At 32.7% G+C, this 51,498-nt stretch overlaps 5 protein-coding genes across 8 annotated transcripts; 2 read left to right on the forward strand and 3 right to left on the reverse strand.

Annotated features, from left to right (window-relative positions):
* The first annotated feature begins 367 nt into the window (after positions 1–367).
* Positions 368–6,440, forward strand: LOC118029174 (uncharacterized). Its single transcript, XM_035032998.2, has 11 exons — positions 368–554; positions 631–838; positions 959–1,084; positions 1,175–1,339; positions 2,568–2,697; positions 2,861–2,902; positions 3,257–3,547; positions 3,680–3,722; positions 4,795–4,872; positions 5,958–6,063; positions 6,164–6,440. Exons 1-10 carry the CDS (start codon positions 493–495, stop codon positions 6,022–6,024), a joined length of 1,212 nt encoding a protein of 403 aa, XP_034888889.1. The 5' UTR covers positions 368–492; the 3' UTR covers positions 6,025–6,063; positions 6,164–6,440.
* A 1,383-nt stretch (positions 6,441–7,823) lies between these two features.
* LOC118029307 (uncharacterized) lies at positions 7,824–11,297 on the reverse strand. Its single transcript, XM_073408292.1, has 8 exons — positions 11,165–11,297; positions 9,835–10,108; positions 9,634–9,733; positions 9,429–9,553; positions 9,228–9,309; positions 8,991–9,123; positions 8,712–8,869; positions 7,824–8,591 (listed from the first exon to the last, which is right to left on the reverse strand). Exons 3-8 carry the CDS (start codon positions 9,648–9,650, stop codon positions 8,003–8,005), a joined length of 1,104 nt encoding a protein of 367 aa, XP_073264393.1. The 5' UTR covers positions 9,651–9,733; positions 9,835–10,108; positions 11,165–11,297; the 3' UTR covers positions 7,824–8,002.
* Positions 11,298–11,551: 254 nt separating this feature from the next.
* On the reverse strand, positions 11,552–15,751 carry LOC118029316 (uncharacterized). The gene is made up of 4 exons (XM_035033182.1): positions 14,689–15,751; positions 14,227–14,325; positions 13,409–14,136; positions 11,552–13,312 (listed from the first exon to the last, which is right to left on the reverse strand). Exons 1-4 carry the CDS (start codon positions 15,749–15,751, stop codon positions 11,552–11,554), a joined length of 3,651 nt encoding a protein of 1,216 aa, XP_034889073.1.
* A 13,709-nt stretch (positions 15,752–29,460) lies between these two features.
* LOC118029068 (uncharacterized) lies at positions 29,461–32,730 on the reverse strand. 4 transcript variants are annotated; one of them, XR_012169433.1, is made up of 10 exons: positions 32,571–32,730; positions 32,402–32,480; positions 32,239–32,318; positions 32,086–32,152; positions 31,895–31,970; positions 31,196–31,404; positions 30,910–31,093; positions 30,767–30,826; positions 30,037–30,456; positions 29,461–29,940 (listed from the first exon to the last, which is right to left on the reverse strand). XR_012169433.1 is itself a non-coding variant. In XM_035032886.2 (8 exons), the coding sequence occupies exons 1-8, from the start codon at positions 32,644–32,646 to the stop codon at positions 30,821–30,823; spliced, it is 759 nt and encodes a 252-aa protein (XP_034888777.1). In that variant the 5' UTR covers positions 32,647–32,730; the 3' UTR covers positions 30,536–30,820. The 4 variants fall into 4 exon arrangements, 2 of the variants coding, with proteins under 2 accessions (XP_034888777.1, XP_073264349.1); XR_012169432.1 differs by having other exon boundaries at positions 30,579–30,826; XM_035032886.2 differs by lacking the exons at positions 29,461–29,940; positions 30,037–30,456 and having other exon boundaries at positions 30,536–30,826; positions 31,196–31,390; positions 31,899–31,970.
* Positions 32,731–40,991: 8,261 nt separating this feature from the next.
* On the forward strand, positions 40,992–50,053 carry LOC118029054 (potassium transporter 7). The gene is made up of 10 exons (XM_035032857.2): positions 40,992–41,423; positions 41,521–41,749; positions 41,845–42,093; positions 42,269–42,319; positions 43,335–43,595; positions 45,830–45,882; positions 46,028–46,148; positions 46,373–46,627; positions 48,423–48,945; positions 49,170–50,053. The coding sequence occupies exons 1-10, from the start codon at positions 41,133–41,135 to the stop codon at positions 49,702–49,704; spliced, it is 2,568 nt and encodes an 855-aa protein (XP_034888748.1). The 5' UTR covers positions 40,992–41,132; the 3' UTR covers positions 49,705–50,053.
* The last annotated feature ends 1,445 nt before the right edge of the window (positions 50,054–51,498 follow it).

A 51,498-nucleotide genomic window follows, 5' to 3' on the forward strand; every position in this document is an offset into this window, starting at 1 on the left:
TATAAGGTTTTTTAATTTGATTGGTTGGATTTCTGTTTTAAAACAAAAGGGAGTATATTTTTTTTTTATCAATTTCTATTTAAAATTATAACTTTTTTAATAAAAAAATTAATCTTATTAATTTTAAATTGGTTTTTATCCCAGTAATTTAATTAAATGGGGAAATTTTATATTACTTTTAGTGAAATTTCATTAACATACCAGTTCATTTGTTTTTGTATTAAAAAAAATTATTATTTTTTTTAATTTTTTTGTGTTTTTAGATAATATCAAAAATAAAATTTAAAAAATAAAAATATTATTTTAATATATTTTTAAATAAAAAATATTTAAAAAAATAATCGTACTACGTAACCACAGGTTTGCCCCCACCCAAATATTAGTGCGACGACACTGCTCCAGCCTTGGCCCGATCGATAGGCGGCAAGCGAAGTCCATTATCCTTCATAAACCTGTTTCTCTCACAGAGCAACTCGTAAAATTTTGCGAAGAATGGAGGGCAAGCGAAAGCGCCCGTTCCTTGAAGACATTGAAGACGATGACAAATCCAACAAGTAATTCCACTATTTTTCTTTTATTTCCTTATTCAAATTTTCAGCTAATGATTTTTTTTTTTTTTTTAATTTGTAGGCAGAAGAAGGTTAGATTTCCTAAAGGGAAGAAGGTGAAGAGTGTGGATGAAAGAGTTGACAGGGGCAAAGCTGAAGAAGAAGGTCCAAGTGACTTGAAGGATCCTCGTCTCGCAGCCAAGGAGCGTGCGATGCTTCGCAATCTGATCACCGATGAAGGTTTTAGTGGACATATTAATGATGCCTCTGCTGCTGAAGTCGCTTATGAGGTAGCGTTAGGGTTAGGGTTGGGGGTTGGGGTTACGACTTGTTTCGTTTTCAATTTTTTGGTTAAATTTTCGGGGGGGGAGGGGATGTATAGCTGATGATGAGGGGTTTTGTTTCTGCAGGAAAATGAGAATTTCGTGGAAGATGGGATTCAGATAGAACCGTTTAATCTCGAGAGAGAGAGAGAAGAAGGTTATTTTGATGCTGAGGGAAATTTCGTGGAATATATAAATGAAAATGAAATCAAGGTTAAGCAACTTTGTCTTACTGGCTGACTGCATTCTTGCTTAAGATTAAAAAAGCGGTGTTTATAATCCTTGTGCGTGGGTTCATTGCAGGATGCGTGGCTGGATAGTGTTCAAGTTCATGAAAGATATGTTGGAAAAACCTCTGTGGCAAGTATTAATGAAGATGATGAGAAAGATGATGGCCGTGACCTATCTTCTGAAGAAATTGGAATGATGAAGAGCCGGATTGCCAACTTGCTTGAGCCGGGAGAAACGGTAAACTTGACTGAAGCTTAATTCATGGATTGTCTTAGCTTTTTTAAGTAGTTTGTTGTTTTATTTGTTGGACTTTAGCTGATGAAGTGCCTGTCTTGTTAAGTCTCTTTCTGTCTTGTTGTATTTTTGGACCTTTTTCCAACTAAGAAGCAACTCGAATAAGGAAGTTTTTATAGTGCTTACAGCAATTGTTCTTGAATTAAGAGTAGAACATGCATTTTTAAGTTGCTATGCTGGCTAACTTAGCATTTCTTAGTACTGTGCTTTTATGTTCTATAGTGTAGTTTAATCACATTCAACATAATGCACTGAGGAAGATACTGTATTAGAATTGTTCGACTTGATTTGCAATATGCCATGGATAAGTGTTATACTGTAACTGCTGTGCAAGGACATGGTATTATCAAAAGCTTAGATATATTGAACCTGAAGTCCATGCTTAGAGTTGCATATGGTTAATTGTTTATTTGAGAGTAATGCAAGATGGTTATCTAGGTTTCAATAAGAAATTCATGCAGGCTAACTATGAATTTGTACCATTAAGGTTTTTTGCTTGTGCTGAGGCAGAGGTTTGTAGAATTAGGGATTTTTTTATGGGTTTGAGTTTAGAGAAGTAGAGTTGATAAAGGTCTTGTTTTAGAAGAAATTGGAGTTGATATCTGTGAGTAGTAACCCAAGATGACTGTAGCAAGAAGATTTTGGAAGAAGAAAGGAATATAATAATATCTAGAGAAAAGAGAGGGATGCTCTCTTTGCAGGAATCAACCTAAACCATAGTTACTCAATTTCTCTTATTAAAGCCAGAATTATTACATAGAATAGGTTTTGTTTTATACCATTATCAAATCCAGAATTACTACATAAAATAGGTTTTGTTTTATATAGACACCAAAATCCTAACGAATCCAAGAAAAATAAGAAATAGGTATCCAAATAGATATAGAATCATATGTGATTAGAATTACTAGATAAACTGGTATATCACAAATTTATAGTTGAATTAAATTAAAATAATCTATAAATTTCTTAGTGCTACTGGATTTTTGAATGATGCTGTCAAGGAGAGAGAAATTTATAATTGACTCGCTGTTTGTTTCATGCAAAATAAATTTTCTTTGGAAATATTGTAGATGAAAAATAAGTACTTTGTGTTTGGTGTGTATGGAGAACTGAGTGTTAAGGAAGAAAAGATGAGAATTAATTAGCGTAGGGGTCCTTTTGTTGACAGGTTTTGCAAGCTTTGAGAAGGTTGAAAGGAAGATCAAATAAGAGCAAGGAGAAGATGTCCACTGAGACACAACTTCTGTTTGACCAGCTAACTGAAGATGCCAACAAGCTGTTGGATCATGGCGAGTACAGTTAAGTGTTTCTTTTTATTTTAGCTCTTTCTTAAGATTTCATTGAAGGTAAAAGTATGCCTGAGTATTTATGATGTCCATTTGGTCATCGTTTTTGTTCGTTGAGCCCCCCTGCTCTCCATAGTTTTGGCCACACACACTGATTTAATCATCCACCATGCAGATGTATATCACGACAAGCAAGAGGTTTTCAAGCGTGAGGCAGGTTGGGACATTATATGATAGTTTTCCTTGTCCTTATTTATGTTACCAGTGATACTCCATTCCAGTTCTACTTTTGAATAGAAGAATCAGGATATTGTTATGTGGTGTGTCATATAATATGCAACTATTTGTGTTGTCTTAGTTGGATTGTCATTGGATATTTTTCAGATGGTCAACTAATTAATATACCACAACAATGTGTTGTCTATACATGTTATGAGTTGTGATTTCAGGATGAAGAGTTTTAGAAAAGCTTCTATCTGCAAAAAGTTTCATCACCTCTTCATGCACTTTTGCTAAACTGTGGAAATTCCTTCTCAGTATTTATTGAATGATTTTTTGCAATGTTCTTTAGAAGGATATGAAAGATTAGCTTTAGCTAGGGGGAAGGTGGCAGCCATCAGTGAAGGCCTGGAGAATTCTGGTAATGGCATGGAGAAGGGCTTGTCCTCTGGTGTGACTGGTCTTGGCACGGCCTCGTCAGCTCCCTCTGATGTGGACGTGGGTCCTTCAATCCCAAGTGTATCTACTGCAGAGATCTCAGGCTGTGATGGTGATGCATTTGACATGTTTGGGGATGATGAGGATAATGCCACTGCTATTGCAAGTCAGCAATCATCAGATGGTCTTAATGCCATTTCTGGAGGTAAGCTTTTATGATTAGCTACGAGGATTGTAGAAATTTTGGGATGAAATAGTAATAGCATAGTCAGTTGTGCGGATGAAGTAGTTATGCATCCCGTGCTTGGTCTTATGTTTCTTATTGCTTGTTATGCAGCTGGATCTTTGCAAAATGATTATGTCTATGACGAGACTTCTGGGTACTCTCTCCCTCTCTTTCCAGGCTTTTAAGTAAATTGCAATAGAATTTCTTATAGTTATAGTATTTTATGTATTGTTGATCTGTTTGCAACGAGTTTTCTTGTTCTACCTTGATAATCTTCCATAGTTTTGGTAGTATTTAGGATGTGGTATTGGTGCAAAATTTATTCCCCAGCTTTTGAAGCTGTAATGTTTTTATATGTTCCAACTATTGAAGTTGAAGAAAAGAATTTTTGCAATCTACATCATTAATTTTCCCCCCATAATTATCATGGTTAGAGACAATCCAAAATGGTGTGGTGTTAGTTCAAAATTCACAACCCAACTTTCTAAGCGATGCTGTTGTTTCTGTTCCAAATATTCGAGTGAGAAGTTTTACAAGAAGGTTGTTAATTTTTTTTAAGCTTTATAAAACAGGGTCTTATCTGAGTTTGATTCATTTCAGAATAACAGAAACCAGTTTTTTTTTTTTAATGGATGTTTCTATGCAATGAGAACACTCTAATATTAATTTGTAGAACTGTCAAAATAACTCCTAATTCGATAGACTAGGTATAGTTGTGGCCAATTACTTCGAACAACTGTTTCCTTTATGATTTTATTCTTTGTCCATTTTTAAAGATGATCACCATTAGGCCTTTTTCTCTTTGATGATATTCCCATACATGTTTTAATTTGTCTTTTGATATAATTTAGAGCATTGTGGGTAAACATTTTGATTGTTTTTTCATAGACTTTTTTTAACTTGTAAAGAACATCTTCAATAATCCATATTTTAATTGACTTGTCATTTTCTTAAATTTTTATGTCTTCTTGTTGCTTTTGACTTGTGATTTATTCAAGTTAATCATGTTACAGATTTGTTATTCGGGCTAACAATGTTTTTGCTCCAATCTTACAATTGAGTTTAATTTGCGATAATTATCCAGTCATTAATTCTGTAAACACTTTGTATCTTTCACTTTTTGATTTTTCCAGGGACATGGCGTAGCAGAAAATATGACCACAATATTGTTATATACACTTAGGGTTTGCATAGAAGTTAAACTAACATTGAATTTCCTTTGCCAGTTACTACTACAGCAGCAGTTTGGGATATTATTATGACCCATCTACAGGACTGTACTGCCAGGCAACATCAGGGCAATGGTAATTAACTCGCAATTTCTTTCAATTATATTATTAATTTCACTTGACTCTGGTTTCCTTTGTGGATTAGCTTTTAAAGTAACTCGCTTGTGTTAGAAGAAACTTCTGACTTTATGATTTAGGTGTTGCTCTTTGCTTGCCTTGTATTGATATCCACACATGGGAAAGGTGAGAGTATTGTGGAGGGACATCAGATGGGTCCAACTCACACTTGATATGTGCTTAGAAAATCAGATCATGTACCAGGTGTTAGTATGTACTAGCACATGAGATACGAAATTCAGGCTGGATTGGTTCAACTTCTTGCCATCACTTCCCGCACTTCCATTTATGGAGCAACTTAGATCATTGCCTCTCTTCCTGATCAGAGCCATATTTAATTAAGGCTTTAGATGTGTTGAGCTCATTAATTTTGTCAATCTGGGGAGTTTTAAAGCTGTGTGCAGTTTAAAAGTCTTTTATGCTACGGAAATGATGGGCAGGAGATTTATACCAGGATTGTCTTAGAGATTTATACAAATGATTTGCTATATAGCTAGGCAGACTTTTCACCATTGCTATTTATGTTTATCTTATCTTATTACTGCGTAGCATCTACAGATCCCCGGTGAATGATAATGTCCATTGGGAATATGGGGAATAAAGAATCCAATGGATCTCCTCTTCTCTGCTAAGCATGGTAGAGGAGAATGCATTTTGACTTGTCTCCTACTTTTGAACCAAAAGAAAAGGAAAGATGAAAACTGACTCCCCTCTGGAGTGTCGGGAGAAAACAATTCTTAATTGTTGGTTAAAAAAAAAAAAGCTGCTCAAAAAGACTAGCCATGGTAAGGAAGAAGGGGGGAACGATCACACATGGAGAGCGCTCCACGCTTTCTTTCCTTTGGATCATAAATTAAGTAGAACCTTGCTTTCTTTCCTCTGGATCATAAATTAAGTAGAACCTTAAGTTAATAGTTAATTAAATTCGAATGAATGGAATCTATTTTAGTTGGTAGCAGTCATTGAATGAGATATCTACAGCATGTATTTGCAATAGTACATGGCCCTTAGATTAATTGTTTTTCCTTTGTTTCTTGTGTTAGGTACTCCTTCAATGAGGAAACTGGCACGTACAACGAAATTCAGGAGGTTGCATCCAATGCAAACTAAAGCAACTGATTTTGTTACTTGTTTGAGGAATCTGTACAGGTTTAAAGTGACTCTGAAATCAGATATCTGATAGATCTGACACGACCTCTGTTCTTAATGCTAGTGATCTGACCCATGGACTGATCTTTCATTTTGATAGATGAGCTGAAATTTCTTCGTTGTGAATGCCGATGCCGATGCCGATGCCGATGCTAAGATATGTTGTGTTTTATGATGTTGTTTTTAGAAGCCTAATGTTCAGTTGCAGCAGCAAGGATAGGATGTAGCAAATTTATGCAAGCATCTCTTAACTTAATACAAATTTCTGGAGATTTGCATCCCATCAATTGGATGGCTTCCCTTTGGGTTTGATATCCATTATTGGGGAATCCTCTCTCTTGTTTGGAAGCTGCTTTTTCTGGTGCCTTGTTTATTCATTCATGCTGGTTGATTCTTCTGGAAATGCAAATAATAGGTACTGCTGCCTGTCGTGAACTCTTTGTATTAAAATAGAAACTACTAGCTTGACTGCCCGCGCTTTGCTGCAGGCGCTTTTAGGTTATGAATGAAAATATAGTTTTTTACCGAATAAACATAACATGCATGAAAAATAATAATTGCTAAGCAATGATAAAAAGAACTGCAGCTAGGTATAGTATCAAATGTTTGATAATATAGATAAAGTTATAAACAACAACAAAATGCAAATAAACTGTCAGATTGTTGAGCACTTAAAGGACATTGTTGTTTCCAAACTATATCAAAATTACAGAGGCAGTAGTCATGATAATATAAATTAAGTTATAAACAACATAAAAAGTGAAAATAAGTTGTCAGACTCCTCTCCATGTTCTTGCTACAGGAATCTAAATCCAAGTCATTTGTAGAGGAATTGCTAGTTTTTCTGCAATGTAAAGACAATAAAATAAATTATGTAAAGACAACAAATCCAAGTCATTGTTGTTTGTATTTTTTGGACATGTTAAATAGCCTTCACAAAAATGTTTTTTGTTTTTTTTTTTGTTTTGTGTTATAGATGCAATTGAAGGTTGAAAATTTTGTGAACATTTGTGTAGTAGATGAAGTTAAATGTGTGGATGAAGCAAGATATAAAAATTGACCATGCTTTTTTTTTTTTTAGATTATTGTATATACAGTTTATGTAGTCATTATAAAACCTTTTTCAAAGCAATAAAAATCCTAAACTGAAAAAAAAAAAAGGAAAAACCTTTTTTCTCAAAAAACTCTAGCATCACATTGCTGTGATTATTCCTTCAGGGAAGATGAAAGAGGGGAGCATTTGAAATCATGTGAGAAGTAACGAAACAAAAGTTTCTTGTGGCATTAAATCATAGTGATGAAATTGAATGCAGTGTATGCATGGATGGTGTGCTTTCAAAGCCTATAACACCTAAAAGAAGGATTGCAGTCCTGCCTGAATGTGGATCATTCATTTTGCATATCATGTATCAGGAATTGGTGTCATGGTTCCCCAACCTCTGGGATGACTATAATTTACAGCATTCACCAAGAAAGTAACCATATTTATTGCAATTGTTTAAGTAACATATGCACATATATAATTGTAATGATTTCTTCTTTATCTAAGTATTTATTGTGTGCACATAATAATTATGTTTTCTTCTCATTGTTGCATGTAAAGAAGAGAAGAACTCATGAATTATAGGCTGTGAAGTGAAGAGAAATAGGTAAACGTAAAATAATAAAAAACAAATAGAATTAGAAAATAAATAACAAATAAAAGGCATGTTGGACAAATTGTAAATTGATTTATAAGAATGTGAGGTTAAAAATCAAACCTTCGAGGATGATAAGGATGTTGCCCGTTGTTTTTTCAAAGGTGGAAGTGAGTGATCAAATGTCTCAGATGTAGCTATGTTTCCCAGGTTTCCTTGGACTTCAATTGCTTTGTTATGCTCATCTTCATGATTATTGTAACCTAAGGAGTTAAAGAGATGCAAGGCAGAACCATCACAGGTTAAGAACCATTAAATTTAGCACGTGTTAAGGAAAAAAAAATGTAAAGAAAGTGTGGGGAAATGTAAACTTGCCTGACCTGCTGTGTTGCATCTTCAAAATCAAGTGCACGTCGTGCTTCACTGTTTATGCTTGTTTCCTTGTTTGGTGATATGTTCCAAGGTGGTGTCTCCAAGGAATCAGGAGCAATCCTGAGTTGTGTGACAGTATTCTGTGGAGTTGATGGAGCTTTAAGAACCTGTTTCATATAGCTTAATGGAGTAGATGTCTTGGATGTAGGAGATGATTTAGCTTCTGGAGTTGCTGTTTCTAGAGGATGGATGCTCTTATTTATGCTGTCGTCAAAGATATTAGTAATGATAACCTCACATCTGTTGGTGATGGATCTGAAAGTACCAAATCGAAGCTGAAAAATCATGCTTTTGTTCAACTTTGCTGCCATGGCAGGAGGAAGAACTGAGGGATCAATAATTTTTTTATCATAGACATAATGGTGGGCCGATGATCTAAAAAAGTTCTCAGCAGTTTTCCCAAATAGAAGAAAATTAGTGACATCTTCTCCATCGGTAACAATGCATTCTAAGCGAAACCTATAATATAAAATTGATTACATGTTCATTAATAAGAAGTGCATGATAATGTATCAAAGGAATATGATTTTTTTATTTAACAACTTAATATTGCTTTAGTTGTGAAATTAGATGACTTACCATGGAACTGGAAGAGAGGTGATAGCATCATGATCCATGCATGTGTAATTGTTTTCGCCCCCACTAAGTTTTTTGTTGCATTTTGGACAGCTTGGATACCACCAGCTATTGGGAAAATCAAAGTCAACAATCGAAGCTTGACAGGTGAATCTTAGATGCTGGTAATGGAAAGGAAATATATGTTTCAAGAGTGTGGTTAAATGAAATTTTTAAAACTAATTATATGAAAAAGGTAAAGTACGTTATCAAAGCTAATAATAAAAGGGTTTAAAAAATAACCTTGTGCTCATAAGGATTCATGCAAAGAATCTCATGTATTGTTCTCCTATTTTCTTTGATTTGTTCCTCTATCGATAAAACAACATTTGATGATGAAGGGAGTTGTTGTATTTCAACAGGTAGCTGTGCAAAGCTGCGTGTACCATCGATTAAAAAAGATGGTGAAAAAATAATTAGTTAGAAAAAAATTGATAATGGTAAAGCATAAGAGAGATGGTTGATGTTGGAATAACTTACAAATGTTTATATGCCAAGCATTCTGGTATGTCTGGATTGAAGTACCAAAGAGAGGCGGCTGTACTGTTAAGATTTGGTTTTCCTTGTGAACAAAAGAGTTTTTTGTAATAAAATAAAAGGAGAATTAGTTGGATCAGAATGATAATAAAAATGTTTAAAAGAAATTTTTTAGGAAAAAAAAGAAATAAAAGTTAAAATTACCCTTAAATTTCGTGACACGAAATCCAGCAAACGCAATGATAACAGGAGATGGCAGGTTATGAAGAGCGAGTCCATCAAAATCTCTAGCACTATCACCCCAAAGAGTTATGCGAAGCTCCTCACCACTTTGAAAGAAAATACAAAACAAATTTGATCAATAAGCTTGATAAAAGTAAGGTAATTTGCATTTAATTTTTCAACTCACCGAATGTTCTCAAGCATGAATTCTCTCTTATTTTCGAGTGTCTATCCACGAACCATAACTTGTTCAAGTGGCTGCAATGCTTTAAGTCTTCCAAGGACATCTTAAAAAATATGAATGAATGCTTTTAAATGATGTTATCAAGCTGAGTTCAATAATAGAAATGTTTATTAATAGTCTAAATGAATGAAGTAAATGGTAAACCTGTAAGAATTCTGGAGCTTTTTGACTTGGTCATAATATGTGCATGGTCAATAAAATTAAAGTAGTATCCAGGAACAGAAGGTGTAATAGCTTCAATGCCTGTAATCTTTGTGTTAGATTTGAGATCAATCACAGCATCATGGGCAGCAACTGTGTTTACTGCTCTGTTTTCATAAGTATAGAATCCTTTGATTTCATAGTGATTTCCTTCAATAACTGTTGCTGCAAATGTTGGGAGATCTCTTGTTTTAGCTACAACTTGAATAGCTCCACCCTATATAAAAAAAAAAATTAACGTTGGAATGAAAAAAATAATTGTTCACCATGCCAACAACCAAATGGAATAGAGTTTTTAATGCAATATGTAATAAGGTTTAGAATTTTAAATGCAATATGTAATAAGGTTTTGTAAATTATTTCAAGAAGATTTTTGATGACATTGGAAGTGAGGTATTGGTACTACTGGAACATTAAGTTGAAAGACTGGTTTTAATAATGAATTTAAGAGATTTTATGTCTTAATATTTCTTAAAATGTTTAAATTGGTTGTTACGTATAAAGTCTATGAATTTGAAGCAAGATTTTCTAAGTCATCAAACATGTCTTGAGGTGAAGACGAAACATTATTTCTAGCAGGATGCACATATATAATAATTAATTGTTGTAGACCATTGTATAAATGAAAGCTGCATATAAAAGATGTATAGAATAAAAGATAAATATACTTGTTGGTTGCTTCTCAATGCTTGTTTATAATTGGATAATATACCTGGTAAACCGTGGCTCTAGTATGGAATTGTAACTGAGATTTTCATGGTGAATTGGTGTAGTTAGCAGTGAATGCATCGTAAAATTTCTCAAACTCTTATATTAAATTATGTCAAGTAATAGAATAAATGAAATTTGCTTGAGCTGTATGAAATTTTCTATGGATTATATAAAGCAAATGCAATGCTTGAGGACTGTCTGGTTTTTTAAGCATTCAGAAAACAAAGTTGATTGTAAATCATAAATGGATGCTAAAAATTCATCATGTTAGTTTTTCTTAACAATTTCAATATTGAAAAGTTTTTTCCATAAGTTGAATAAGCAATTGCTGGTTTAGTAGTGAACTTAACTATAGTTCTATAGTAATAAATTAAAAAGGAAAGGAAACTTGGTTTTCCATAGGGAATCTTAAGAGCAAATAAGTACCTCTGGTTATGTAAAAAAAAGTTAAATTGCCAAAGTAAAGAAAATATTCATAAATGAGTGGACATGCATTATTCAAACATTTAAATATATAGAAAATAAGATTCATTAGTGGTTATATTTTCATGATAAATTATACCTGATTGTCAACAAAAACACAATTAAAACTGCTTGGCTGACCATTAAATTTAGCAATCCAAACTCGACAGGCCCTAGCTCGTAATGAAGGGTAGAAGTTGTATTTTCTAATCTCTTTTATAGGTATTGCCATTGTCCTGCAAATGATTAATAAAAAAAAATATTAGGAGCAATGATAAAAATAGCAGAGCTAATATTAATAAAAAGAATGACATGTATTGCAAATATTTAATTCAAAATGAATGGGGAAAAACAACAAATGGAAACATGTCCAAATTAAAAATGATAAAACGAATAATTTTTTCTTTTGTAAAAAGCATCACCTTAGAAAAGAAAAAAAGACAGGGAGCAAAAGATTGACAAAAAAATAACATGTGCTTCTGAGAGATCAAGATACTGATAAGGAGCTAAGAACATCTTTATACACAATGTTTTTCACATAGATTGAATGATTTCCTTCAGCATCGCATGTGATAATCTTCAGTCCTTGTCTTGATGTAACCTGTGAAAGAGCAACATACAATTGTCCATGAGTGAAAACTTGATCCTTGAGAAAAACCCCGACAACTTTCAATGATTGTCCTTGACTTTTATTTATTGTCATAGCATAACACGGTCTTATAGGAAATTGTCTTCGTTTAATTGTGAATGGACATTTTGCATCATTTATTGGAAAAACAATCCTGGGAATAAATACACGATTGCCAATAAAAGAGCTTGTTATTATTTGAGCTTTTATGACCCTCTCAGCAAGTTGCGTAACAATAAGTCTTGTTCCGTTACATAAACCAGCTGATAAATTAAGATTGCGTAAAAGCATTATTGGTGTGCCAATTCTCAAGGAAATTGTGTGGGATGGCACTCCATTGAACTCAAGTTGATTGATAAATTCAACGGGATACAAAATATCTGCATTATCACCATCGCTCGATGTTTTGCAAACAGTATCAGTACTTAGGTAAATTCGCTTCATTCCTGGCAACATGTTTAAGATAAAATCATTGATCTCAGAAACTGTAGCATTTCTTGGAGTTACAATTGCTCTCTCTCTAAAATAGCATGGATCAATATCGATATCACGAATAGAGGGATACACTGCTGAAACAATTGCCAATATAGAGTTAGATCCAGGTTCAAGCAAAAGATCTTGTGGTATTTTAATCATGGATGCATCATAATCATCAGGGAATAAAACATCATGTTGAGTTCCATCACCAATTGCAAGAATCCAGTTGGCAAAAATAGCAAGTTCTTTCTTTTGATCATTTGAAAGTCCATTGGATGATAGCCTCATATTCTCTGTAAGAGTGAGAACTTTAAATTTAGACCACAAATTAGAGCTGCAAAGAGATGCATGAACAATGTCTTCCTTTGTTCCTCCGGGAATAACAGGTAAAATCTGCCTGAAATCTCCTCCTAATAAAATTGATTTTCCACCGAATGGTTTATCATTGGGCAAGTCATTACCATTTGTTAGGACATCACGAAGCGAGCGGTCTAATGCTTCAAAGCAACACCGATTATTCATTGGAGCCTCATCCCATACAATTAGAGAGGTCATTTGTAGAAGTCGTGCAAGATCGGTTTTTTTCTTAATCTCGCATGATGAAGTATCAGAAACAGTAAGAGGGATCTTAAATCTTGAATGAGCTGTATGACCACCAGGAAGCAAAAGTGATGCAATTCCCAATGATGCAACAGCAAGGACAATCAAACCATCTGATCTCAACCGATTGATTATTGTATGCCACAAAAATGTTTTCCCAGTTCCTCCATGGCTATGAACAAAAATTAATTCTTGTCTTTTTTCAAGGACAGATTTAACAACACAATCATAAACATTTAGTTGACATTGATTGAGTTGTGGGAAAGCTGATGAATGTTGACATATAAGATCTGCAATATCGTAGTTAAGCTCTTCTCTCAAAAGTTTATTCTTTATTTCTGACAATAAACCCCCATCAAGCATTGGAAGCTTCTGCTTTTCAAGAGATGTGCCAGCAACATTGAAAAGAAGCTCAAGCTCATATAGAACATAGTTTTTAAGCTCATCATCGAATAATTTAAGATTAGGCATGGCAAAACTGGATTTGAAACGGGTGATAATATCATCATACATTGAGCGCCAAAATTTATTGAGCAAAAACTTCTGGATTCAGCAACATCACATAAAAAGAAACAACACTGACAAAGAGATTCCTAATTTTGAGGAGATGTTGCATGTAGCCATAGCCTCACAAAAGACGGCTTCCCATTCTTTATCATCCCCTAAAAGTCCCAAGGTCTTGCAAGCAAGTTGAAATGTTGGATGCACAATACCTGAAACATTTTTTAGATAGTCAAAGCTCAATGCTCCTCTGAAATGGTTAAGGAGTAGTCTTAGAAAATAAAGCTCTCCTGAGGCAGGGTGAACATATGTTAATCGACCAAGACTAAAACCTTTTGATCTTGGAATCCATTCTTTTTTACCAGCATCCCAAACATATTTATATGGAAATTCTGAGTAGTAAAGCTGGCGTGCTTCATGATCAATTCTATTACGTGTGAACCATTCTGTGAGCATTGTTTTTTCAATACCTGGTTTTTGAAGTATTGATGGTAGACTTTCATTTCCTGAGTAAACAACATTTTGATGCAATGGCAAATGGATTTGAAGTCGCTCAACAGGAGGTGATCTTGAATGTATTGGAAATTGTAGAAGATGCCAGACCGCTTCATATGGGCATATAAAACGACAATTCATATACGTATGGATCTCATCAGCACGATCTTTTTCAACAACAACTCTACATCTGTCAGATCCCTTGCTTACGTACTTAAAAAGATACTTAATTAACATTGACTGACAACAGATCTCAATATTTATGTGGGCATTATATCGTAATAAGAGTTCTCTATTATATGGAACAACATATCTGTTGTTGAGCTGAATGCCATTTTTTATAACAAAATTGTCTTTAAAGATCATGACGCCTGTAATAAAACAAAGCCATTATCATTAAAAAACAGTATGTGTCTTGAATTTTTTTGGGAATCTTTTTGAGCAAACTCCCTCGTTCATACACTGAGATTTTGGATTTGCAAGACCACATGGACCATGCATCATGAATCTTGAAACAATTTCATAGCATTTTGGATCTGTAAGTTTGTCAGGGATTTCAGCTGAAACAATGGAATCAACATCTTCAGGTGTACGACATTTAAAATTTGAGTGTAGCCAAATTAATATATGAGTGTGTGGCAAACCCCTCTTTTGAAATTCAATTGCACAAACATCTACAAAATAAAAAGAAAACTAAGCCAAACAATCCTAATAAGAATAGAAAGTTGTAATGTTTAGAAGAAATGAGATAAAAGATAAGGCACCTGCAATTATCTGACCAAAAGGCTTGCCTGATTATATGAAGGCTAACATATCAATAACCTTTGATCTAAAAACACGTGTAATGATATCAAGCTTGTCTTCATGTTTGTATATTCGACCTTTTGTAAGCTCCCTTCGTATCTCAGGCCAATTAACATTACATGTGAATGTAATAGATAGGTCAGGATTCCCATAGGCTCTACATATAGCCATTGCATCCTGGTAATTATTGATCATATAACGTGGGCTACCAGTTAAAGAAGATGGAACAATGATTTTCCCAGTTGAGAAACCTTCAACATCCCTATTAAGCACAGCTTCATGGATACCTTTATAAATTTCTGAACGCAAATCTTTTTTATTAGCTCTGATATAATCAAGACGATCTTCTTCAACATTAACAAATGCATCGACCAAGAATTGTTGGTACAAACGACCTCCTTTAATGATGGAATTATCGCACCCAGGCCTTTCATTGATAAGGTAAGCATAATAAGCTCGCATCGGAACTCTTGACCTTTTCCTTGTTTTTTCATGTCCTTGGTTAACAAACATAATATTATAGGAGTAGCCATCTTCACCATAAGGAAACAAAAGGGGATATTGTAATGCCATGAATTTTGGATGTAATTTTGAGATCCTTTTTAAAGAACCTGAAAAGGATTCAATAATTATATCTCGTTCCGAGAAAAAATCTCCAATATCTCCAACAACCAATCCACCAATGTCATTTGATGTAGGATCATCATATTGGCGTGAATCATGGTTTCGTTTTCCAAGCAAGCGAAGTTTATAATCAATAGATTGAATATTTTGAGTTTTGTCTCTAGCTTTGCGAAACAATTTGGCAAGCTCGTTTGTTTCATCAAGCATTCTTAAAAGATCCACAACAATATTCTCATCCAGAGATGATGATTTGGAGCCTCTTGTAAATGGTAAAAGTCTATTTGCAACTTCATGAGCAGTGTCAAACACATAGAGCTGTGCAAACTTTGGTGATTCTCCATCAACAGGTAAGAGGGAGCCCATTAAATGATGACAATGACTGCTTATCTTAAACACATATGGAGCTGGTTGATCATTAACAGAAGTATCAATCTTTGCACCCATTGATGTGAAAGCAAACATAGAGTTATAAGCTCGTATATTGTCCCGAAATTTTTTTGAGGCAGAGCCATTGCTGGGATCAAGAAGAAAATCAAGAATTGGAGGAGTTGGTTGCATAGTTGGAAGGGAAACTCGACCATTAAGGCAACAAAGTGAGAAAGATGGATTCTTTTTGGATGAACGTGCAAGATGTTCTTGGAGCCAAAAAAGCGCGTTACAATGGCGACATGTAAAAGTCTTATCACCAAAGTCAATATACTCACATGTTTCCCCTAGAAATTACAAATAAAATGAAAGATAATGAAAAAAAAGAACATGGATGATATAAGGTATATATATATATTATAAAAAAAAAAACAAATGAGAGCTGGGGAAATTTCAAGGTAAACTCACTTTTTCTTTTTTTTTTTTGGTATTCAGATTGGCCACCCAATAGGGTTAGATAAACAATTGGTCCCTGTGTGGTGCTAGTCTCAAAGCTAGTATTGTTATTGATATTTTCATTGATGGTCAATCCATATGCAAAATGTGCCTGACTTGTTGATGCTATCGATGAAGAAGTACTATTATTCGAGATTGAACAATTTGCTTGTAAGGAAGTAGAACACGATGCACCATCATCAGTTGTATGTAAAAGCGAGTGATCACTGATTAGATGATCAGAGTTGTATGGTGTTGCTTGCGTTAATGGAAAAAAAATTTCACCTAAATTTTCTTCACTATAAATATAGATTGTTGAGTTGTATGGTGAAGAAACAACAGGTACATCATGGAATGGTTGTAATCTTTGTCGTTTGCTTGTCATAAAGTCGTCGATTCTAAAAGTCAAAAGATAAATTTAAATGGTCAAAAATAGACAATCAAGACAATTTTAATAACATGGTTAGAATTGAGAATATAAATGGAAAAGAAATAAAAATTCCATGAAAGAATAAGAAATCAAACAGAAAACCTAATCATGAAATAGAGGAAACATGAACGCATGACAAAAGTAGCATTGATTTGAAAAAAATGAAGCATAGAATGGAAAAGAAAAATATAGCAACAAAGAAAGCATGGAAAAAGAAGGCCAAATTTGAAAATAAAGGTGCACCTATAGCTCCAATGAGAAAGGAAAAATGTAGTGTTTTAGCTTCCTGCAACGTGGAGATAGTTGAACAACAATTGAAATAACATGCCAGCAATAAATGGTCAAAAATAGAAAGTCATGAAGCAAACTTGAATTTGAGAGGTGGACAATAACAACAATAAAAAAAAATACATGTGACTACAAAAATCGCAAGCAAACAATTAGAAAAAAACATGTTCATTATGCTGCAAAATTAAGAGTTGTTGCAATGGAAAGAAGCAAATGCAATAATAAAAAAAGTGTGGCATTTGTTGCAATAAACAGAGGTGGTACGAAATGAACTTTTTTTTTCTCACCAAATTCTTATTGTAAACCAATTTAACCACAAATTATATGCAATTCAATTCAAAGTGAAAAATGTGTTCATTGTGCTGCACAATTTAGAGCTATTGCAATAAAAAGAAGGAAATGCAACCAAATAAAGAAAGTCAGTGGAACTTATTGCAATAAACAGAGGTGCTATGAAATGAACAAACTTTTTTCTCACCAAATTCTTGTTGTAAACTAATTTAGCCACTAATTATATGCAATTTAATTAAAAGCATTAATTCAGCCACCATTACATGTTCAAATTAAAATTATAGGAAGTAACAATATAATTTTAACAAAAGAAATTTTCTTAATGCAAGCATTGTTGAAAACAAAATTAGCTAGTCATTATATGTAATTGAATGAAAAAGCCTTGACATGAGCAATTTATATTGTTGTGGAGAAAATAGAACAAAAAAAAATGGTTAACCATAATTTTGTCTACCATTTCAACCACATTACATGCAATCAAATCTAAAGTCATAATTCAACTGTCACTTATCTATAATTTAATTCGAAATCTAATTAAAATTAAATCGTAAGGAAATGATTTCTAATTTTCCAATCAAGCCAATTTTAATAATATGGTTAAAATTGAAAATTTCAATGGAAAACAATAAAAAGCAAATTACTGATGAAAGAAGAAGAATAAAAAAGTTAATCATGAAATAAAGGAAACCTGAACATATGAAAAAATCTAAATTAATTCATAATAAAGCAAGCACATGATGGAAAAGAAAAATACAGTGATAAAGTTGCAGGGAAAAAACAGGTCAAGTTTGAAAATAAAAATGTACCTATAACTGGAGTGAGACAGGAAAAATGTAGTGTTTCAGCTTCCTGCAACCTGAAGATAGTTAAACACCAATTGAAATAACATGCCTGTAACATTCGATGAAAAATAGAAAGTCACCAAGGGAATTTGAACTTTAAAGACAATAACAACAATTGAAAAGGATATTTGATTATAAAAATTAAAAGCAAATAATGATGAAAAATGTGTTCAGTTCGCTGAAAAAATAATAGTTGTTGCAACGGAAAGGAGCAAATGCAACATAAAGAAAGTGAGTAGAAGTTGTTGAAATAAACAAAGGCAATACTAAATAAATTACATGCAATCCACTTCAAAGCAACAATTCAGCCACCAATCACATGCAACTGAAATTGATTAAAATCATGGGAATTAACAACATAATTTCAGAAAGAGAATTTTCTTTATGCAAGTGTTGTTGAAAACAAACGTAGCCAACAATCATATGTAATTAAATTGAAAGATCTTGATCTGAGTAATGTATATTCGTTGAGAGAAAATAAAACCCAACAAAACAATAATGATTAAGCATAAAGTTGTAAAACATTTTAGGCACAAATCATGTGTTCAATTGCTAATTATATATAATTTAATTCAAAGGCCAAGGGAAAATAAAACAACATGTCAAAAATTCTTCACTCAACCTGTAGCATCTTAGATAACCATGTCAAACCAATAAACAATTGAATTCACTGTTTCCAAGCATAGAAGTAATAACCTTGATTGGCTTAATTATTTCATTAGTTAACCTAGCAATTGACATTCAAATGGAAAAATCTTCTTATCTCTTATTTTTAAGCATCTTTTATTATGGAATGTATCTCTTTAGATAACTTCTAACATGAGTTCAATCAGCTCTTTTTTAAAACACATATATCACTAAGCATGAGTTCAAGCAACATCTTTTTTTAAAAAAAACACAACAGCAAGCATATATTTTCCAGCAAAGCAAAAGAATACCCCAGTCTCAATCTATCATTCAAACAAAGAATATCTTTAATGTATTTGTTTTTTTAAACCTTTATTTCAATATATCTCTAATACTTCATTAATATAAAATTTTTGAGGCATTGATTTAATATAAAAATGGTGAGATTATGAGAAAAAATTGATATAAAAATCATTTTTAAAGAGGTTCACCCAGCCCAAAAACTTAAGCTTTAAGTTATGTCTAGCCAATCATTGTCCCATAATTTTTCCAGCACTTGAAATATCAGAAAGCTTTAAGTTATGTCTAGCCATTCACTGTTCTTTAATTTTTCCAGCACTTGAAATTTTAGAGCAACTCAACACAATTACTTTTCTTTTTCCTTTAAGAGCAGTTACATTACAGGATTGAAACGCAATCCATGCATGCATTGAGGTGCTTTTATGAACGTGGAAAAAATTCAAGAACATCCAAAAATTTTATAAAACCAACAAATCCAACTCAAAATCAACATGTAGCAAGAAATCGCCATGAAATATCCCAACAGAACCAAAACCAAAACCAGTATCAAGCATCCAAATAATAGCAAAATATAAATCCAAGAAAACACATAACAACCATATAATTAAGTTATGGATTGAAACTTAGTTGTTGTTGTTCCTTTTTGCTACACAATAAAAATGAGTGGAAAATTCTTATATATACACAACAATATAATGATCTAGTCTATTATAAGGTGCTTAAGGAAATTCCAGGCTCTTGTGTGTTCACACCTCATGAACTATATGATTAATGAAATACATGAAAGGCAATGTAAACAAACCAGCTAAGTGATGACGTCGATGCACATCCAAACACCAAAAGAACGCCTTCAGTTATGAACTGTCCCCAACAGAAGATTTAAAACTTTGAACACTGGCAGATGCAAAACGCAAGCTGGAAAAAAAAAACATGGCAAACCAGCGCCTCAGTAACACAGCAATAGCAAAAAATAAAAAGAAAAAGACAAACTTCAAGCAATTGAAACCTAGAAAGATTAGGGAACCAAGACATGCTGCCAAACAATTTAAAAGGTCTTTATAAATCCAGAATTCAAATCATGCTCTCCAATCACAAAAACAACATTTAAGTTCTAAAAAAAAACCAATAAAACACACAGGAGCCTCAACAAACCAAGGCACAACAATAGCAACGAAGACAATGAAAATTTATCAAAACAAAGGCAAAGAGCACCGTAACCACCAAGTGTAAAATAGGCAAAAAGAAATAAAGTATCATCAATGTCAAGCAGCTGAAACACAGCTCAAGCCAACAACCCCAATAGAAGAAAAAAAAAAAGCAGTGCTAGCCCCGAAAAAGAAGAAACCAAAGCCCTAACAAAGACACAATAAAACTAAAATGCGAGTACAATTTGATACAAAGAACCAGAAACATGCAACCAACAACAAACCCAAAAAGGCTTAACAATTTCGGAAGAGAATTCATATTTTTTAACAGACCAAACAACAACAAAGTGCAAAAATAAAATAGAGTACTCAAACAGGAACCAAGCAAAGAAAAAGACATTGAAAGGCCATAAACAACTAACCTGGACAGCATAGGGACCCTAACAAATCCAAGCACAGCAGCAGTAACCAAGCCGATGAAATGAAACAAAATAAAAGGAACGAAGGTCCAATAACTAGCTGCAAAACAGGCACAAAAGAAACAAAGCATCAACAGGGACCAATCAACCCAATAGAATCCCTTAAAATAAAAAGCCTACAAAAACAAAAACAAAAAACCAAAAGTCTCAACAGAGACATAATAAAATTAAAATTTGAACCCAAGCCAAGCACACTATTGTTTTCTTCAACCCAAAATAGAATCAAACAACCTACAACCAACCATAAAGACTGGTAAATTAAGGAAAACAAAACCAATAACCATGTTAAATCCCCAAGATAGCAAAACAGTTCCTTGTATTTGCAAGGACAATCAATACCTCAAAACCTCTAGAACAATTTTTTTTTTTCATACCAGCCTATAATTCCAAAACCCAAACAAACACAAAAGAAACAAAGCATCTACACAGACCAACCAACCCCAAAACAAACACTTAAACAACCTGCAAACCTAAAACAAAACAGGCAGCTAACACATACATAATAATAGAGGCATGCAAGAGCAAAACAACATTACAAACCTCTCGAATATATCACAAAATGCATGCTCCATTGTCACCAAAACATAAACCTAGCTCTAAAAAATGAAAAAAAAAAACTAATTGAATTTGATAAAACACAAAGACAATGCCAACATACAGGCAACAAACCTGGCAAGCACAAAGTTTTTTTCCAATTGTAGAACAGCAACCACTGCTGCAATTTCCCACCAAACAAAAAGCCCAAGGTCCCTAACAGCAACAAAAAAAATGAGTTTAAATAACCACCATCAACCCTTGACAATCGAAGAATGCAACTAAAAAACAAAGCAAGCAAAGACAGATCAATAAAGGCACCAAAAGCTCTAAAAGTGAACCAAGAAACAAAACATACATTTTGAATGCCATTATATACACACCCTGCACCTCTAAAAGAAAGAGACGACACCTATGATGCAAAGAAAAGAAAATAGTACAACAAAAGGATGAATGCCCCACACAACCACAGTTAGAATCCACATAAAAAATTCATTTAGCAGTTTTATTATTTTTTTAATAAAAAAATCCCTGGATTTAAGCACACAATCAGAAATCTAACCAAAGTAGAGCATAGCACAAAATTCACTGAGCAGTTTTATTTTTTTTTAATAAAAAAATCCCTGGATTTAAGCAAACAGTAAAGAAATCACAATAAAAAATCTAACCAAACCAAAGCAGAGCACAAACCACCTAAAAAATCCCCAAAAAGTTTTATTAATTTTTTAATAAAAAATCCCTGGATTTAAGCACACAATCAGAAATAACCAAAGTAGAGCAGAGCACAAAATTCACTGAGCAGTTTTATTTTTTTTAATAAAAAAATCCCTGGATTTAAGCAAACAGTAAAGAAATCACAATAAAAAATCTAACCAAACCAGAGCAAAGCACAAACCACCTAAAAAATCCCCAAAATCAAACAAACAGTATATAAATTATAATTACAAACCTACGAAATCAGAGCAGAGGAAAAAAAAACCTTATCTCCCATAAGCCAAACACGTCCAATCCAACAGAACCAGAACAATACCCTCCTACACAACCAGCTGGCAACCTGGTACAACCACATTTATTTAATACCAAATCACGCAATACCCACCGATTATAAAAAATAAGAGGCTCCAAATCCTATAACACCCACGTCAAATCTTGCAACACCAAACAATTTTAAAAAATCAGACACCCCAAACGCTGCAACAGTCAACAATCTAAAAAAATCAAAGCCTCACCAAGAACCCAAGCCAAGCTAAGCCAAAACCCATCTAAACTCACAGCTTAGCTAACACAAACGTTTCTTCTCTTGAGAAAAGCCACTAATGAAAAAAAAAAAAAAAAAAAGCTCAAAGAAGCAAATCAGAACATTGACGGTTATGGGTTGGGAGGTAAAAGGGGGGTTGGAAGATAAAAGGACGGCACAGTGGTGCTTGCTAAGTGGATCCGAAACTACAAACACGCGTTCTCTGCTGCAAAAAGAAAGAGATGGGAAATATGGGAGCTTGACTACAAACACGCGTTCTCTGCTGCAAAAAGAAAAAGATGGGAAATATGGTCAAAAAGAAAGAGATGGGAAATATGGGAGCTTGCCACGTAGTCACTAAAATTAATGAAAATACTCTGCTGCAAATAGAAAGAGATTGGAAATATAGCAAGGAGCTTGCCACGTATCTACCAAAACTAATGAAGATTAAAATAAGACTCAGTACTTTAAATCCACAATTAAAAAAAGCACAGTAGTCCATAGTGATATTAGACAGCTTTATGCTCTGTTTGTTTCAAGGAAAACGAATTCCTGGAATTCGTTTTCCTTACTTTCCCATGTTTGGTAACAAACTGAAACAGTAAGTCAACGGAAACTTAATTCCAGTCAACATACAATCACTGCTTTGAGAAAGGAAAGTGTTTTCCTTCGGTTAAAGAAAGGAAAACACTTTCCTTTGGCATGCAAGTGAATTATAATTCACTTAACAGCGAATTATAATTCACTTCTACAGTTTCACTGCTACTGTAGCAGCGAATTATAATTCACTGCTACTGTAGCAGTGAATTAAAATGCAGAGATGGCGAATTATAATTCACTGCTACAGTTCACAGTTACTGTAGCAGCGAATTATAATTCATTGCTACTGTAGCAGTGAATTAAAATGCAAAGGTTATTTTATTTAAGTCCCGGGTTTTTGATTAATTAAGTCCTTAATTCTTTAATTAAACTCTTGATTTCATTAATTAAAATAATCTAAAATTTAATTAAATCAATTTCCAATTAAACCCTTGATTTAAATTAATTAACCTACTCAAGAGTTTAATTAAATTTTTAAACTTCCAATCATGTTGCCCTTAACCCAAATTTTAATTCATCCTTCATTTATTTTATTTTTATTTTTTATTATTTTTTTTAAATAATAAAAATAAAAAAGGTCAAAATTGGGTTATGACAATTGTAAGTGATTAAATATTTTATATATATTAGATAAACTTGAAAAAAAAATTAATTCAATATTAAATTATTTTCCAGTTCATTTTCCATAACACAACCAAACACTGGAAAGTGTTTTCCAGTTCATTTTCCATAACACTACCAAACATCGGAAAATACTTTCCCGGAATTCACTTTCCAGGAATTCACTTTCCCCGGAATTCATTTTCCAAAAGGAAACCACTTTCCTGCAAACAAACGGAGCCTTAGTTTAAAAAACTAATGAAAATAAGACTCGATACTTTGAATCCACAGTAAAAAAAAGCACAGGAGTCCACAGTGATATCAGACACAATGTACAGGGATTTACTGAGCAGCTTTAGTTTTTTTTTTAATTACAATGCTAAAGGGATATAGAATTAGAAAATATTATCCTTTGAAAGATGAAAATAATTTTTAAAATATAAATTGCATTTTTTTTTTTGTTATCTATTTTGCGGTGGCCATTTGTTTCGAAACAAAGCGGGTATGCTGTCTGTTTATTTTATTTTTCTGACAAAAATGCATGTGCTCTTTATGCATTTGTGATGGAAGTTGCCGGATTTACTTGAATCTTAATGCCCTCTTTATTTTTTAAAATGCCTGAAAATGATGACCTTCCCAATAAAAATAATATTTTTATTTCTGTAAATAAATAACTGCTTTTATTTATAACTTAATTGTTTGACAAGAGTTAATCCGTTCAAATTGAAATCATTACAAATTATATATAAAAAAGGAAAGAAAAGATAGGAGTGAATTCACACAATGAAAAGATTAGAAATCATCAAAAAAAAAAAAAAAAATTTGAGGAATCTCTCCTATCCTTCCTCGGTTCCTTTCTTTTCTATCAGAAGATGTATGCATGCATCAACTCCTTTCCTTTTTATTTATGGGGAGGATTTTGATCCTCTCTTTTTTTTAGTTTCAAAAATATTTTAAAAAAAAAATTGAATTGAATTTTTTTATTTCAAATTAATATTTTTTATATTTTAATTTGTTTTAATGAACCAATATCAAAAATAATTTTTAAAATTTAAAAAAATATTATTTTCATCCATCCAAGTCATGGCTAGCAAAATCCATCCCTCATTTGTCCTAAGCTTTCAAAATATCATACATCTTGACGTTGTCGTCTCAGCACAAATCTTGGATGTGGATTTGCTCCTCTCTAGCGCCTCGTACTTGGTTGTTACTTCCTCATGAGGGATTTAACCTCTCACTGTTTCCTCTCTTTTCTATAAAGAAATGAGTTTTGGCATAAAGTGAGTTTTATAGCTCAACAATTTTTAATTTTAATTTAATTATGGTTTTAAGAAAATAGATTTAAAAGAATTTGTTTTTGATTAAAATTGTTATGATATGAGTTTTTACTTGTAAAATAAATGAAATATATATTTTTATAAATAAATAAAAATAATATTATTTTAGCTTTTTTCAAAATCAAGATTTCAAACGCAAATGAAGTCATTGTAAGAAAACAAAAGTTATTTAACTAACCAAAACTATTTTTTTATGTGATTGACAAAAACATACAAGTTACAAAAAAAAAAAAAAAAAAAAAAGCAAATGCATTGTAGCTATACACATATTTTTTTATTTCACCGCAGTAGTAAAATGATACTTTTAAAAAATGGTAAGCCTTAGTTCTGGGAGTATTTTGATATTTTTATACAGTTCATTGGTCATTTAATAATTATATGGGGGTATTTATGTCTTCTCTAATTTTTAAACATTTAAATTATTTAATTGCCCCTAATTTCAAAACAAATTAAAACGGTTGGCTAAGGGTATTTTTACCCTTTTCTTTTTCTTTTTATAATTGGAAGCCTTCTTTGCCCTTGCAGTTAAGGAGAGATGAACCATTGACCAAAAGGTATTTGAATTTTTTTCAAATATGTTTTATGGTGAATCTCATATACATGGGGTGATTTGATCCTTTTCTCTTTAAATATTAACTTGTTATTCAATAAAGCTCTCGACGCATGAAAACCATGCATAAAAGCATGGAAGCGCAACGTGCAGTGCCTCGTAGTTACAGAACAGCTTTTTGGCCATCTCATTGGATGTATCGCGCTTCTTCTTCCACCAAGTGCGGCGCATTTAGTTTTAGGTATGGTTGTTTGTCGTTAGTTCACCTACCTATTTTTTTCTTATCATTCTTTTCTCTCTCCTCGTAAAAAATACAAGTTTTTCCTTTATTTGTTTGGTTTTTTAGTTTTAGTTTTTATTCTTTTGATGTTTGATTCTTCTTTTTTTATCATTTTATAAAAATTTTATTTGTTTTCAATTTAATCTTTCAATTCTAATTAGGTATATTTTATTTTTTTCCAATTCAATCCTTATTGTTTAAATTCTAATTTCTTTTTCTTGATCATTTTGTGAAAGTTTTTTTTTTATTTTCAATTCAGTCCTCAATTATAATTTATCATGTGTAATATTTTTAATTTGGTCCTTCTTCTTTTAATTTCTTTTTTTTTCTTTTCCTTTTTGTCAAGATTTTGGTGGTTTTCAATTTCATTCTTCAATCCAAGTTTTTTTTTCTAATTTAGTCCTCATACTTTTAATTTTTTAATTTTGTTAATTTCTTTTTTGTTTTCAATTTAAACTCAAATCAAATACTTTTCCATGCCTTCTAATTTATTTATTTATTTTATTTTCACCCTTATTCTTTTAATTGCTAAATTTTATTTTAAATTCTTTCATTTTTAATTTATTTTCCTTCCAGTTTTATCATTCAACACTTGATTTGTTAAGAGTTTGACTTTTCGGTTTTGTCATGTACAACACTTCTAGTGTGATAACCCGTGGTATTGCTTTTAAAGTTATCTATGTCATGGATTTTATACCCGATCTAGGGGTCAATTTGAGGCAAGATGTTTGTCATAAGTCAAGTGGGTTGACCCGAGTAAGGTTGTTTGACCTGGGTCAACCCCTTTTATAAACATATAAAAATTACATCATTTTAAAAAGAAAATGAAAGAAAAAAAAAAGATCAAAGGGTTTTAATAGGTTTGTCCACGACTAGTTAGGTTACGAGTCAACTCTATTTTTTTATCACATTAGACTAGGTCAATCCCCTTTTATTTTTGTTGAAACACGGTCTGGTCTAGGCCCCTGGTCACTTAGGTCACATGTAAGGTTGTCGAAATTATTCGGTTTTAAATAGATTATTTATCAAGTTATTTCAGTCTCATTACCAGAACTACAGGTTTTTAGAGTTAACTCGAGTTTGCTCACCTCTTATTATCAGGCTTACATGTTTATCATGCATCCTCAGGTTTGCTCAACTCGAGTTTTTTTTTTTTTTTTAATCTAATTACATGTTTTCTATGGGTTTTTTTTTAGGTTAACTTTGCTATTTAAAAAAAAAACATTTACCTTCATTGTATTTTTTTTTTATCATCTCATTAATCAGCTTATACAATCAATTCAATCAAGGTTGTTAAAATTATTTTTTAACTCGTAAAATCATATAATTTTACGAGTCAAAACATGCTTTATGTGCTGAATTGTTTGAAAAAACTGAAAATAAATGAAATGTTAAAATTAGATGAAATCGTAAAAAGTCACTAGTTCGGAACCGATTAAACGATTTCACCAAAACAAGAATAAATGTTTCCTTCTATGCTCTAGCTGTCCTTTGTCTATTGGCTGGGTAAATGCACAATCACTCATACGTGCCTATGCCTGTAACGCTGATGAGAACAAGGTGGCTTACGGGCAAACAACGTATGCACACAAGACCACAAATCTATTTCAAGTGGAATCAATCACCGGCCGCCACATGGCAATGGATTTTTGCTCAATTTGCTTTAGTGTCTTCTCTGTTATGTCCTTGTTTGTTTTCTTCTACATCGAGATTTGAAAGTCAAAGAGGTCTCAATGAAATGAACATGGCAACAAATATCATTTCAGACAATAAGCCCATATAGCATTTCCGAATAGTGGGTGCGCCATGTTTTATTTTTTAAATTTTGTGTTGAGCTTTTTATATTGTCTTGAACTCGTAAAAAAATAAAGCTGGTTTTAGTTTATATGACATACTAATAAATTATTTGTTTTAAATTTGTTAATTATTAATTAATGAAAAATTACTTAAATTATGTATAATTTTTTTTATTTGAACCATTTATTTCAAGATGTTTGAACTATGTATAAATTTTTATATGAAGCATGAATTATTTTTTTAATGTATTTTAAAATTCCTTACAATTTTACTATCTGTTTTTACAATTCGAGTTTATTACCCCTTTTTCATGCCGAGTTAAAAATATATTTTTAACAACCTTGCATTTAATGCTATAACCTAGTGCTTACTCTTCTTCTTTTACCATTTTATCATTTTATTTTTTGTTTTTAATTTAACCTTCTAATCAAATAATTGTTCCTAGCCTCTAAATTAGTTTTTATTTCAATTTTCACCCTCAATTATTTTTTTTTTAAATTCTTACACGTAATTGATTTTTTCTTTAATTTTATTATTATTATTTTAATTTGAGATCTTTACATGTAATTAATTTTTTTTAATTTTTTAAAGATAAACTTTCATTTTAATAACTTAAGTTACTAGTTTAAAAAATAACTTATCATAAGCCAAACCCAAGAATCAACCTATAACAAATCTCAAAAGTCCGGAGTTAGGTTAATTGACTTTTAACCAAAGTCAACTTTTTTTTAATTTTATAATATGTAAAAATGACTTTGATCTTTATAAAAAAAAAAAAAATCATAGGTTTTGGTTAAAAATTTTGCCTAATTGGTGAGCCAAGCTACAGCCTAGGTTATTAAATTTTATTCTTTGTTTAAAACCTAAGTTAATAATATTTTTTTTTATTTAAAATAAACCTGTGACATTAAATTTTTTTTTAATAAAAAAACCTCGGACCCACAATGTATGACATGCCCCCATCGAGTCCATTCATCCAAGAAATGGAGTCTGAAACCTCGACATTCTAATCAAATATATATTTAATGGAAAGAAAAGACTGAATCGGAATCATAGAATCGTCAAAAGAGATTTGATCAAACTCGGACTAGTTACATGGAAACGAAACAGGAGCAGGCTATCCCGACTACAAGTTTGCGTGATTAATCTCCTTTGAAGAATCAAAGGGAGGCAGAAACATCCCAGGGCCAAAAAATTTGGTGCCTCCGCCATTTCCATTTAAAATCCATGAAAATAAACATCAAACACCCCCATTATTTTTTCTCGAGAAAAAAATATCAAAATTCAGAACTATTTTCTCACTAAAAAATGCATTTTTCTTTTCAGACAGGATATTGCTTAACTGAAGCGGTGAAGTATGAAATTATTGCTCATAAAAATAAACAGTTCCCAAGTTTTTTCAGAAAATTGAATTCAACAAGCTGAAGCCTCTACTTTTGCAATACATTGCCAAAACCACCAGTCATCATTTCTAAAATGGCACATACCTGAGGAATCCCACAAAAAGTTGAGATGAAACAGTCCCAACTGCAGACTACCTTAGGTTACAATGCCTAAAAGAATTAAAAGTTTACTCATTTTGAGATGGTCAATCAGGACTAAGAAAAACCCCAGAACCAAATAACATATGAAAATGAATTTTTTTTAACAAGTTGACCCATGTTCGGAATTTTAGTGCAGACTTTTCGAGTGTGTTTTTTGCTTAAAAATACATCAAAAAAATCAATTTGATGCCTTTTCAAGACAAGTGCAATTTTAAAAAAGCACTAAAAAACAAAAGCTACCACACTCCCAACTCCCAAACAGGTTCTTATGCCTTGGTCAAAATTCACACAATACAAATACCAACAGTTAAAAGGCACAGTTATTCAATTCTCTAAAAAGCACTCTGGTTCTTGGTGAGAAAATTTTCTACGGGTTATGCTTGCATGGCAATCTACACAAGGGAACACAAAGCTAAACCCATAGAAACAGCGAGATGATACTGAACAGATCACAAATGCAGTTAGTGATGTAATAATACTACCAACCAACTAGTTCAAAGAACATACAATAAGCACACTCAAAAGTGTTTAGAAGATACAATCTAGATAAAGCACAAGGACCAGGTGGCAGATGTACAATCCAATACATAAGAAACCTTAACCAAAAAGAAAAAGATAAGATAAGGGTTAAGAAACAGCAGTTATCTTTCCCTAATGGGCATAAAATTTGACTGGAGCACAATAAAAAAAAAGGAAAAAAAAAAAGCAAATTGCAAAGCAACTTTTTCCAAACAAAGTATCGCAGTAAAGTGGATGACATGGCAAAGCATACAACTTATGGAACTGACAGCAAGCCAGCAACACAGCAAGGTAGCAGCCACCACCAGTATCAAAAGTGCTAGTACCATTACCGAACCAACCCCATCATGGAGGGCAGCAACTGACCGCTACAGGTGATTATTCACTAATACTTGCATAAGTTACGGACCGACCAATATCATACAACAGAACAGGCATCAGCCATCACTTCAACAGCTACAGTCACGGACTTGTATGCTTACTTCACTACATTGAGCAACATTAGTTAAAAGGTTATATTGGTGGCGTTAAGCATGGCAAAGTCTTATGCCCCAAACAAATAATAGGCAGAATCATGTTAACCTGGCCTGTAAAAAACTGCGGCTGCAAAATTCAGAACTGCATACTATGTCTCATACTATGTATCAGTATGAGATCTATTAACAGGTCCACTTCATTTGCAGCATCAGCTACAGGCAAAACACGATCATCTTGTGTCCACCTTCTATACCATCACAGCAACTACCACCCCCATCTCAGGACCAATAATTTCAAGATAAACAAAGACCAGAAGATAATCAGGTCAAACATCAGACACCAGAATGACACGATTTGTTTTGAAATCAGGGGTGGACGTTTTTTTATCTTACCACTCATCAGAAATTTAGAGAAATCACAACCACGATCATCCATCTATGTTTTACAAACAGCATCAACAGCTACAATATCCACAATATCAACATCCTGGCCATCTGCCCCACGTCAATCTTTTCCGGAACAAAACTATAAAATCCAATGAATGCACGTGTTAAATCAGCCTTCTCATGCAATAAATCACACCCACACAAAACATGATCCCAAATCCAAGAGAACAAAAGAAAACCAAGCACAATAATGTGGCTTACAACTCAAGTCTTTCACGGAGAGTAAAGTATCAGACTACAAACTATAAAGTCCATACAAGGCAAACCCACCAAGTTAATTAGAGATGCATTGGGTTCAACATAGAAATATATAAGCACCAAACCAGTTCTTAAAACCTGACCAGAACATATTCAACGATTAAAAGAGAGTTCAGCTGTAGCAACGTAACCATCAGATTGGCACTAGTCAAAGTGCCACAAAAGATCCATGCAACCCTCAAAGCTCATTCCTACACAATGAAAAAACAGAACCAGCCAGTTAAGAAATCCTCATATGCACTCAATAAATGGGAGCATGAGGAGAACAACTCACATCAACATCTGAATTTCGCGGGGATGGGCTACGAGACGCAGCAGGCCGACCTCGTGGAGAAGCACTTCGAGGGATTGGAGACCCACCATCACGGCTGCGTCTATCAGGGCTTTCACCTTTCACAGGGGAGTTCTTACGTGGGGAATAACTCCTTCGAGGTTCCAGGCTCCGCCGAGGGGAGAGACTGAAATATTACCAAGACCATTAAAAAGATATAGTAACAGCAAGAAGACAAAGCTATCAGCTTAAAATTGACAACAATGCACTAATAAGCAAAGATATAAACCTATCCCTAGATCGGCTGCTACTTCGCCGCTCATCATCATAACGGCTTCTACCACGTCCTCTGGAGTAATCAGGACTGGCACTGCGACTCCTGCTCCGTCTACGATAATCTTTGTCCTTTGCACGGTACCTGTCACGGTCAGACCTGTCCCTGTCCCTGCTTCTGCTCCTACTTCTCTTCCTAGAGTCCCTATCTCTAGAGTCATCTCGGTACCTGAAGATATTAATTAATAGGTTCCACACCAAGAAACAATAAAACAACACAGTGACAACATGCTCGATCACAAAACATATACCACCAACAAAAACCCTCTCCACCACAAAATTTGCACCTAGAGAATAAACCAGAACAGAAAAAAGGCTAATTTGACATTAAAGTGCAGAAACATATTTTACTAAAGTAAATTTCAAAGGGTAAAAACCCATGAAGTGCTATTGTAACAAGAAAAAACAGTAGATTACAGGGAAAAGAAAAGCATAGAAGGCAGAATTTTGTAGAGAGCAAGCTAATGACAGCAAAACCTATCAATTGCAAGAGGTTCTTGGGATCTAAATGCATAAAGATTGATGCTAAGGGACATTCTAGTTACCTCAGAATTCAGAGGTCAGAACAGCTACCGTACTAGAATAATCTAGGGAAGCTATATTTATAAAACTAATCAATAACTCACTAAAAAAAAAAAAAAAGGCGCAAAAAAAGGTACCTTCTCCGAGGGCTGCGACTTCTGGACCTGTGCCTTGATTTTGAAGGCGTTTCAACAATCCTTCCCTTATGACTGATACAGAAATAAAGAGGCAATTCAGAATCCAATCAACCATAAACATAGCAGCTACAATTAAAAAATCAACACACCAGTTATCATAACAAACAATTCATGACCCGGAACTTACATCCTCTCAGCCTTGGGCCCATATTTTGCGAACTGAACTGTTATTTCGCGACCATCAACAACCCTCCCTGAAGAGAAAAACAAACAAAAACCTTAAATAATCCAATATGCTCAACCAGATAAAAATGTAAATAAAGAGGAAGAGGGAGTATACCATCTAGCCTTTCCACTGCCTTCTGAGCTTCATCAGCGTATTTGTAGCGCACAAATGCAAAGCCCCTCGATTCCCCAGTTCTAAACGACCAAGAACAACTTTAAGTAAAAAAAAAAAAAAAAAAAAAACAGGAGAGAGTTGTGAAGAAGGTGACAATAATAACCTTCGATCTCTAGGGATGAAGATGTCAACAACCTTGCCGTACTTGTCGAATAGCGGAAACAGATCATCAGCAGTAGTGCCTGATAACATAAACCAAATCATACATACATACATATATACATACATAAGCAGACAGAGACAATGAGAGGCAGGGAGGTAGTGGAGCATACGGAAGGTGATGTTGAGGACGAGAAGAGAGTATGTGTCGGCGATGTCTGGAGGGCCAGACCTGCCGAAGTGAGACATCTTTTGCAGAGAGAGTTAGGGTTTGCGGTTCAGAAAGAGATCGAGAGAACTTTCTTGAAGAAAATCTTGCTGGGGTTATTCATATAGTAGATTCATCGCCTTATTTAGTCCTTGTACTTTTGTAATTATCTTGGTATGGTACCTTCACTATTTTTCGTTGAATTATGTTGTCAGTATACTCGTGAAGCTCTTTTAATTTGGCCAAAAAGTAAGGGTGATAATTCGAAAAAAAATTTGTTATTTCAAAAAAAAAAAATTCATTATTTGAATTGACAAAATAATTTTTTTTTATTTTTTTTAATTATATTTTTTCAAAATTATACTTGAAAAATCCATGCTAAACCTAACCCAATTTAATTTTAGTTTCATAATAAATTAATTAATAAAATAGTTAACATATATGGGAAATACTATAATTTCTCTCTCTCTCTCTCTTGTATATTGTTACAGTATCTTTTTTATTGGTGTTTTTTTTAAAACACTATTTTTTTATATGATTTTTTTTTAATTATTTTTATATAAAAAAAATCTTTTTATTTTATATTTTTATAATGTTAACATGGTTTGCAGATTTGCGGGTTTATTAATATAACTTAGATTGCCCAGCTGCTTTATGTTATGGGTTTGGTGTGGTTTCTTTTTTTCTTATTTTTTTTTAATTGAACTTAACTTTTTTATAGTTTTTTTTTTATATATATAATTAAAAAATAGTTTAGAGAAAAATTATATTATTAAACTTTATAAAATACCAAAAAATTGAAGGATGTAGAGAAATCATTGTTCGCTGTAAATTACAATAATAATCTATAGTGTTTTGCTTTCTTTTTTTCTTTTTTGTTTTTGAATTTCTGTTATGATTTTTTAAAAAATATGTTTTTGTTGATTTCATCTTTTAAAATTAAGATTGTTGAGAATTTAACTTCATAATTTACTTCCTTTTATTTTGTCTTTATATGAGGTTAGTATAGTTTATAGATTTGCCAAGGTAACCCGGGTTGCCTCGGTTTATAATTTTTATGGATTGTGTTTTTTAATTGAACTTGACTTTTTTATAGTTTATTTTTTTCCCATGCAATTAAAAAAATAGTTTTAGAGAAAAGTCAGGTTATTAAACTTTATAAAGTACTAAAAATTAAAAGATATGAGGAAACTAATATTCACCTACACACATTGCACTATGAATGATAATAGTAATCCATGGTGTTTTGCTTTATTTTTTTTTCTTTTTGAATTTTTATTATGATTTTTTTAATTTGTTTTTTGTCGATTTCATCTTTTAATATTGGTATGGTTGAAAATTTGGCTTTATAATTTATTTCCTTTTATTTTACCTTTCTTTAAGGTTAGTATCGTTTGCGGATTTATTAGGGTAACCCGGATTCCCCTGGTTCACAAGTTTGATAGGGTGTCTTTTTTTTAATTGAACTTAACTTTTCTATAGTCTATTTTTTTTCATATAGTTTTTTTAAAATAGTTTTAGAGAAAAATTATGTTATTAAACTTTCTAAAATCTATGGACCTATTCATATGTTTGGCTAGTTGACTTGGTTTTTCGGGAGTGGCAAGTTAACTATTTTTTAATTAAATTTTTTTATTTCATCCTTAAATACTGAGTTAATTGGAAATTCAGTTTTATAATTAGTTATATTTCATCTTTTATGAGGTTATCATGATCTAAAAAAACATCTCAGTATTGTATTGATATTTGATTTCACAATCATCTATTTTTGTTATCATATAGTAAATAACAAATAGTTTTGACAAAAAACAAAAAAAAATTATAATTTCAGTAGAATTCATGACCTAGTTCATAGGTTTGATTTACTAGCTTGGCTTACATGATTCATATGTTTGACAAGTTTACTCACCGATAAAATATGTTTTTTTTGTTTCTAGTCTTTTTATTGTTTTTAACTTTTTTTTTTCTTAATTTTATCATTTAATATTAGATTGGTTGAGAGATATTCTACATCATGGATTTTTGTTTGCATTCTATAAGGATAATTGTCTCAAGTAAGTGTCTATTTTTAGGTCAATACTTAATTTGATGAGCATCTATTTTTATTATATAATTAAATAAAAAAAGTTATTCAGCCCAATAGAGTCTATGACCCAGGTCGCGAGAGGACCGAAGTTGATCAAATCTGTCATTGTCTTAATATTTTTTTTTTCAAATTATCATCTTGAAGTTTTTTAAAGAAGTTAATTCATATTTTTATCGATTATCAAGGTTGCATTTGAATCTATGAAATTAATTGATTTAAGTCGAGGTAACTTCCACATGGTTTAATTAAAAACTTGAGTTAGGTAAATAGCTGAATTGATTCAAAATTAACTCATCTGGTTAGGTTTAATAACACAGTTAAAAATTTATTCATGCTCTTAATTTTTTTAAATTTAAGAAATAATTGGCCTGCCCATGACAAAAGCAAGTTAATATACTAGTTATACTCTTTCATGAGTCGAACAAGAAATTCAAGAAGAACAAAATGACTACAAGACCCTCGTACATAATAATGGGGAAGCCTTGATTCACTTGACACGCTCATTCTCTCTTCCTCCCATAATCTATCATCATTTGACACTCTTTTTTTTTTTGCAAATTCAAATTTAGTTTTATTTTGAATTTATGTAATAGCTTAACCACTGAACTGAAATCAACTTCCATGGTCAGATTTCTTATGCTCAATTGTTTTATGTAACTAAACCAAGAAAAAAAATAGTTTTATTGTAAAATTTTATTTGTTAGTGTCTCTCTTCTCAACTGTTACTGGCTAATAAAATTACTCGAATTTATATAATTGATCCTAAGACATATTTTTTATACCTAATTTACTATATGTCTATTTATACCTAAACAAATTTGAAGATATTATATGTAACCATTTGAAAACAAATTTCATCAATTACTATCAAATTCGCATGAGTTTTCAAAAATTAATCAAAAATATATTGTTTTATCTGGATTATATATAAAATTAGGATTTACCCAAATGAACAATAAAAAACAAATTCATCAATTAACAAAAACAAAATTACAACAACATAAACAACTTGTCAATAAAAGAGAAATAACAACTTCCTCTTCTTTCAAGAATGATATGTTCCTAGGACATCTCTCGAGTAGAACACCCCCATATGTTCTCTTATCAAGCATTTTTCATCGGTTACATTATGTTCGACATCGTGAAAACAAATCGTACCTTTTCTTGTAGTAAAAGCGGTATAAAAACTAGAAGTAGATTCTTCTATTTAAAATAATATAATCTGAACCTAAATGAGATGAAATTAGAAAAGATATCACTATGTCGCGACTTAACTTAGATTGAGATAAAAAAAAACATTTTCCCTAAACTGTGCAACAATAAGATAACCCATCAAAAGAAAAAAATATGGTTTACCCAGAAGCAATCCAAATTGCTAAGAATTTGTACTTGGATTTTAGCTGAAGAAAAATTAGGGAATTAGAAGATTAATAACGTTAGGGTTCTAAAACTAACAAAATTAAGGAAGTTTTTGTTCAGAAATTTAGCTGAAGTTTTTCTTAGTATTAACTCTTACTCTCTATTAAGGTCTTAACACAACTTAATAAAATATATAAGCCATGAAACTTTAGAATGTGTTAAAACAATGCGATTATATATCTAGATAAAGGTAGATGGTCATACATAAATTATATCAAAAGCTCAACGGAAAGAAAATAACTTATCGTGTTCCTTTACATCGGTGATTATGATATAAAACCCTAACATTATAAAGGAGTAAAATCCATGATATTTTTATAATTGTAATTCAAACTATTATGCATGTATACTTGTAAATTGTTACCAGGATATTAGAATCACAAAAGCTAGCTTGTAAACATGTTTGAACATAAGAGCTTAAAAAAACTGCATATTACTGGTCTCTGAATTCACAAAAGCTATTATGCATCTAGACTAGCATTATAGATCTAAATTCAAAAATACATTTGTTAATATCTACAAGTGTATAGAGAGAAACACAATCGATAACAATTAGAAGGAAAGTTTCACAAGACAAAACAAAATCTCACCACTCTCTCTATAACACTTTTACACATACAGTGATACAAAAGAAATTACCTTGCTCGTCGTCCCAGTTTTCTTATGATCGTCATTGATTGTGATTTCTTATTATTATTGTTTTGTTGATTAGTCATCGTGAAGAAAAAAAAATAAGGAATAATATATGAAATTTATTGGGTTAGGGGAAAAAATTAAAGACGTCAACTATTGAAAAATGAGAGCTGTAGAGGTGATGGGATGGAAGTTGCAATGGAATGGAGGTGATGGAGGGAACACATAGAGATGTTATTGGCACAGGCAAGTTATTATGCTATTAGTATACGTAGGTTATTGATTAGTTATTACTAGATACTTGACTCATGTTTCGTCGTGAGTTAACTATTTTTTTCTCAACAAAAAAACTTTATACACAAGCTTTTTCGATGCGTTTTTGTATTTTTAAAATTTTGAGTGAATAAAAAAAATTATGCATACATGTAATCAAATAAATCGAGAACTATATGTGTTAATAAGTGAAAAACAAAATCATAAACAATAATTAAAAATAAAAATTGAAAAAATCAAGATATTTAATTTTGTTAGACAAGTACATTTACATAGTTGTGTTTATTAAATTTATTAATTAAAATAATTTTTTTTATTCAATTGAGCAATAATAAAAATACGTGAAATTTTTATAAAAAACAAGTAAAAGTGCTATAGTTGGACATGCTTCTTGATAGTAATTTAAAGAAAGTAAAAACACACTAATTTAGACAGAAAGATTTTATACTTACAAAGTTGATAGTAAAAGTGATATGTTTGACTTCGCAAACTTCAAGATATTTTTTCTTACACTAGTCCAGATTCTTTGCTTACAAAGGTGTTTCTTTTGACAATCAATTTTTTCAAACTTCAATGTCATTTTTAACTTTAATCAAGATAATTTTTTTAAATTGTTGCTTAAGTTACTATCGACATTGATTGTAGTAAGGATACTCGACTTATTAAAAATTCAACATTTTTTTTCTTTGGTTCAAATTTTTTTTATTAAATTTATTGCCCGTCATCCCAGATTTACTGATTGTGCTCTCTTATTATTATAGTTGTGTTGCTTAGTCATTGTGAAGAAAAAAGTAGGGAATTATCTATGAAATTTATTGGGTTAAGGGAAAAGTTGTAAGACACCGGCAATTAAAAAATAGAAAAGCTGCAAAGGTGATGAAATGGAAGCAGCGATGGAATGGAGGTGATAGATGGAACAAATAGAGATGTTTTTAGCATACATAGATTATTAATGAGTTATTACTAGATATTTGATCCGTGTTTTACCGTGAATTAGATATTGAACAACACATATAAGGAGGATTGTGGAATCATTGTTCTTTACATCATCGAGATAATATTGAACAACAAAGAGATATCATAATAGGTATAATTCAAAATAGCACAATCATATCGGACCAAGATTGCAACGTGGATTTTGAACGACTACATGATACAAGTTAAAGGGAAATGTACACCCTACTTGCACTCAAGTCGTACTTGAATCTAATGTGTTTAGTGAGACTACATAATGAATACATGTCAGGGCCTCTTTTATTGATTATTGTTTAGTGATTTTTTCGGAAATGTACACTTTGCTTTTTTTGTTAGTTTTTATTCTTTTCTATCCTTAATTTTACAAAAACTATTTTATGCATTGAGCTCATGTTAGGCCCGACAGGCGGGCGCTTTATGAGTCCGGATCATTCGATGGATGTCATGCGTACTAGTCTTGAAACAACCTTGTACTTTAGGTAAGTAACTAACATTTTGTCTTTTCTTGAAATATGTATTAATATCTTGTCCTTTATTGTAGATCTTTGCCTTGATACATCTTCCATCTTTGGCTAGTGTGGTAAATCAAGGTACAATACTCGCCAAAGACGATGAGTTTTCTTGGTGAGTTGGACAACTTCTCTAGAGATGGTATCTCGAGATTTTCGTAAGAAGAAATCATCAAGTGACTATTCTAGACTTTTGAATGAGGTGCAGGACGATCAGGTAAACATTATATGTATAGAAATTGGATTTAATGATAGTTTTACATGTACTTTTTTTATAGGATCGTTCTTCTTATAGATTATATGGAAGCCATATAAAGGTATCAAATTGCCTTCATATTTGAATAACCAACTACCAATATCAATGTGCATAACATTTCTTATTTGTTTTAATGAGTGTTTTGCACATTAACCTAATTTATGTTGTAGGTAGTTTGGATTAACAGAGGTTAGATTGAATTTGAAAGAACTACAAAAAATAGTGTACAAGACGAGGTGTAGGGGAACTAAAGGTATATTGGAAGGAAGGTGAATTTTTTAAGTATATTGAACATTGGAGATGCAGGAAAAATTATGTCATCAAAGATCCCTCTCACCCTTTTCACTTTGTGTGGTTCATCAAAAATCCCTCTCTTCCCCGGCACCCTGTGCTGTTATTTCCTCCTACTTCTAGCTCTTCACCTCAAGTTTCTCAGGCTATTTTTACTTTGTTATAATTTTTTTGTGCTTTGACCTTTTTTAATTATTATTTTCCCAATATATTATCTTACTTGATTGTTTCATCTTTATTCATATTTGATTCTCATATTCTTGTCTTGCAATAATAACAGTACCTGCACTAGAACCAACATCGAGGCAAGGTGGTTCATTCAATGTTTATTCTAGAAGAATAGGGAAAAGGAATCCTCTAATACTGAGCATCATCTGATACTTTGGATTTATGGTGTTTTTCAGGGTAGTGGCAAGCTTTGATGAGATTACATTTGGTTTTCCAGGTCATGCTTAGAATTCTCATTTTCAAATTCTAAAGTACAGTTATATTGTTCTTAGAGCTAATTAAGTATCTACTTATAAAAACATATTTAATTTTATTAAACATGGATAAGCACGATGGATGTGAGTTTTATATGCTTCTATTATGTTGTATTGTTTTTAAAAAATTGAATTTGTAATAGTCCCTGATTGTTACAAAAGTTTTTGCCTTGGCAATAAGTTTTGAAAATTCTCAATTCATGATGCAATAATTTTCTTTTATAGAATGCTCATATCTTCATTAATTTTAGAATTTATAGGATTATTCGAGATACATATAAGTTATTTTTTTGGATATTTATATGTCACCATTTGATTTTTCATTGACCTTTCTAGTCATGATAACAAATTTGGCTGCTTTCGATAGAATAATTTATAATTTTTATTTATTTAAGGTTTATATATTTATTAATTTTAAAGTTTATAAGATTATTTAAAATATATTTTTGAATACTCATGTGCCACCGTTTGATTTTTCATTAACCTTTTCTAGTCATGATAACAAATTGGACTCCTTTCGATAGAAGAATTTATCGGAATACGAGAGGAAGCCTTGTTGAAGAAAATAAGAATGGTTTAGCGTATAATTCAATGGGATCAATATATTTTGTATAAATATTAACATGCAAATCAATGAGTAGAATAATAAAATTGCATAATTATTATGAGCATAAACCACACTACATTCAATCATTTGCAGTAATGAAGTAAGCACTAAAAATTTAAAAATAATAAAACTAATTTTGAACCCTAAATAAATATTTACATAATTTTTTTTTAAATACAAGTGTTATTATCATATTTTTCAAACTAAAATAAGGAAAATGACAGGTTATGGGATTCTTTGTAACTCTTATAATTTAGCAGTGTGACATTTTTATCTAAAATATTTTATGCTTATTTTGTGCAAATAATACAAGGAAAAATACAAGTGTTATTGTCAAATTTCATTTATTATTATCTGTCTTTTAAACTGTTATTGTTTTATTATTTAAGAGTTTATACTTCATGTGTTTTATGTTTTTCAACTAAAAGAAGAAAAATAACAAGTTATGGAGTTCTCTGTCACCCTTATAAAATATTTAACAATTTAGCACTATTTATTAAAATATTTTATGCTCATTTTGTGTAACTAAAATAAGGAAAAATTCAAGTGTTTTTGTCAAATTTCATTCCTATTTTTTGAACTTGTTATTTTTTTTATTTAAAGATTTTAATTTTATGTATTTTAATTTTTTCAACTAAAATAAAAAAATGACAGGTTATTTGTTTTCTGTTACCATTATAAAATATTTAACAATTTAATATTATTTATCTTAAATATTTTATGCTATTTTTCTAAGAAATGGGTTATCTTATGCAAATTTTACATCACGTGTAGGAAAACTCATGCCAGATTAGATTGCTTGGATTCATTAGGGTCCATTTTGACCCGGATGACCAGATTTTTAATTCAAACCGACTGATGGATCCTCGGGCGATCTAGAAAAACCATCGGAAAAAAAGAAAGAGAAAAAAACTAGGAAACAAAAAAGACGCACAGACCAAAATATTCCTCACTCAATCGATCGGATTCTGAAACCCTAGCAGAATCCGAATTGTAATGGCAGACGAAGACGGCATTGGCAGATCCGAGAGTCGACTAGCGTCGATGGACTCGGTGGAGTCACGGTGGGTGTTTCAAGACGACGACGATGACGAGGATGATTCACTGATGGACGACGACGACGAAGAACATAGTCAACTGCGGCGCGGTGGTGGATTAGACTCTGAGGAGGAAGACGAGGAGGACACGGCCGAGCAGCGGCTGATCCGAACTGGTCCCCGCATCGACTCCTTCGATGTCGAAGCCCTAGAGATCCCCAGCGCCCACCGCAACGACTACTTCTACGAGGTGAAAGTGAAAACATTTATTTATTTATCCTTTGATTGAATTTGACAAGTGAAAAAAGAAAAAAAAAATTGATCTGGAAATGGAAAATGCGTGGCAGGAATTGGGCGTGGGAAGGAGAATAATACTTGCATTTCAAACGCTGGGAGTTGTATTTGGTGATGTTGGGACAAGTCCTTTGTATACCTTCCATGTTATGTTTAACAAAGCACCTGTTAATGGGGAAGAAGATGTCATCGGTGCATTGTCTTTGGTTTTGTATACTTTGATATTGATTCCCCTTGTTAAGTATGTACTTGTTGTTCTTTGGGCCAATGATGACGGCGAAGGTACTGGTTATTAATTATTATTGGTTGCCTCTCTAGTTAGTTACTGATTATGGCTTGTAACCATTGTACTGCATGTTATATTTACTGCATTGCAGGTGGCACTTTTGCGCTGTACTCTTTGATTTGTCGCCATGCTAAGGTCAATCTTCTCCCTAACCAGCTTCCTTCCGATGCTCGTATATCTAGCTTCAGGCTCAAGGTGCCCTCAGCAGAACTTGAGAGATCCTTGAAAATAAAGGAGAGACTTGAGACATCACCCCATCTCAAAAGAATGCTTCTCATGCTAGTGCTTGCTGGTACCTCTATGTTGATTGCTGATGGGGTTGTTACCCCTGCCATGTCAGGTCTGTTTTTGGAGTTCATTATAATTAAGTCATGGTTTATATGAGCAAAAAAGCTATTTTAGATTTTTTATGTACTGATTTTTTTTTTGTAGACCATGTTTGCTCTCTTTTTCTTTGGTTCCTAGTAGCTAGTACCTTGTGATTTACCCAGGTATCTTTGTCTGTCTTAATGCAGTAATGTCTGCTGTTGGTGGCCTAAAGGTTGGAGTAGCTTCAATTAAGCAAGGTGATCTAACATTCTGTTAACCAATTTTTTTTCATTAGAGATAGGGTTTCTTCCCAACTTTTTATTCATGAATTATTCTTTTGATGACCGGACATTTGGATCAAATCATTTCCTTTCCTTCTTTCTTTTGTTTTGGAAGTTGGGTTCTGGATCTGGACAGCAGGTTATTGTAACCTGGACTGCTGTCAAATTAATTAATTAATTAATTAATAATCGTAACTTTGATAACCTAAAAACTTGTTTGCTGTGTAATTTATAGGAGATCCAAGATAGGGTAATCCTGGGTGGAGTTTGTAATCAGATTGTCCATTGAATGATAGAAACTTGGGTTGTATGTTTAGTGTTTGAATGCCAGAAAAAAGTAGACTGGGAAGAAGATTTTTTTTGGTCATTTTGTAAATTATTCGAACATAGAATGTCTTTGGAATACATGCCAACCTGGCATCAAAAGCTGGTGCAGGAATAAGCTGTTGTTGTGTGGATAGTTTATATAGCAAAATTGTGCGAGATCAGTTGCTGGTTATATGGTTCAGAAAGCGCTCAATACTACCGGAGCTGATTTATACACCGAATTTTGCACTTGTCTTAGTACCTAGTAGCAACTAGGAGAATGAGTTTTTCTCTATACTAATGCCCTCTGCAACTTAATGATTGTAGTGCTCAGCTTGGGCATGAATCAAGACACTGGTTCAGTTTGGGCATGGGTGAACTTTCCTAATAGATCATCAATTTGAATTTACACTGTGGATGAATTTTGTTGGGCAACCCCCCCTCCTCACTGCCAAAAAAAAAAACAAAAGAAATTTCTTGCATGTTCCAGGTTTTGGAAAATAATTTATTGGAAAATGATTGAAAATACTTCCTTTTTGAAATTAGTTTGACTGCAATCAAATTAGCAAACCTTGCATGCCTTCTACTACACTGGCAAATTTAAATGTCCTTGCCTTTTGTATTCTTGTTGTTGTGGAAAAATAGCTATAATATTGAGTTAATTGTTTTGTTTTGTTTTGTGCAGAGCAAGTGGTGATGATTTCGGTTGCTTTTCTTGTAATTTTATTCAGTGTACAGAAGTTTGGGACCAGTAAAGTCGGACTTGCTGTAGGCCCTGCTTTATTCATATGGTTTTGTTCTCTTGCAGCCATTGGGATTTATAACCTTGTTAAATATGATAGCAGTGTCTTGAGGGCATTTAATCCTGTTCACATTTATTACTTCTTCAAGAGGAACTCAACTAAGGGCTGGCGTGCACTTGGAGGTTGCTTGCTATGTGCAACAGGTAACACATTAAAGTAGGATTTTTGGGTGCTTGAATGCGATGGTGCTTGCCTTTTTTGTTTAGTGGTACTACGTTCTTATTGATTCCACATGTAAATTTGGTTGGCTCTCTATTTAGTTCACCAAATCATTTTCTTGTTTGTGGTTGGATAATACTCACACTAGCTGTTATGAAGTTCATCTAAGCTGAATAATGTTGGATAATGGGTGTATGAAGCCCATGAAAGAATTTAGGTTAATGTAGCAGGAATTATAAAGTTCATCGATAAATGGTGGTTGTTAGAGGATAACTGGATTTGATTGACCTAAAAAGTGTGATCTTTTGGGAGTTAGTGACAATAAAGATGGGTTAATTTTCATCAACTAATTTAGGAGAGTGCTGGATAGCCTTGCCATTTCTCTTGTTGAATGGAGATTGCATTTGGAATAATCTTGAAAGTATGATGGAGTGGAGTTATGTTGCCAAAGAGTGGAGTCACTTAAACTACTAAGAAACAGAGGATGGATCCCCAAACCTCACTAAGCAGCATACTTTTGACAAATAAAGAAAGGAATTTCTATAAAGAGACAGGCTTGTACATATACCAAGGAAGGAGAAAGAAAGAGTTTAATAGCAACCATCTTACTGTCTTAGCTCCTCAGGTTTGCTTGGAATGCTTACTTCCTCCAAGATGATAACCTTATTTGAAGTTGATGGCACGTACTACGACTCCAGAAACATTTTTCTTAAAGTAAACTGGAAAAAGAAAAAGTAAGATTAAATATCTATGAACTATAAAAAAACTACGTCATTATAGGGTTTGATGAACTTCTATTTCAACTAGAGGAATGGGACTTTGTGGAATGAATTCTTTCTTCCTATTGCCATTGCTTTGGTCCGGAGATGGCTTGTAACTTGTATGGATGGCGGCAATGAAAATAGAGATGGAGGTGATTTGTTTTGGAGTGTTAGGCGAAACTCCCCTTTTCTATTGTTTTTCAATGTTTTTATCACCTATACAGTTTGCATAATGCTTCTATTTCTTGTGTATTTTTTTTTTAAATGGAGGGGGAAGGGGATAATATAAACTGGAATTCAGTTTCTTTAGGAATCTAAATGATAGAGAATTGGAGGTTCTCTTCTTCCTATTCTTAATTCTTTTGTTTGGCAAGTGATCTGATCACAGATGATGTTCTTTGGAAAGTCTGGTGTTTTCTCGTATAAGTCTTTTCTTCGTCATTTTCCCCATTTTGCTAACTCTTTACCCTCTTCTTTGTCTCGCCGTTTCTTGGAAGGTACCCTCTAAAGTCTCTAAAGTAAGGGCCTTGTTGTTGATGATTTGTTGCAAATAGGAAGGCCTCACAAGGTCTTATCTCTCGATATTTATGTTGTGGCAACAAATTGATGAGCATCACAGTAACTTATTTTTAAATTGCCCACTTGTGAGGATATGTGGTGCAGATTGTTTATAATGGTGGGGATTCTTGGGTTTCATGTGATAGTGTCAGATTTCATGTTAATCACTTTTTTTTTCTGGAGGAAGAAAGATAGTATGATGATATGGTTTTGTGGTGTATGTGTTGTTCCATGCTGTACCAGGTTGGATCAGAATGCTAGAATTTTTTAAAACCAGTACATTTAAGACAATTGTTTTTTTTTTTTTCCATTTACTTTCTTTTTTGAGAGGATGATTTATTCTCCATCAAGCTTTTGTAAATCCCTTTTATGTTAGTATGGTTTTCTCTAATTTAAAAAAGAAAAGAAAAGGTTGAGATGGGGAGTAATTTGCATAATATGAATGGCACAATGTCTACTGTTGCAGGGGAGGTATGGGCCATACCTCCAATTCCAAATTTGACAAAAACAAAGGAAGTTTAATTCTTAATGAATTGTCCTCTTTGATTGGAAAATTAGTAGCAAATGTAGCCTTCATGAGAAAAATAGGGCCTTTGCATGGTTATCTGGTGCTGGCAGGGATTGAGAGATCTTGACTTGAGGTGTTCCTAGCAAAGACAGAATAAATTTCAATACCAGTTTTGTCTATATAAGTTTTTTGCTGTTTAGCAGAGCTCTCTTAAAGCAATTGTTCTCAATCAATGGCACAAATTGTGTAATGTGGAACTTGTAAATAATTCACACCAATTTAAAGAATGTCCTAGTCTTAATTAAATGATGAACTTGGAAGGTGATGTTTGCAGCTGCACTGCTCTTTTATGATTGCTGCTGATGGCTTCTTCCTTCGCTGTTTTTTTAAGGATCTGAGGCAATGTTTGCGGATCTTTGCTACTTTTCTGTGAGATCAGTGCAGGTAAAGAAGCAAGAAAATACCTGTTTAATGTATCAAATGTTGAATCTCAAGTTTCTCTGATGTCAAGTGTCATGAAGCCTTTCTGTTTTTATATTCTTTGTTAGATTGCTACGATTCTGATTTATTTAATAGTGATCATTTGCAGCTTACCTTTGTATTTCTCGTTTTACCTTGCCTTTTATTGGGTTATTTGGGTCAAGCTGCATACCTAATGGAACATTACTCTGATGATCTGGCTGAGCATGCTTTCTATTCTTCAGTTCCAAGTAAGCTTCACTTTTTATCTGTATTGATACAGTCTTATGTAATTTCTTAAAATAGAATCTAACTGCAACTTGCACAGCCTTGTGACTTTTGTTCTTCTTACTTTGCATCGTGTATTGGGAAAAAAATTATTTATTGTGGTATAAAGTTGAATTTAGTCCTGTCTTACATTTGGAAACTGTTAGTTTCATTTCTGTTGCAACAATTTTTGGTGTGTGTCTTGCAGGTGGTGTTTTCTGGCCTGTCTTCCTCATTGCTAATTTAGCGGCATTAATTGCTAGCCGGGCTATGACTACTGCTACATTTTCATGTATAAAACAATCAACAGCGCTTGGTTGTTTCCCCCGTCTTAAAATCATTCATACCTCGCGGAAATTCATGGGTCAAATTTATATTCCTGTCATAAACTGGTTTTTGCTGGTAGTTTGCCTGGTGCTCGTCTGCTCTATCTCAAGCATTACTGAGATAGGAAATGCATATGGTAATACTTGTTTCCTAGTTTGAGTTGGATTTTTTCCTAGCATTCTGATCTCAACTGTTCATCAATTATTGAGTTTGCTTTTTTGTTTCCATTCTTTTTAATGACATAATGAATGTCTTGAAGAAAAAAAGTGAAGGATACCTAGGAGTATAGAATAAAGCACCAACAATGAAAGCAATAGGAAGTTTTTATATCTTACATTCTAGCAAGTAGACATCGTAGAGGTCCAATAACACAATGTCCCTGTTTTAATTTCACCATCAGCATGCCTGTAACTTCAAATGCTCGGGACTTAAAAAGACTTGAGCGGAACCTTCTGGCATGCAATCATGCTACTGCATGTCTTTGACAATTCCCACCAGGTACTAAGCACTGTCCTAGATATAACCCAGTGAACACCAAATGAAGTATTGTCACCTTTACTTCAGCAGAAAATAAAAAGAAAAGAATCAATTGGATGGAATTAACGATCATGAAGGCATGTCATAATGCTTCCACCAACACTAAATGGAAATGCTGGTGCAAACTTCCAGTTTCTACTTCCATAGATATAACACAACTGGTGAATTGTACAACTTTTCAAAAAATATTTTGTCTTGAAGTGTCCACTTTTAGCAAGTCTTTTGACATATTACCCTTGGTATTCACATGAATTGTGTATGCTTGCACCATTGAGCAAAGTTTCTCATAACTGTGACTGCCCGTCCTGAATTGTGATAAAAGTAATAAGCCAGCTTTCAATTCAGCAGTTCTGTATCTCTTATTAGCTGTTTCTTCCCCCCTGTTTTAGTGTTTGTCATTGTTTGAATTAAATTTTTGTGGCCTGCTACTCTATTCCTAATCATTGTGTTGAATACCATACCATTTGCTATCTTTGCCTGGGAACTAATACTTTTTTGTCCACTGATTGTCGAGTATCTTCTTTCGGAACCAGAGCCCATTTGTTTTTGCATTTCAAAAGTGTTTTTGAAAAAATTTAAAATTGTTTTATTTTTTTCTTTGCTTCAAATTAATTTTTTTTGGTGTTCTTAAATCGTTTAGATGCACTGGTATTAAAAATGATTTTTTTTTAAAAATAACAATATTATTTTGATGTATTTACAAGGAAAAAACACTTTAAAAAACAATGGCTATCATACTCCCAAACACCCCCTATGCAAAAAAAATGAGTAAGTAATGTTAAGCCGGGATTCTCACAATCTTCAAAAACTGACTCTAAAGTCCCCGATCAATAAATGAAATAGTTCTTTTGCCTTGGATAAATTCCTGCCTATCAGTTTGGTTGAAGAAAAATTTAAACTTAAGGGAGACAGGAGTGGAAGCTTTACAAGGAAATGAATCGTATCTTAATATTACTCATGTAGTTGATTATTTGCTGAAATTTCAGTGGTTGGGTTTTTCTTGTGCACGGTTTGTGGCAGCTACATTGTTGTGACTGTTGATCGCTAGTCAATGTTTTGGTGATAGTTTATAACTTCTGAATCATACTGTGAATATCTAGGAAATGAATTGACTATTGAGCTTCTTCCATTTATCTTTTGGCTTATCTTTCATCCTAGCTGAAAAGCTGTTACACTACTGCTATTCTTGAGCAGCCGATTCCATTTATAAACTGTTCAAGTGAACCCGTGTTTTGCTTCAATTATTTTGGTGTTTATGCAACTTGTTGATGCAATAATCTGCTCTGTGTTGAAAGAGTCTAGTCACTTCAAAGTTTTGTATCAAATTATATGCTTTTTATTTATACTTAATAATGTGAATGTTTAATTATTCCAATGGTAATTTGTTATTACAGGAATTGCTGAGCTGGGGGTGATGATGACAACAACAATTTTAGTAACGATTGTTATGCTTCTCATATGGCAGATAAACATAATTATTGTCCTGAGTTTTTTGGTTATTTTCCTAGGAATAGAATTGGTCTTCTTCTCATCAGTTCTAGGAGGTGTGGGAGATGGAAGTTGGATCATATTGGTCTTTGCTGTAGTTATGTTTTTTGTAATGTTAGTCTGGAACTACGGGAGCAAGCTCAAGTATGAAACTGAAGTTAAGAAAAAACTGTCAATGGATTTGGTGCGTGAATTGGGACCCAATCTTGGAACTATTAGAGCCCCAGGCATTGGTTTGATATACAATGAACTGGTCAAAGGAATACCAGCTATTTTTGGCCATTTTCTTACCACTCTTCCGGCTATCCATTCAATGATTATATTTGTGTGTATAAAGTATGTTCCAGTTCCAGTAGTGCCTCAGGGCGAAAGGTTCCTTTTCCGACGAGTCTGCCCAAAAAGCTACCACATATTTCGTTGTATTGCTAGGTAATGAGCTTGATTCTTGCATGTGGGAAGATGTTTGATGCATGGAAACATGTGACTTTCAGTTAGATGACCTGGCAACTTTCATGATGATAATTTTATTGCTACTCGTCATTTTTTCTTGATTGTTTAGTGTGGGATTTTCATGGGCATTAATCTTCTTGTATTAATCAATGTTCTGTTTTTCTTTTTACCTTCTCACCCTTTAAATTTTATCGCTGAAACAGGTATGGCTACAAGGATGTTCGTAAGGAGAATCACCAGGCATTTGAACAGCTGTTAATTGAGAGCCTTGAGAAGTTCATTCGTAGGGAAGCTCAGGAACGTTCGTTAGAGAGTGACGGGGATGATGATACAGACTATGAGGATGATTACTCTAGTACAAGAGTTTTAATAGCTCCGAATGGAAGTGTCTACTCGCTTGGCGTGCCTCTACTAGGTGAGTACAAGGACACAAGCAAGCCCATTTCTGAAGCAAGCACATCTGAGGAGGCAAACATAGGGTATCCCACAGATTCTGCTTCTGATGCAGAACAGAGCCTTGAAAGGGAACTGTCTTTTATTCACAAGGCTAAAGAATCTGGGGTTGTATATCTTCTTGGCCATGGAGACATTAGGGCAAGGAAAGACTCCTGGTTTATCAAGAAGTTGGTCATAAACTACTTCTATGCTTTTCTGAGAAAAAACTGTAGAAGAGGAACCGCAAATTTGAGCGTGCCCCACTCGCACCTCATGCAGGTTGGCATGACGTACATGGTTTGACAGTTGATCTTGATACTAGTGCTGTAATTCTGATAGCACGCCACTGCTGTTGATTGGAACCTGAACACTTTGGTTCACACATGGTTAGGGCAATTTCTCGATGTGAGATACATCCATGCGTTCTTACATACTTCATCATCTTCCTGACCATATCCAGCTGTTTGGATCGGATCTCCAACCCTCCAACCCGCCGAGATCTTTAATTGGGAAATTTTGTAGCGTTGATAGTTTCTGCTGTGTTCAATGTAATTGATTTTTTTACTATACTGAGAGATAAATTTGGAATTGACTCCTGTAATTACCATTAAAGTGATGTGAATCTGACTTGGTGCAGAAATTCCTTTTCTAAGTGTCCCTAAAAGAATTGATTACCTTATTAAGTTCGATGATTTTCATACGATACTGCCATGGTGTTACTCTCTCGTTTACTCCACCCATAGTGGCTTCGAAACGAGCACCAAGATTTTAAGCAGAACTATCGTTGGAAAAATTCCCAAGACAGGGTGGATTTCACTTGTTTTGCCTCTTATTTTATTATAGAAAATGCATGTTAAAGAAACCAACACGTTATTATCCTTTCAAGTATTATTTTTGTCTTTGATGAGGATTCACAACCAAAGCTATCGATGCTGTTTGATTATTATTCCAAGAAAAAAAAATATAGAATTAGTAAAGAAAAAATAATTGTTTTAATGTTTAAAATGAAGTAATTATCTTTATAGTTTGTCTGGATATGATAGATAAAACAAAGTAAAATATTAGAAAAAAAATCTATTTATCTTTAATATGTATTATTATTACTTATATATTTTAAAAAATAATTAGGTATTATTATTTTTTTACTTTAATTTATATTAAGTACTAAAATTAATAATATTATAATAACTTTACTTATAAAACCAGAACTAAATGACAGGTCAAACTTCTTTTACTCGTGACCTAAATCATACCTTGGATTGACTTTAAAGTCAAGTTTTAAATTTATGATAATAATTATTTTTATCCATATATTAACTCAGGTCAATCCATGTTGACCGTCCCAATCTAAGCCTTGTCCTTATTAACCCTTGAATTAGGTTTTAAAACTATAATAATAACTTTTATACTTTCATTGACTGAGGTCAACCTGGATTGATCTAGCTAATTTATAACTTGAATCTTGTCCTGGATTGACCCTAAATCAAGTTATAAAACCATAATAATTACTACTTTTATTTTATATTAACTCGAGATCAATTTGAACATGTGACTCGAATTTTGTCTTGAGTCAACCTTCGAGTCAGGTTTTGACACTATAATAATAATTATTTTTTTTCTTATATTAACCCGGGTCAACAGTCAACCTCACTTGTAACCCGAACCTTTCTTTAAGTTAACTCTCAAATCAAGTTTTAAAACTGTAAACAATAACAACTTTTATTCTTATGCTAAATCGAGTCAGCTCAATTCATGATCTAAGCTTTGCATTGAATCAACTTTTAAGATTGATTTTAAAATTATAACAATAACTATTTTTATCCTTGAATTGAATGTTTTTCAGGGAAAAAATAATAAATAGTCTAAACCTTCTATTTTAAAAATACAAATATTCATTTTAAAATTATCTCAAAAACAAATTTAATTTTATATCTTTATCTTTCTAATCAAACATATTTTTATTTCCACCATCTCCATCGTATTTTTATTTCCACCTCTCCATCCCTTTTGATCTAGAACGAAACATTATCTTAAATATCATTCACGTTAACATAATTTAACCTCAAGAGCTGAATTTATTAGAGAGAGAAAAAAGGA

Source organism: Populus alba, chromosome 3 (assembly GCF_005239225.2).
Source record: "Populus alba chromosome 3, ASM523922v2, whole genome shotgun sequence".
Classification (NCBI taxonomy): domain Eukaryota; kingdom Viridiplantae; phylum Streptophyta; class Magnoliopsida; order Malpighiales; family Salicaceae; genus Populus; species Populus alba.

Excerpts from the sequence above, each read along its gene's own strand:
- LOC118029068 (XM_073408248.1), bottom strand. The coding sequence starts at position 32,646 with ATGTCTCACTTCGGCAGGTCTGGCCCTCCAGACATCGCCGACACATAC. Across the intron at positions 32,319-32,401 it reads TTCATCCCTAGAGATCGAAG|AACTGGGGAATCGAGGGGCT; the intron begins GTTATTATTGTC and ends TTGGTCGTTTAG. Across the intron at positions 31,971-32,085 it reads GGGCCCAAGGCTGAGAGGAT|TCATAAGGGAAGGATTGTTG; the intron begins GTAAGTTCCGGG and ends TTTCTGTATCAG.
- LOC118029054 (XM_035032857.2), top strand. The coding sequence starts at position 41,133 with ATGGCAGACGAAGACGGCATTGGCAGATCCGAGAGTCGACTAGCGTCG. Across the intron at positions 42,094-42,268 it reads TGTTACCCCTGCCATGTCAG|TAATGTCTGCTGTTGGTGGC; the intron begins GTCTGTTTTTGG and ends GTCTTAATGCAG. Across the intron at positions 48,946-49,169 it reads ATATTTCGTTGTATTGCTAG|GTATGGCTACAAGGATGTTC; the intron begins GTAATGAGCTTG and ends TCGCTGAAACAG.
- LOC118029316 (XM_035033182.1), bottom strand. The coding sequence starts at position 15,751 with ATGCAACCAACTCCTCCAATTCTTGATTTTCTTCTTGATCCCAGCAAT. Across the intron at positions 14,326-14,688 it reads CCTATCTATTACATTCACAT|CTGAAATCCCTGACAAACTT; the intron begins GTAATGTTAATT and ends CCATTGTTTCAG. Across the intron at positions 13,313-13,408 it reads ATGATAAAGAATGGGAAGCC|AAGTTTTTGCTCAATAAATT; the intron begins GTCTTTTGTGAG and ends TGCTGAATCCAG.
- LOC118029174 (XM_035032998.2), top strand. The coding sequence starts at position 493 with ATGGAGGGCAAGCGAAAGCGCCCGTTCCTTGAAGACATTGAAGACGAT. Across the intron at positions 839-958 it reads CTGCTGAAGTCGCTTATGAG|GAAAATGAGAATTTCGTGGA; the intron begins GTAGCGTTAGGG and ends TTGTTTCTGCAG. Across the intron at positions 3,723-4,794 it reads GTCTATGACGAGACTTCTGG|TTACTACTACAGCAGCAGTT; the intron begins GTACTCTCTCCC and ends TTCCTTTGCCAG.
- LOC118029307 (XM_073408292.1), bottom strand. Across the intron at positions 9,124-9,227 it reads TGCTTGGCATATAAACATTT|CTTTGCACAGCTACCTGTTG; the intron begins GTAAGTTATTCC and ends TGGTACACGCAG. Across the intron at positions 8,870-8,990 it reads TGAATCCTTATGAGCACAAG|CATCTAAGATTCACCTGTCA; the intron begins GTTATTTTTTAA and ends TTCCATTACCAG.